Raw genomic sequence first — 71599 nt, 5'->3', positions numbered from 1 at the left:
ATCTACACCGCAATATTATGCACACCCGCATAGCCTGACAGTTTTGTTATACTACCATGCATAGCATTTTCAGTAGGGGTATCGAACCCTGGACCCTGGTCTAAAGTTTCAATTGGTTTTTCCACCCAAATCCAGCCAAAAACTCTCTTTCCACCCCTTTCCAGTTCGTACTCTTCGACTTTTCTCTTTCTAATCCAATCAATCTCCTTCTCTTCTTCAAATGCTTGCAGCTTGGCTAAAAAAAAACTCGCGGCATTGCATTGGTGTTAGGGGCTAGGAAGAAGATGGCGATGGGGAAAGACAACTATGCTAATGAACTGGAGGATCTCATGGGGGGCTTGAACCTCTCAGTGGAGAAAAAATCAAGGATAAAGGGGGCATGGATGTGTGACCTGGGTAGTGGAAGCGAAGAACTTCCGGCAGTAGGGAAGCTTTTTTCAGAGAAGCCAAGGTACACAGATGGGATTGTTTAGGCACTCGACAAAATTTGGTGCCATTTAGGTGCAAAGAGTTGGGGGACAACATGTTCTTGTTCACTTACCTGCAACCGGATAGCAAGAGGAGGGCGATTTAAGATGGGCCCTAGGATTTTGGGGTAGATTTATTGATAGTGTGTTATTTTGATGGGAATCGCCCATTGGAGGAACTGGAGTTCGTGTACATCCCGGTTTGGGTGCGGGTGCTCAAACTACCTGTGGGGTCATGAATGAGGTGACATAAGGGAGATAGGAAACAAAATTGGAGAAACAATTGATGTGGTCACTGATGATGATGGCTTAGCCGTGGGGAGGTTCCTAGATGTGCATAAGCTGATTATGAGAGGGTGACATTGGAGGTTGGTCCCAATGGTGAAACCCAATGGTGCCCACTGGTGTTTGAATTTCTCCCAAATTTTTGTCATCTGTGCGGGATCATTGGTCATGTGGATCTTGAGTGTGCAACAGGACACTAGACGGGGAAGAAGAAAACTTTTTGCAACGAGCTCCGGGCATGGCCTGTGAGGCAGTGTGGAGTGGACAAGAGCACGAGCCGGAACTCATATGGAAGTGGTGGTTGGGGCTAGAGATTGGACAAAAGCAAAAATGTAGCTGGTGAGTAGACGTACAAGGGTGGGAGCAAGAAGAGTGTTGAACGAGGAATGACATGACTCAATGTGGAAGAAGAGGGAGAAATGGCTGAACAACAAAAAGGCATCGGGGATACGTCGGATCTAACCGGCAACCAGAATGGCAAATGCAGTGAGGTGGCACTAGGTGATGGAAACATCTCTAATGCATAGGAAAAAGGGGTCTTGGCGAGAAAGGGATGTTGGTTGAAGAGGAGGAGGAGGTGGTGCTAGATAGGGCTTTGTAATCCATTTTAGTTTCTACAGATAAGGGTGGCAATATATAGGAGATGGAGTTGGAGGGGAATTCTTTATCTGGCCTCAATATTCAAGAAGCCATAGTCCCTGATGCAGTAGTGTGTGTTTCCGTGCACATGGGTGCAGGAGGGACTGAGGCAGACAACAGATCGGAAGCGGGCAAAGGAAACAAGGCTCAGGAGGTGGGGACAAAATCAGCTGCATAGGGTACTTACAAAAAATAGAAAAGGACTATCCAAAAGCCCGTGCAGGCACGCTTGATTGTCATTGAGAAGAAATGAGCATGGGTAGAGGAGTATGGAGAAGAAGAGGGCAACCAAAAGAACCAGAAGAAGGATGGTGCAGTGAAGGCTATTGACAATGGGGACAAGGAGATGATGGTTCCAATCAAAGAACAGGCGGGATTACCAGGACAATCCCGCCTAGCCAAATGAATATTGTAACTTGGAACTGTCGGGGGTTGGGGAACGCCCCAACAATCCAAGGGCTTCTGGACCTCCAAAAGCAAGAATCCCCAGACATCCTTTTCCTCTCTAAAACCAAGATGGATGGGAGGAGGATGGAGAGATTTTGATGGATAATCAACATGCAAAACATAGTGGTGAGGGATTACAATGGAAGTATAGGGTGGATTGGCTCTTTTTTGGAGGAAAGATGTCGATCTCACTCTCAAAAGCTTGTCAAGATACCATATTGATGCTATCATAAGAGAGAATGATGGGGAGGAATGGAGGCTAACGGGTATTTATGGAGAGCCAAAATCTGATGAAAAGCACCTAACATGATGTCTCATGAGAATTCTTAATAATCAATATAAGGAACCATGGCTTTGCCTAGGTGATTTCAACGAGATTCTCTTTGGGTGTGAAAAGGAGGGAGGCTATCCAAGGCCAGGTGCGTGTATGGAATAGTTTAGGGAGGCCCTGGAGGATTGTAACCTTGCAGACTTTGGCTTTGCAGGCGACATTTTCACGTGGCGCAACAATCATCACCTCGCTTCGGGTTACATAAAGGAGAGGCTTGATAGGTTCGTGGCTTGCAATGAGTGGTGAGGCAAATTTCCATTGGTGCACGTGGTCAATGGGGATCCTCGCCACTCGGATCATAGACCGGTCATTGTAGAGTGCGGGGAGAGGGAAACTTGTAGTATGAAACAAATAAGAGATGCATCACCCATATTAGAAGCTAAGTGGCTAGAGGAGGAGGATTGTAAGGGTCAAGTGGAGAGAGCATGGTTGGAGGCTATGGAGGCAGGGGCAGTGAGTGTGTTGGAGATCCAAAAAAGGGTGCTAGGTGAACGTCGTGAATGGGACATGAATGTCTTGGAGGAGCTTGAAAAAATAATCAACAAGGTAAAGAAGGAGCTGGAAAAGAATAGGCATGGAAGAACAACACAAGAGAAAGTTACATGTGAACACATCTTACGTTATAAATTAGAGCACCTACAAGACCAACTCCATGTCTATTGGAAGCAACGAGCTCACACCACCTGGCTTACAAAGGGCGATCGAAACACAAAGTTCTTTCATGCCCAAACCTTGGAGAGAAAGAGAAGGAACCTCATAAAAAGATTGAAGGAAGATAGTGGAGGAGTGGTGGCGGGGAATTGGCTAAAATCTTTTATAGCTAACCACTACAAAAATATGTTTACCTCCCATGCAAGTCAACATGTGGAGGTGGTGCTTTGGTGTGTTGAGGGGAGGGTCTCACCAGCCATGAATAGGGCCCTCCTCAAAAAATTTACAGGCAAGGAGGTGTGGGCAACGCTAGAGAGCATCGGGGACCTTAAAGCATCGGGGCCTGATGGCATGCCGTCCATCTTCTACAAGAAGTTTTGGTCGCTCTTGGGCGAACAAGTGAAGGCTGAGGTGCTGGAAGTGCTGAATGGTGGCTGTTTGCCGCAATATGGAATGACACTATCATTGTGCTTATCCCCAAGGTCAAATGCCTAGAAAAACTAAAGGACCTACGTCCAATTAGCCTATGTAATGTGCTCTGCAAGCGGGTTTTGAAGGTACTGGCCAACTGTCTCAAACATATCCTCCCTGATATTACCCCCCCCCTCCCAGAGTGCTCTTGCTTACGAAATAATGTGTTGCTTGCTTACGAAATGACTCATTATCTCAAAAATAAAAGGATGGGTCGTGATGGTTTGTAGCTATCAAACTAGACATGAGTAAGGCGTACGATAGGGTCGAATGGTCTTTTTTGGAAAATATTATGAGGAAGATGGGCTTTGCAGCTAAATGGGTAGATTTAATCATGAAGTGTGTTTCCACTGTTGCTTATAGGGTGAAAGTTAATGGAGAATACACTGAACTTTTTGTCCCTCGGCGTGGGTTACGCCAAGGGACCCTTGTCACCTTGTCTTTTCATTCTTTGCGCTGAGGGGTTGTCAGGCTTGCTGAAAGATGCCGAACCCAAGGGTGATATCGTGGGAATAAGGGTCCGTACAGGGGCTCCTCGAATTAGTCACCTCTTTTTTGTTGATGACTCTCTCATGTTGATCAAAGATATAGCTGAAGTAGCAAGAAGTTTGCAGCGCATCCTGTCCATATACGAAGAGGTCTCTGGTCAAATGATCAACAAGGAGAAGACATCAATTATGTTCAGCCCCAATACTCCTACAAGCATCAGGTCCACAATCCTGAAAGCCCTGGGTATCACACAAATTACCAATAATAAGAAATATCTAGGGCTACCAATGTACATTGGGAAGGTAAAAAAGCGCATTTTTTAGTACATAAAGCAGAAGATTTGGGCTCGAATTCAAGGTTGGTAGGAGAAGCTGCTCTCAAAAGCGGGAAAGGAAATTTTGATTAAGGCCGTGGCACAAGCCATCCCCACCTACGCTATGTCATGTTTTGATTTGACAAAGAGCTTTTGTGAATAATTATCTTCAATGATCGGCCGCTACTGGTGGAGCCAACAAGATAAGACGAATAAGATTTATTGGATAGGGTGGCAAAAATTAACTCTATCAAAATGCAAAGGGGGGCTGGGCTTTAGAGACCTTCATGTTTTTAATCTTGCATTGTTAGCCCGTCAAGCCTAACGTTTGCTACTCAATCCTAATACCTTGTGTGCCCAGGTACTGTAGGCCAAGTATCACCTAGCGAAGAATATACTGCATGCAAGACGAACGGGTGGAATTTCCTACACATGGCGCAGCATATTGAAGGGCGTCGATCTGCTAAAGGAGGGCATCATATGGAGAATCAGAGATGGAACTTCAGTGAACATGTGGACTGACTCATGAGTTCCGAGAGGAGAAACCAGAAAGGTTATCACTCCTAGGGGTGGTTTTATCCTTCAAAATGTGGCAGACTTAATCAGCCCGGTTACCGGGGCATGGGATGTGCAGCTAGTACTTGATACTTTCTGTGAGGATAATGCACAACTCATTCTTGCATTGCCTATTTCTGACCAGATGGAAGACATCCCAGCATGGCATCCTGACCCAAAAGGCTTAGTCTCAGTAAAATCAGCATATGCACTAGTGGTCAGAATCCGTGATCGCCAAATGCAAGCTGACGCCTGTTCATCGGGCTCGAATCCAACAAGCTTCGAGTGGAAGAAGATCTGAAAATTGGAAGTGTTAGACTACTATTAGCAGGATTCTTATCCTTGTGTTAGCGCTCCTTGATTAGCGCGGTAGCCATGCATGTGCATGCTACTATTTTAGGCGAGTTCACATACGGTGGCAATCTCCTTCCTGTTTTGCCGGATATTGTTTCTATAAGCCGGTATTATATGGAAGAGAGGCTTGCCTATATATGTACGTTCCGATTCTTGATTAATCAACGAGTAATCTCGCTATCATGGTATCAGAGTGGATAATGTTGTTAGTGGTGCGGATGATGCGCTCGGCCTTGTCGTTTTGCGATGAGGTGTAGGGGCAGGACATGCGGAGAACTGCGCCGCGAGTAAGGAAGAACGTGCGGGCGGAAGAGTTGTCAAACTCACGGCCATTGTCGCACTGGACGGATTTAATAGAGGCGGCGAACTGGGTAGAAACATAAGCGAAAAAATTAGCGAGAGTAGAAAAAGTGTCAGACTTTAGGCGGAGGGGAAAAGTCCAAAGAAAATGCGAGCAATCATCAAGAATAACTAAATAATATTTGTAACCAGAGACACTAGCAACAGGGGAGGTCCAAAGGTCACAATGTATTAAATCAAAATTTTTGGCGGCTCGCGAAGTGGACTGACTAAACGGGATGCGCAAATGACGCCCAAGCTGACAAGCATGACATAAATGTTCAGACTCGCTTTTATTACAGGGAATGGCAGAAGATGACACTAAACGGGACAAGGCGTCATGATCGAGATGACCAAGTCGCCGATGCCAAAGGGTGAAGGTGGAGCTGGCGGTGAGCGCGAGGGGCTGAAACACTGATGACAGGAGAGGGTAGAGTGACCCGGAACTATTGCACCTGACGATCACGCTCCGGGTTTTGAGATCCTTCACAGAAAAGTCGTATGGGTCAAATTCAATAGAACATCTATTGTCTATGGTGAATTGACGAACGAAAATAAGATTCTTAATAAGTTGAGGAGAAACAAGAACATTATTTAAGTGGAGGGAACCCTGAGCGGTAGGAAAAGATGAAGAGCCGGTGCTAGAAACGGGTAAAAGAGAGCCATCACCAACAACAATATGGGATGGTGTAGAGAATGACGACGGATGGGAAATGCAGATTATCGGAGTTTGATGTCATATGAGTTTCGGCACCAGTATCCATGTACCATTCTGTTGTCGGTGGCGGCTGCAGAGTCATCGTGTTAAACATCGAAGCCAGCACGTTTTGGTCCCAGGAAAAACCACCGGGATGGTGAGCCCAACCGGTGCTACCAACTCCAGAAGGAGGCAACGGCAGTGGGGCTAGTGGCGGAGGCGGCCCTGGGCGAACTCCTGCAGACGGCCCAGGCAGCTCCAGGTGGGGCGGCCCATATAGCGGCTGCGGCCCAGCGTAGAAGGCCTCCAGGCGAGGTGGCTGGAAGGCGCTAGGTGGCCTGGTGGAGAGGAGCTGGCGCCCGTCGGGTGGGCCAGCCCAGAACGCCTGGAACGTTCCATAGGCTGGCTGCCAGCCAGGTGGAGCAGGACTAGGTCGCGCGGGCGAAGAGGCCCATGGCGCGGTTGGTGCAGGTGCCCAGGGCGCGACCGGCGTGGAGGAGCCGCCGCCACCGTGTCGCTTGCCGCCGCACCTGCTGTTCTTCTTGCCGTTGTTGCTGGCGGCGGGGTACGGCGATTGCGCAGGAGGGCGGGGGGCCGAGGCGGCGAGGGCCTGCGCTGGGGCGCCAAGCTTCGCCTGCATGGTGATCTCGGCGAGTCGAAGGTCGGAGTGCACCTCGATGAAGGTCGGGAACGGTCGTTGCCGTTGGATCAGCGCCGCCATATAGGCGAAGCGGTCGTTAAGGCCACAGAGGGCGTTGAGGATGAGTGTGCGGTCACGAACTGGTTCACCAAGATCGGCGAGTTGGTCGGCCATGGCCTTAAGACGGTGGCAGTAGTCATCAATCGACAGATCGCCTTGGACAAACGTGCGGAACTCGGCGTCGAGGAGGAGCGCACGGGTCTCCTTGTTCCCAATGAACTGCTGTTCCAGCCCCAGCCAGACGATGCGAGCTGTGGGCAGGCCGTCCTCGCGGTTCATCGCCACCTTGAGGAGCTCGGGGGTGATGGTGCCGTAGAGCCATGAGAGGACAGTGCAATCCATGCACTTCCACGAGACGTCGATGGAGCGGTCATCGTCGGAGAGCACGTGGTCGACCAACGCATATCGCTCGAGCGTGTTGAGGAAGAGACCGCTCGCAGCGGTTGAAGTGGGGCGACGTGAGATCAAGGGTGATCGGCACGAGAGCCCGGATGTTGAGGATGGCCGCTGCTTGTGCGTGCAAGGCGGCGACAGCCTACTGTATCTCGTTCCAGTGCTGAGGCTGAGTATCGTGCAGTTGCAAATGTCGTTGCTGAGACAACTTGGTTACGTCAGCTCCTTCAGGAATTACATATTCCTCTCCAACATGCCACTATCGTTTATTGTGACAATGTCAGTGCAGTGTATCTCTCGACAAATCCGGTACAACACCAGCGTACCAAACACATCGAGATTGATCTTCACTTTGTCCGTGAACGAGTCGCGGCCGGCGCAGTTCGGGTGTTGCACGTACCTACCTCCTCCCAGTATGCTGACATTTTCACCAAGGGACTGCCATCTTCGGTCTTCACTGAGTTCAGGTCCAGTCTGAACGTTCTTCCCTGTGGCTAGCCATGCTCAGACTGCGGGAGGGTGTTAGACTACTATTAGCAGGATTCTTATCCTTGTGTTAGCGCTCCTTGATTAGTGCGGTAGCTGTGCATGTGCATGCTACTATTTTAGGCGAGTTCACATACGATGGCAATCTCCTTCCTGTTTTGCCGGATATTGTTTCTATAAGCCGGTATTATACGGAAGAGAGGCTTGCCTATATATGTACATTCCGATTCTTGATTAATCAACGAGTAATCTCGCTATCAGGAAGTCCCAAACAAGGTGAAGATGTTTGTATGGCGCATCGCCCACAACAGTTTACATGTCCGGTCAAACATTGCAAGAAGAGGTGTCACTCTGGATACCTTGTATCCAATGTGTCATTGATACGATGAAGATCCAGGCCATCTTTTTTTCAAGTGTAAGGAGGCAAGGAATTGCTGGTTGTTGCTGGGTTTGGAACAACAGCGAATTGATCTCCTGTCACTTGGATCGGCCCTATCAGTGCTAGAAAGAATCTGGAGCTTTGATAAGGAAACACAGAGGAAAATTATTATCCTGTTATGGAGCTGGTGGTCTGCGAGGAATAAAGAAAATGCTGGAGAAAGGAAGAGAAGCCCATATGAAGTTGTCAAGGACGTGCATTACTACTTGCAGATGCCTCCAAACAATCTAACAGAAAGCAGTAACCCATCCATGCAGGCTAGGCAGAACAAGTGGAGGCTGTAAATGTGATTGGCGCAGGATGGCCACAATGGGCCGTGATCTTTGATATATATATAGGAGCATACAATGGGATGTTTACAACTGTGGAGTGCACGGTAAGTCAGGAGGCGCAGGTCCAAGAATAGAGATATACTTCTATGTTTAACACCCCCCCCCCTCAATCTGGACGATGTGAAACTAAGTTCAGATTGCGCCGTAGATGACTGAACGAAGTTACAGGCAATGGTTTAGTCATAATGTCGGCAACTTGATCCTTGGAGCTGATGAAGCGAACCTCGAGTTGTCGAGATGCAACCCGTTCCCTGACGAAGTGGTAATCAACCTCCACATGCTTCGTTCGTCGATGAAATATTGGGTTAGCTGACAAGTAGGTGGCGCCAATGTTATCACACCAGAGGCTAGGTGGTCGTCCTGTAGAAATCCCGAGCTCTCGAAGTAGGACCTCAATCCAAATTATTTCAGCAGTGGTATTGGCAACAGCCTTATATTCAGCCTCAGTGCTTGAGCGAGAGACGGTTGGTTGTTTGCGAGAGCTCCAAGAGACAAGATTCCCACCAAGAAAGATAGCATATCCTCCAGTACTGCGTCGATCATCCGGGTCACCGGCCCAATCCGCATCAGAGAACGCACTCAACAATGAAGAGCCAGTTTTGGTGATACACAGACCCAAATCGGAAGTAGCATGAAGGTAACGCAAGATACGTTTGACAGCAGCCCAATGAACAGTCGTTGGTGCAGAGAGAAATTGACAGACACGATTGACACAAAATGAGATGTCCGATCGAGTCAAGGACAGATATTGAAGAGCCCCAACAACGCTGCGATATCTAGTAGTGTCTTCAGTTGATAGGGGATCACCACCCTTTAAACACAACTTTTCACTAGGAAGCATAGGAGTTGGAACACCACAGGCGGTCAGCATATTTGTGCACTGCAACAAGTCGTAGATGTACTTGCGTTGAGTCAAGACAAGGCCCGTAGAGGTATGATGCACTTCAATACCTAGAAAATAGCTAAGAGTGCCAAGATCTTTTACCGCAAAATCCGAATGGAGTTGAGACAATAGGCGATCCGTGGCTGATGAAGAAGAACTGACAATGATAATGTCATCTACATAGATGAGAATATACATCTGGATGCCTGCTTTGTTGAATATAAATAGAGAGACATCGGCTTTAGAAGCATGAAACCCCAGCTACAAAAGTGTACCACTGAGCCGAGAAAACCAAGCACGCGGAGCCTGTTTGAGTCCATAAAGGGACTTGTCCAACTTGCAAAGATAATTGGGATGATCAGGATCCTCAAAACCAGGCAGTTGTTTCATATAGACATTCTCATGAAGATGGCCGTGCAAGAAAGCATTTTGGATATCAATCTGCCGAAGAGACCACCCACGAGAAACTGCAAGTGACAAGAGAACGCGAATTGATGTTGGTTTAACCACTGGGCTGAAGGTATCATCATAGTCAACACCATACTGTTGTTTGAAACCCTTGGCCACCAAGCGTGCTTTATACCGATCAATAGAGCCATCTGCTTTGTGTTTGACCTTAAAAATCCACTTGCAATCAATGACATTGACACCAGCATGCGGAGGAACAAGATGTCATGTCTTATTCTTGATAAGGGCCTGGAATTCATCAGTCATCGCTGAACGCCAAAGAGGGTTCTCAAGAGCTGTAATATGTGATGTAGGCTCAGCATCAGAAGGCCGGATAGTAGAATACGTTACTGTTCCATCACTGCGTATCTTCGGGCAACGAATGTTGTGACGTAGCCTCGTGCCGTACTGATGAGCAGGAGGATCAGGCACAGTAGCACCTGATTGGTTGATCACCACAGGTAGTCCGGGCGGAACAGGGGCAGGTGCTGCAGTCGAGGTGGCGGCTGGGTCGTCAGGAGCAGGTGCTGTCCGTGCCGCAGGGGACACAGGATCGGGCGTTGTTGGCATGGCACGTGGGGAGGGCGGAGGGGATCCCGTTGCAGCTGTGTCCGTACCCGGTGCCAATTTCGAGGAACCGGTCGCGCCAGGAGATAAGGGCACCGATCCCGGAGATGGTTCCGGTGTCGCGACGCCAGGATCTTCTGTATCCAAACGATCTGCAGCCACAGAGTTAACAGGCAGCAAACTATGCATAGGGTTAATGTCCATATTAAAACTGCTACTATTCGGTAAAGTAGAAGAGCTAGAGGATGTCGGAGCAACGCCAGAAGAAGGATTAGTGGAAAATGGAAAGATTGACTCGTCAAATATGACGTCACGAGAGATGTACACGCGCCCGGAATCCATGTCGAGGCACTTGTAGCCTTTGTGCAGCGCACTATACCCCAAAAAGACGCATGTTTTGGATCTAAAGGAAAGTTTTTGCTTGTTGTAGGGTTGGAGATGAGGCCAGCAGGCGCATCCGAAAATGCGCAGCATGGTGTAATTTGGGGGAACTTTGAATAGACGTTCTAAAGGACATAAATGGTCAATGACTCGAGTTGGCATGCGATTAATGAGGTAAGTGGCTGTTAGGAAGGCTTCATCCCAGGGTTTTATAGGCATAGAAGCGTGAGCTAAGAGCGCAAGACTGGTCTCTACTATGTGACGATGCTTTCGTTCGGCCGAACCATTTTGTTGATGGGTATGAGGACAAGAGACGTGATGACTGATCCCTAGGGACTGGAAAAATTGATTATGTAGTTTCTGATATTCCCCACCCCAGTCTGATTGAACACACTTAATTTTGGTATTGAGGAGTCGTTCTACATGCGCCTGAAATTGCACAAATATGCGTTGGGCCTCAGTCCTATCATGCATCAAATAGATCCAAGTGAACTTACTAAAGTCATCAATGAAACTTATGTAATACTTGTAACCACCAACAGATTGTGGGGCAGGACCCCATACATCAGAGAAGATAAGATCTAGAGGTGAAGTAGAACGATGAATGGCATTATTATAAGGAAGTTGATGACTTTTAGCTAATTGACAAGCAGTACAAACTAAAGACCCTGACTCCTTGACACACGGTAGACTATGAAGATGTAAAATAGACTTGACGACTTGGGTAGATGGGTGGCCGAACCGAGCATGCCACTGATCAGGACGCGCTTTAACACTCATGAGGGCTTGTTGTAGGGACTCAACATCGGATGGTTTAATGGGATAAAGGCCTGACTCACAACTTCCTTCCAAGAGCAGCTGCCGCGTCGCTCGGTCCTTGATAAGAAAATAAGATGGATGAAATTCAAAAAAGACATTATTGTCACGGGAAAGTTTGTGAACGGATAAGAGATGTTTAGATATGTCAGGCACATGAAGTACATTGTTTAAAGTAAGAGGACGAGTAGCAGTATTAATAGAACAAGAACCGAGATGCATGATTTGCCAACCTGCTCCATTGCCGACTTGGACCTTATCTGCACCATGGTATTGTTCACGAAGGGCAAGGCGATCTAGATCACTAGTAATGTGATCCGTAGCCCCTGTGTCACTATACCAGTTGGGATCAACTCGGTAAGATGAAGTAGCAGCAACCGCAGCATATGGTTGTTCATCCTGGTAGGATTCATCCATGCGATACCAGCATTTAACCGCCGTGTGGTTCCGCCGACCACAAATCTGACAGGGAGAGCGTGCAGAGTGAGCACCGGCAGGTGGCTGGTTGGGGGAGCCGTGCGACCGCCCTGGGAGAGGGGTGCCACGACCACGGTTTCTGCCAGGAAAAGGACCACCGCGTCCACGATTCTGAGGAGAACCGCCACGGCCGGCGTAGTTGGCCGAGGTGCCAATGTTGAGACGATTTTCAGCCTGATTGAGAAGTTGACGAGCTTCAAACGCCATGAGATAGGAGTACACATCATCCAGGGTGAGAGGCTCGCTCTTGGTGGTCATGGAAGTAACAAACGGGTCATAATCCGCACCAAGACCAGCCAAGAGGTAGGCAATGACTTCATCATCGCGGAGAGGAGCACCAGCAGCAGCGAGCTCGGAGGTGAGGCTTTTGATCTTGCGGAAGTAGTCGGCGGCAGAGAGATCTCTCTTTTTGGTGGTGGCGAGATTGATCCTGATCTGGACCGAACGAGCCCGTGTAGCAGAGGAGAACATGCGTTGGAGCTTGTCCCATGCCTCCTTGGAGGTCGTAGCAGAGACCACATCTTGGAGGATATCTTCAGTCAAGGAGGAGAGGAGGCCACTAAGGACCTGTTGATCTTGATCATACCACCAGTCGTATACCGGATTGGGCACGAGCTCGGCGCCTGCATCAGTCAACGATGCGACTTGTTTTGGCGGCGCGGTCGTGGATTCATCTATGAAGCCCATAAGCTTCGCACTCCGTAGGTACGGGAGGAGCTGGGCGCGCCAAAGAAGATAGTTGGTTTTGGAGAGGCGAATGGTGACGGCATGGTGCAGGGGAATTGGTGCAAACGTTGTAGATGAGGAGGAGCTGGATATGGCGGCGGCGGTGGTGGAGGAGGAGGAAGAAGATGAGGTAGACGACATCTTCAGAAAAAGTTTTGTGGCTCTGTTACCATGTAAATGTGATTGGCGCAGGATGGCCACAATGGGCCGTGATCTTTGATATATATATATATAGGAGCATACAATGGGATGTTTACAACCGTGGAGTGCACGTAAGTCAGGAGGCGCAGGTCCAAGAATAGAGATATACTTCTATGTTTAACAGAGGCATCCCCGGACAAATTATTACAAAGTAAACTGCGATTGGCCTGCATAACAAGTGGAGGCCTCCCCCGACAGATTATTACAAAGTAAACTGCGATGGTGCGTATTTACCAGAGATTAAAAAGGGAGGTTGGGGATTTGTGATAAGAGACTGGGAGGGCCAGTTTATTGCTGTAGGCGCGGGCCAAATAAACTTCCTGTTAGATGCCCATCAAGCGGAAATAATAGCTTGCAAGAAAGGATTGGAACATGCAGATCAGTGCGGCATGGAGCGGGTCGTGCTGGAGACCGATGCGTCGAATGTGGCCAATGCTCTTAAGCTCAACGGTTTACTTTTGGGATCAAAATCCTGTCGTGAAGGGATTTTCGTTCCTTTCAGCGTTCTAACGGTTTTCCTTCACGGTTCCTGTCACGAAGGGATTCTCAATGTCATTTCCTTCATGACGGGATTCTCTCTCCTTTTCTTTCATGATTCTCCTTGAAGGAAACTGTTGGACATGAGAGAAAATAAAGAGAATGAGGACAGGGAAGGGAATCAGGAAAGGAACAAAATGAAGAGAATATGGTTGGAGATGATCCTAGAACCCTTATTTTAACAGATCGGTACTAGGTTCCACGGTTGCGTGCTGTAGGCGATGGCGCCAACCACTTGCAGGCGACGACCCAACTGCTTGTAGCAGCGCAGTACAACTACGTGCGAGCGGTGGCCCGGCCGCTTGCTGGTGGCAACAGTATAGCCACGTGCGAGCATCAATTATATACAAATTGTGATCTAGCAAACAGATTAATTCCATAAAACGATCTATTTGTTCGGGATACATATGCTGCGAGGATTGATGCCGGTAGAACGCGTGGTGAAGGATGGATTCAATGTAGAGTAGTTCAATCGCAGGCAGATTCGTTCCTCTAGCTTCCGACTGAGCTTCGTGCTGATAACGCATTGAGGAATCTCTGTTACCGGGTGTAGTCTAAAGATTTCACGATAAATAATCGCACAAAAGAGACACAATATAGGGGAAAAGATTTTTTTTTATTTCATCTATGTATTACAATGAGGACGTCATCATTTGTAATAGAATCCATCTTAAAAAATTAAAAATATTCTGATAAACTAAAACTCTACTAATTCTGTTAGTGAAACACCAATTTTTTTTTTTAACAAAAACTACCCGAGTGACCTGCAGATAAAGATGTCAAAATGGGCCGTGCCTACTGGGCTGGCCCGAAGCACTACACTGTAGGCATGGCCCAGGCACGGCCCGGCCTGAGCCGAGATGGGCTGGGCCGGCACGGCACGAGGCCACGGGCCGTGCCTGGGCCCAGCGCGCGGCAAGGCGGGTCAGCATGGCATGGCCCAGCCGAGTCGGGTCGGCATGGGCACGGCCCGGCACGGCACGGCACGGCTCGGGCACGAGGCGGCCCAGGAGGCACGGCCCGGGCACGAGCGGCCCAGCACGACACGGCCGGCCCATCACGGCATGGCCGAGCCGGCACAGCACGGCACGGCCCAGTGCGCGGGGCACGGCTCGGCCGGCACGTGGGGGCACAACGGGCCGGCGGGGGCACATGGGGGCACGCGGGTTAACGGGTTAAACGGCCCGTTTAACCCGTTAACCCGATTTTTTGAATTTTATAGCCGTTTTGTGACCATTTGAGCTCCAAAAAATTCAAAAAAAATTGCAAAAATCACCATTTTCACCTATAAATAGAGGAGCACCCTGCCCTTCCATTCCACACCAGCAACACCATTTGCTCTCTTGTTTCCTCCTCTCATTCTTATCTCAAAGTTCCTGAGAATTAGCGATAATTTTGCAAAATTAGTTTGAATTGTTGCAAAAAAATCCGAGCAATTCCAAAACCGTCATCATGCTAACTTGCTGTCTTGAAGTTGAAGAAATCTTGGTGATTTTTTTGCATCGTTGTTGAGTCTTATTTTATTATTAGTTTTATTACTTGATTATTTCTAACTCTGAATATTTGCAATTTTTGTAGTGTCATTTGACATTGATCATGGATGCCGGTGATCATGATATATCCATAGATCATGATTTTTTTCTCCAAGGACTCACAGGGGACTACGACCCCTTTGATACCAGTGCTGCAGGTGATGATGGACCCGACGGTGAACCTCTGGTTGGTTCACATCCAAGTGATGCAGCAGCAGTTCCATCGTCAAGCTCTACAAGTGCGCACACATTAGCAAGCACCGGATCTAAAAGATCAAGAGCCGGTACTTCCGAAGTTTGGCAAGACTTTGAAAGGTTTTACAAAGAGGAAGATGGGGTAAGTGTCAGGTATGCTAGGTGTTATATTTGCAAACATGAATTATTTACAAAGCCCTCGGGTGGAACGGGGCACTTGAAGAGGCACGCCACAAGTTGCAAGCGAAAGAGTAGAGCAGCCATGAAGCAGACGGTGTTGCAGTACAACCCCGACGGCTCTGTTCGTCATTGGGAGTACGACTTTGCCAATGCTCGAAAAGAGCTATGTCGCTTCATTGCAAGAGCGGATCTACCACTCAATATCAGTGAGTCTACTGCATTTGAAGATAACATTAAGCAAACTCATAATCCTAGGTTCACGTATGTTTCTAGACAGACAACTAGTAGGGATACGGTAAAATACTACAATGCGTGTTGTAACAAGCTTAAAGAAATGCTGCAAACATGTACATTTTCAGTTGCTTTGACCTCGAACATATGGACATGTAGGGCTAGAGAGGATTATCTTAGTGTAGTTGCTCATTTTGTTAATAATGATTGGGAATTAGAAAAGAGAATAATAGGTTTTCGTTTGATTGACAACGCACATATCGGTGAAAATATTGCTGAAAAAATATCTCAAGTAGTTGCAGACTTTGGTCTCACGAATAAAATATTTTCTATCACTTTAGATAATGCCGGTGCAAATTCTAGAGCAATGGATATTCTTACTCCGTTGTTTAGTACCTATGCTGAATCTTTCTTGTTACATCAACGTTGTGCTTGTCATATTATCAATCTTATAGTAAAATCCGGTTTGAAGAGGTTGTCGCAATACTTAGACGATTTTCGTATTGCAATATCTTTTGTGAACTCCTCTAACCAACGAATTGTAGCATATAAACAGTATTGTGTTGCAATGGGTGTGCGTTACTCTGGACATGCCAGTGAGATGGAACTCTACTTTCTTGATGCTTAAAAATATTATACCATATAAGAGCATATTTGGTGTGTTTATTCATACACATTACCATTAGCATGGGGTCAAACTTTACTCACGGAAGCGCATTGGTATGTTGCTGAAAGGATACTGGAGTTTCTTGAATTTTTTTATGTTTCAACTGTGAGTTTATCAGGAGTTTATTATCTAACATCTTGTTTAGTAGTGCATAATATTATTGAAATTGCTACTCATTTAAACAACTATGAAAATGACAATCTTCTAAGAGATTGTGTAGTTCCTATAAAATCTAAATTCTTAAAGTATTAGAAAGAAATTCCTTTGTTGTATATCTTTGCCTTTATTTTAGATCATAGAGCTAAAATTGCAGCTTTCTGCAGAGTTCTCGTAATTCTAGGTGATGCTCTTGGCCACGATTATTCTAATTATTATACTAATGTTCATTCTAAGTTATTCGAAGTTTATAGTAAATATGAAACAAAGTATGGTGGAGTTCGCCTGCAACGACCTTCACTAACACCCACAACAAGTAAGAAGACGACAACGTGGGGGAAAATATTTGGTGCAGGTTCTTCATCAAGAAGTTCAGACTCTTTGTCACGATCGTCTACGAGCACCGAAATTCCAACATCCGGAGGGGAGCTAACTACCTTCATCGACAGTGATGTTATCAGCCATGAACAAGAAAACTTCAACATACGGCAATGGTGGCATGAGCACAAGACAAATTATCCAGTGCTTTTACTGTTAACGCGAGATTTGTTAACGGTTCCTATATCTACAGTTTCTTCTGAGGCTGCCTTCAGTTTTACTGGAAGGATAATCGAAGAGAGAAGAACAAATCTGTCAAGTGAGATGGTTGAAATACTCACCATAGTAAAGGATTAGGAACAAGCTGAAGCACGAATGCAACACACTGCAGAAAACACTGAGCTTGAAGAATCATTCCAAAATTTGTATCTAGATGCTGATGAAAACGTGTAATTTCAAATTTTCTGAGCTAGGTTGTACTCTTTTTTCCTTTGCTAGAAAGGTTTTTAACGAGGCAACATATCAATAAAGCTCATTTTTAGAATTAATCATGTGCCCCTATTATTTCTAAGTTTTTTTTATTTTATTCATGTTTTTTGTTTATTTTTTTAAAATAACCCCCACGGCCCCACCCCACCCACCTCTCCTCTCATCTTGACCTATAAATACAATCTCAAACTCCATGTGTTCTCATCGGCCACCCATCTCTCTTTTTCTAGTTGCTAGCCAAGTAGCCAGTAGCCACTTCATATCAAGAAACCAATTCCATATTTCAATTGATGGTTCAAGACGCCGAGAACTCGCGTGTATGGTCATGGGTGTGGCAACATTTTGAAAAGGTCTTTAGAGAAATTAACGGGGAATAGGTAATATTTGCTAAGTGTAATATATGCAGCAAAGAATTAGGTGTCAGATCTCCAAATGGAACGAGACACTTGAGGAAGCATATTAAATATTACAAACAAAATTCTGGGGTTTCTAATGAAACCATGTAATTTTCGAAGCATAATCATAGGTTGTACTTTTTTTCCCTTCTAGTAGAAAGGTTTTTAACGAGGCAACCAATCAATAAAGCTCTTATGTATTTATTTTCTATACTTTTATTGTTTTTTTGATTTTTTAGCTATTATTTTTGATTTTTTTTTTCTATTTTCATAGTGCTAACGGGCCGAGTGTGCCTCCACCATACCGGCCGGGCCCGTCGTGCCTTCCTGTGCCGACCTGGCCCGTCGTGCCTCCACCGTGCCGATCGGGTCTGTCGTGCCAAACAGGCCCAATCGGCCCATCGTGCCGACTAGGCCCGTCGTGCCGAACAGGCTTGTCGTGCTGAACGGGTCCGTCGTGCCGGCCGAACCCATCGTGCCGACCGTGCCGTGGGCCGACCTGGCACGACACGATGACAGCTGAACTGTGCCGTAAGCCGCTGACTTGACACGTGAGCCGACACGATACGACCCGTTACAGTAAACGAGCCAATCAGCCGAGCTAAGTCATACCGGGCCGACTCAATTATCTCGTTTGGTCATCTTTACCTGCAGACATCCCATATTGCACTATTCCTCAAAACCGCTTTCTCTCTCTCCCCTCTCCCACCCGCCGGCGACCCGGCTCTTCCGAGTTTACTGCAACTCTGTCCCACCGGATCTGAACGAGACGCTGCAATTCCTGTGACCACCACGACGCTGCCGCCAGACTCCACAACGCGCTGAGGAGGAGGTAGGCTCCGGTCCCCATCGCCGCCGCCGGTATGGCTTTAGGGGATTATTCCGATGTTTATGCTCGTAAAAGGGGCGATCCATCCGGCCATGAACTGAGTTCTTTGTTGGTGGGTAATCCTAGCCTATTTCATCTTGTTTTGAGAGTTCGGCAGTTCGCAGTGTTTTCAATCAAATTCACTCTTTTTCTCGTGTGTAGGATTTGTATGACTCTGGGAGAGTGTTATTGCCTTCGGAGGAGGGTTATTGCCGTCCGAGTCCGTCTCGATCCCAGAAATTGAGTGCCTTTTCCCCGAAAAAAACATTATTTAAGGGGATTTCCCTGCTCCCGTGGTTCAAGCTTGGTTCGACTTTACACCACGCGAAGACGACCGCCTAGTCGCTCTTCATCCAGCAAGTAAGTAGATTCATCACAATTTGTCTATGGAGGGATCGGTGTTGGTGTTTGTCCTCTTTTCCCCGGAATAAACGAATAAAGGAATCGTTTTTTCCCTCCGTTCCCTGGTCAGAACGGATAAAAGAATCGTTTTTTGCCCTGAGCATATGAAGCTGATATCTGAGACGCGCCCCTAAATGTATTTCTTAGTACTTAAATGCAATGCCAGACTGTTTTTATTTCAAGTTATACTGTTATGTTCCCAGGTGCTTACCTTTATCATGTAACAGTCTTATATCTTAGCCTGCTTCAACTATTTTGTAAATTGTAGCCTTGTTTTGTCGTGTGGTTATGTTCAATTTGCAAGCTTAGTTCTGATTTCGCTACCAACCAGCTCACAGGCTGCTTGTATGTTTGAACTGCACTGCGCAGAACAATAAAAAAATTCAATCATGGATAATTCATCTGCTTCTCCCATGGACATTTACAGGTAACCATATACCTGTTTCAATGCCTTAATGTTGTTCCACGAGTTAGTGCAACTTTATGTGAATTTTATATTTCTTCTTAGGGAGACCATGGGGATGAGTTTGGTTGATAGGTTTACAGTCCTGACAAGCATTGGGGATGAATGCATCCAGGAGGATGAGCTTTGGTTCCTTCTGAAGAGGAAGGCCACCCCTGTTTGTTATGTTTGGTTTGAGCCATCTACCCCGATGAACATAACTGAGGTGTAGCAAAATCATTGTTGTAGCGTTCTCTATTTTTGTTATTGAAGTTGCAGTTTTTGAAAAGGAAAATTGTGGCTAGTTGGTATAGTTAATTCATGTAGGAGACAGATGTTAATTATTGACTATCTGATAATGCATCTTCGATTTGTGCATTATTAAGGCCATTAGTTTGCTGCTGTTTCAGAGTAAACTGTCCAGTTTATTCCAGCCTTGTAGTACAATATCGGCTTCCTCATCTCTTGTCATCTTGCAGGGAATCTTGAAGGCAATCTATGTCAATAAAATGGTCAAAGCTGGTTTCACAGTTAAAGTTATGATAGCAGATTTATTTGCCCTAATCTATAAGTATGGATACAATCTTGATCAAGTACGGACCGTTGGTTCCTACAATATTGAGATGTGGAAAGCAGCTGGCATGGACCTTGAGAGAGTGGAGCTTGTGTGGTTTTCAGATGAACTGAATCATCATCCAGCTAATTACTGGCCACTTGCATTCGATGTCTCCAGGAAAAGCACTGTGGATCAAATTGCAAGGTATCTTCTTGTTTATGATCTTCTGAATTTGCGAAGCCTTTGGACTTAAACATTGAGTTTTAGATCATTTCTCATTCTTATAACAAACAAATCAGTTCATTCTTGTTTTCTGAGCAGGTGTTGTAGTATTATGGAATCATTTCTACCAGATTTATTGCCTGGCGCCGAGTTACTTTACCCTTGCTTACAGATTGCTGCCATATTAAGTCAGAAGGTTGGTTTTTTGGCTATATAGTCATGATATGATGATACATAAAGAATAATTACCTTTAATTTTAGCCAATTACACATAGCTCTTTCAACGAAAGATGCTTTTGTTGTGTTTTCAAGAGTGTAAATGTATCCTTTATAAAAATACACCAAAGTTTGATAAATCAGTAGATTTGGAGGAAATCAAATGCTCCATCATAACTGAAGAAAATGACAATATGCCATTTTTTTATGTAGTGCATGGTACTTTATTGTGTGTTATGTGAAGAGGAGGCTCTGTGAGCAGAAAAATGTATGCACACGTAACATTGAGTAGCCTTCATATGTTTCTCTGTTAATTCTGTGTCTATTTTAGCAGTAGAGATGTTAAAGGTAGATCATTATGCTTGTCCCAGGTTTGGGAACTGGAACCAGCCATAAAACCAAACTAGTGGCTGTTCCGGTTCTCTGTTGGGTTTTCAGTCAGTTCATGTGCGGTAAAAACTGATGAGTTTGGTTACTATCATTTAGGACCTAAATCAGCACTCTGAGCCCCCCCCCCCCCCAACCCCCAACAAGAACAACAATGACAACAACAAAAAAGAAAGAAATGAAAAAGAAGGATGTTACCCACTTGATTGACTGCAACACAGTCAAAACAACCAGTTTTTAGACCCGGTGCTTTTAAGTGAACACAACAGAAATACCTTCCTCTGGGGAACCATGGATGGTTTTTTACATAGGTAAAATCTTGGAAAAGAAATGTTCCTTCCGTTCTTAAAGGAACCAGAATACGTTGTTGCTAGGAAACGATGCAGGTAGGAAGTTTCCCTGGTAGGCTCAACGTATTACAACATATTCGCTATTAGTCAGTTTTTTATACGAGTCATCCCTTCTGTATCATTGGCAATAACTATCATGGAACTATAGGACAACAATATTTCTCTCTCGAGTAATAGCCTTCTAGTTCTAGTTTAGACCACACATGTTATTTTAAACTAGAATAAATTTTGTGCTGATTTGCAGAACTTATTTCGTGATTGCTATAATCTTACAGAGGAATTATTTCTAATGAACAAAAATGTCTGTTTCACCTGATACAAATAATTTGTTTTATGAGAAGTCTTTGCAGGTGGAATTATTTCTGTATCTTGCAGAACATGTTTGTTTTATGAACAAAAATGTATATATTCTTGACCCTGCATTGAAAGATTCATAACCTTTTCTTTTTATCTTTGCAGGCAGACATGTGGCTCTTCAGTACTGATCAGCGAGATGCTAGCATGATAGCTAGAAGCTACGCTGAGAACATAAAAGGGCAGAATAAACCAATTATTCTTTTGCACAGTATCTTGATACAGACCTTTTTGTTTTCAACATTTTTAAATATTTATTCCAGTTTGCTTATGATGTGTGCACCACATTCCATGTCAAAGATATGCACAATATATCCTTAACTTGAAGTACAGACATGCTCCCTAGTTTACTAGAAAAACCTGAGCTTCAGCGAAGGGGAGATCCAGCACGCACTGTATTTATGGAAGATGGTGCGGTATGTAGTGTGCTCATCCCACAATGGCAGATAGTTGGCCATTCATTCTCTGGCAATATTTATGTATCGGGTCTACCTTTTGCATTGCAAAGCTAAATCTGCTGGAACTGTTCTGTGCCATAGTTTTGGAGGGTACAAACACTCTTTTGTTCCTTGCAACTTGCTGATTATTATCAGCTACAGTGTAATCATGCACTAAACTTGTCTATCTCTGACACAAAAAATAGAAGAATTTGGATGCTTCCTAAGGCTGTCCAAGTTATGTTATAAGCCATATAGTTTGCAGCCTAACTGAAGGGAGCAATAAAGTATTGGAGATGAAATATATCTGTTAAAATAATTACACAGCTGTAAAGAGGTGCTAACATTGGATTTTCATCTATACACTAACCCGGGCGTGTAGTTAAATTTTTAGCATTTCTGTAGTTGTGATTTTCATCTAATCACTGTAGTTGTGACTTCATTACGTGAGTTTTTTTGGATGTGCATGGAGTAGTTAAATTTTTAGCATTTCTGTTTGAATGCGCCTTTTTGGTTCACTTGTCAATCCATGTTGCCATAAAACTATAGGATGTGCCAAATGATAATATTGAAAACCATATTTCTTATTTCGGTGCTTTAAAATAATTTGAAATTGTAATGGATATCATTAATATTGTAAGAATTGACCAGAGATTTATTAGCTTTAACCGTTAATGGTGTTTAATGGTATGACATTTCTTAGGGTGGGGAACAACTTTGAGTTTCAGACATTTGATCTCCCATTTGGATGGCTATCCTTCTGATCTGCCAAACTCATGCTTTTACAGTACATATTTTCAGTCTAACCTTACATACAGATGTTGAATGTTCTACATTCTATACTGGACAATCAAATTTATAGTTTTAAGGGAAATATTTAGTTCTTCTGTTTGTTTAATTAATGAGGTCGTCTATAATATTTTTTTATTGCAGGATATTTTAAGTTTTAAAATGGAGAAAGCTTTCTGCCCTCCGAAACTAGCATTAGGCAACCCATGTTTGGAGTATATCAAATATGTAATCTTCCCTTTGTTTGGAAAGTTTGAGGTGGTTCAAGAGGAAATGGACGGTGGTACCAAGTAAATCTCTTTCACTCATCCAGGATCTACCAAAAGTCGCTTTTCTGTTTCCTGCATAAGGTTAATTATGTGATTCACCAGTAGAAAGTACAAAGTTATATGACCCAGCCTACGCCACGACAATCTGCATTCAATAGCCAGCCTGCACAACTCTATTAACTTCATAACTAATGTTATAATGATCTTTTGTGCCAACACTGTGCTGTAAATCTAGTGATGTAATGAATGTTATATTCCATTGCTTGATTCTTTTTACAGGACATTTTCAAGTATGGAAGAGCTCGTTGTTGACTATGAAAGTGGTGTGGTTGATTCTGCTAATGTTAAGCTAGCCTTTGAAAAGTCATTAAACAAGATATTACAGGTAACTATTCCTTAAGAGTCAGTGTCCAATTTCTCTTTTTGATGTAAAAAAGTTGCGTTGTGAGTCCCACATGTCAATGTGATAACCAGTGGAAAGTTCCAAATTTGATTTTAACCAAACAAAGTTACACATTGAACAATCAGGTGACATGCTGCTTGTGTTTTGGTTTCATTCAGGCATTCGATGTATGCTCTCAAGATATTTAAAAGCTACCTTTGTTTATGTTGAAAAAGGTGACTCAAATCCTATTCTAAATAGGACCCGGGAGACGTGTAATATTAGGATTCCATTCCTACGAGGATGAGAACCCCTATCCTGGTAGTAGGGCTCCTACTTGCATTGGAGGAACTTTAGAGAGGCCTATATAAGAACAAGGGTGTGAGGCCATTGGAACCAACAAGCCAACACAAGTCAAAGTTCATCCAAGAGCAATTAAGAGCATTTGAGAGGATTAAGAGGCTAGATAATTCTTTAGCACTAGATCCTTATATAAGACAAAAATCCAAAGGGTCCTAAAAGGTTCGGTTGGGTTGTGAGAGAGTGGCAATCCCTTGTACTCTCTCGAGATTGTGCTTAAAGAATTTCCGGCCAGCTTTGCCAAATCTTTTCATCTTGTTGTGGTTGCTTCATTGCTTTTTATTGGGTTTCTTCTAGGAGATTCATTTATGACGCTTCTTGATACTGTGCATGCTCATGTTGTATCCCACAATATCATATCCGGATCCCTATAGCACTTTTAATAAAGCTATTCTTGGTAGATTTTTGGAATAGCAACTTATATTCTCTAGAGGCCCTGGGCCAGTATATATACACATATACATGTGACTATATGCAAAGAACCCCTTATAGTCTAGGGATATTATACATAGCAATATATATCTAACAGCTTCATCGGTAAATATAACATATAATGGGTTCACATAGTACTTTGATATGTTTATTGGGAAAGTGCATGTCATTTTGATTTCCTGGGAGTAAATGTGCAAACATTGTAGATCTAGACAACTTAGGAGCAGGATATTTGTATAGCCCAAATGTCCACTTACCAACAATAATGATGTGTAATCACATATTTTTCTTTACAGTTACAATGTTTTTTAGGACAAAGATAATATGAAAATTCAAATCTTTCAAAAGTGAAAAAACTAAATGGGTGTTACATTCTTGCTAAATTTAAAATCATTTCGTTTTTGTTATCTCTATTTGAGCTTACTCAAATGATATTCTGCTGTGATAATTTGTGCTAACCATTGTCCCTTGTTTGAAGCCTGTCCATGACTACTTCTGGGACAACAAGGGAGCCATGGCTCTATTTTGCTCTCTCAAGGTATATTTTGTTTCCTAAGCTTCACTCGACAATCATGTACATTTGTGTTAGACTATTAGTAGAACACCAGGAGCGAAGTATATCTTGTTGAGAACTGGCTGGTGATTAGTCGAGTTGGAACTATCGACATGAACAAGCAATTTTGATGGTAAAAAATAGTTGTATTTGTAACACCATGCTGTGTTGACTACTTGGCATTCACTATGTAAGGCTGATGCCACCATTAGTCCCTTAAGCCAGAATTGTCTTGCTGTGTGACGCTATATTTGTATATAACTAGGTTTAGTAAGTCCTCTGATTTGTTCCCCTGCTATCCTTTGGACTTAGGTTGTATTTGGAAAATGATGGGCAGTAAAGCCACCTCTAGTTATAAGACCAACCCTGGTTGCTTGCGATATTGAAATGACGGGCACACAGAGTCATATGGTACAGGAATGGTCCATCCGACTAGCTAAAGTAATCCCGTTGAGTCTTATGGTCAAGTTTTGTGGTACTTACCTCCGGGGTTGAGCTGGGTAGGGGTTGTGCTTTTGTTGAGTTAGATCCATATCTGTATGTTCTATATTCCTAAATCTGTTGTGCAGCCCTTTCTTTTGTTTCAGGAATACCAGCGGGCCAGACGAGAATGAAGAGAACCATGCCTGGACAGATCCAAGACAAATCTGGATCGTTTCTTTCTATTGTTGTTGTATCTTCCACAGAGTGTTTAATTTGCACTATATTTGAACCGTTGCACCACAGTTGACCTCAACAAAAAGTGACCAACGTTGTGTGGCAGTGACTATTTATCTGTTGCATAATTTTCTTTTCCCCAAAAATCAGCCACTTTTCAATGGCATAGATTCCTTTAGTGTTTGTGCCCCATTAATCTTATCTGGCACCAAAGCTTTCTTGGCAGTCATTGAACCTCGGCAACTCAAGCCGCTACCCTGGCTGTTGTCACCGTCTCTGGCAGTGGCAGCTCACCGCCGCCCTCCTCCACCTCCTGCCATTGAGACTGCACTAATTTCCGCCTTCCTTGCCTTACGGTAGTCAGATTCACCCTCTCTGCTGCATTCTGCTGCTACTTATGTTGTGTTATACAATCAGATCAGATGGATATTGTTGATCTTATATCTTATTTTATATTTTTTTTAGTCGGATCAGACACAGATAATGTTGAACAGTGTCGGATACGGATATTGGTTCTTCTGTATTTGCTTTGAATCCCTTCAGGCAGTCAAATTGATAGAAATTTTTTACTTCATTTGTATCCCTACAAATCACATTAAATAAAATAGGGGTGTAATCAAAGTGAGCATAACGAGAATGATCGGTGGGATGAAAATAAGAGTATTCAATATTATCTGTCTATATATGTGTGATAATTTATCTATATATTATCATATTTTTTAAAGTAAAATAACAATAGATTTTGTTGTAACACTTAATATTTGGATACTTAGGATATCGGATTGAATGCAAACGGATAATATTAAACAGTATTAAACACGGATATCGATCATCGCATATTTGAACAGTGTCAAACACGGATGTCAGATGGTTAGAAAATATTCATCCCGTTTGCACCCTTACTCCCCAACACATAAGGGCCTGCATGGAAAACATGAATGCAAAACAAAGAACAAACAATGTGGAAAACCGCAGGAATGAGATGGATTCCAAAACACAGCAACAAAATACGAATCTTCATTTTTTTTATGATAAAATCTAAAAATTGTATGTGCATGCTTTAGTCTTTTAGCATGCATATCTATTTTGCTCATGAAAAAAAATATAAAATTGCTTGTGAGTTTTAATCAATTTGCTTTCCTCAAATTTACTTGCAGCAAAATAGTTCACAAATTGCTACTTTTTTATTAAAAAATATGTACTAGCTAGATCTAATATTGTCTTTGAATGATTCTAATTTGTTCACAAAATTCGATGAACACCCGATCTGAATTGCCTTAACCTGTTTCTTAAACTGCTCACATATCCATTCTAATTTTCTACAATTTTTCATAAGATTGCTTATATAATCTCTACTATATAGCACAAGTTGGTCGTGCGTCACCTCTCCATTCCCCCCACCGTCTAATAAAAAACCGGATAAACCAAAAAAAAAACTCTTGCAAAATTAAAAATCGATAAAAATCGAGTCGATTCATGCTCCTTCCGCACCCACCCTGTCCACTCCTCCGTTGCCTGAAGCCGCAACGACAAATGCACTCTCTCTGCCCCACAACGCAAATGGTGTCATCTCTGACCACCAGTGTCGAAACCCTGCACCCCCCGCGTCTTGGCGGATTCGCCACCCGTGTCGGCCCTCTCTTCGCCAACCCGACCAGATCGCCGCGGCCTCCGCATCCACATTGTAGAACCCCAACCCTAATCCTCTCCTCTCCCCACAAATCCCCCCATCCCCACCATCTTTGACCTCTCCGCGCACATATCCTTCCCGTAGCAGCTCGACCTGGCTGTGGAGGCTACTACTGGCGGCGAATCCATGGACATCTTGCTGCAACCGCCGCAGCTACAGGTGCCTTCACTGAAGCAGGCAGCGACCGACGCCAGGGGCTTCGACTAGATCTATCGCTCAGGATTGGGATCCAGCGCGGCCCTCGAAGCACCCCCACCGAGGGACCCTCTCGGTGGACAGGGCTCAGATACGGCCGCGCCAGTTGTCGAGGATTGTCTCCGGCCTCGAGCTCTGCCACCTCAACTCCACCCGCTCCGGCTCGCTCCGCAAGGTCACTACCGAGGCCATGGTCGCCAGGGCCACTTTATCCTCTTCCCCATTCAGTTGAACCTGCTGTAACCTGATCAACAAATCATCCCGCTGTGAGATGTCCCTCTGAACAAGACTTCTTTTAAACTGAATGTCCCAGTTACCATTAACCCAGCAGTCAGCAACCAATATATTTTGATAAGCACACAGATAGAAAGGGTCAGGTATTGGTTTTTCAGAGGGGTATCTCCAAGCCAAACATCCTTCCAGAAGAAAGCTTTCCTCCTATTGTTAACTTTGTACATAGCCCCCCATTGAAAGAGATGTTTGACTTTATGCGGTCCTTGTCAAAACTGAGATGTGCCTTTGTCCTTAGATGTGAAGAAATTTCCATTAGGCATATATTTGGCTTTGAGAAGCTGACATCAAGTGTCTTGTGAAATAGTACAGATTTTCAATATCCATTTGGTAAGCAAACATTCATTCATGATTTTGGTGTTCAAACTACCCAGACCTCCATAATCTTTTGACTGGCAGATGGCCTCCCATTTGGCCATATGGTATTTGTTTACATTTTGGATGACAACATTTATGGCATGAAAATTGTTTAATAGGATTAACTACTACAAGAAGTTTGTAAAAGCGCATTACATAGCACATGCGATATAAGTCCAGTTTTAGTTGATCATGTAGATTAGTTAAAAGCATAGGTTCAATATGAGCAAGGAGATAGGATTTGCCTTCTTCAGAGTTTTAGTCGAATTCTTGGTTGTAGTCAGGTTCCTCCTCGCTCCTGACACTTCCCTCGTAGAACTCGCAGAAATCATGTGCTTCTGCATTTACAGCTACGATCAACAACTGGCTATATTAGAGAAGAATCAAATTACACCAAATGGAAAGCCAATGAGTCCTAATAGATATCACAATGTGATAGATGAGTAGATTTTGATTTTAGATGAATTTTGGCGAAAGAATCGCCGAAATCGGAGCCAGAACGGAGAAGTTATGGCTCCCAGAAGATTTAATCTAAAATTAAATAGGGAAATTCCGAAATGGCACTTTCATAGGTAGGACCCACTGAACAGTAGCCTGAACTCGGTGAGACCCATATGAATAGTACCAACTGGACTGAGATGGACCTAGATTGGGCCAGGTCTGGGCCTAGATGGGACGGGCTGAACTTGGGCTACACAGTGCAGGCCTGCTCAGATTTGGGCTGGTGGCTAGCGGCTATGGAGCTGGGCCGGCCCACTGGGGTGTGGCCTTTGGGCTGCTAGGTCGGCCTGGCGGGCCAGCAACGTTCAGGCCGAACAGTGGCCCGACTTGGCCAGGCCGCCCGGGCAAGCGATGGCCCAACCACGCGCGCGGAGCACGCCGGTGAATAGAGCAACGATGGGGGAATGATCGGCTGGTGATGAACGATTCGATGGAGCCGCGTCGGTGAACTCGCTGGGAACGCGCTGTCACTGGGGGTTCCACGACGGAAAGGTAACACCAGGAATTTACGCGTGATAGGGAGCTTAGCTTGGGACACATCGATGGCGGCCGGCGGCGGGAATGACGCCAGATAGTGACCGGAGGAGACGACAATAGCCCAAGAAAAATAGGCAGCACCTCCTCCCACCAATGCGCGATTGCACTGCAAGAAAAGGGACCCTAAGGCTCCCTGGACTACATAGCACGATGACTAGATGACAAGCAGAGGCACAAGCACACTGGAGGCAAGCGATTTCACGGTGGCGAATTCAAGAACCAGGAAGCACGTGGCTACGCACTACAAGAGAGCACTAGGGCGGTGAAATGCTAGCTAGGGGGTTCCGTGAGGGGGCGGGAAGCTCGCCGAGCTCGTAAATGGCGAGAAGATAGACGGTGACCGGTGATGCGACAGAGCGGTGACAGTGGAGGCGGCTTAGCTACTGGCGCGAGCGGGCTCCCACCTGGTTTCTCATCAATGGAGAGTGGCAAGGGGTCAGCGGCGTCCTCTGGGTGTTTCTCGACAGCTCGTGGGGGCAGAACATTGACGGTGAGGTCGCAGCAGCAAAGGCGACACTGTGGTGGCGGCAAAATAGGGAAACAGAGAGAGGGGGGGTTGGACCGCTCTATTTGTAGAGGGAGGCGAAGCAGTGAGGCGGTGCGGCGCATGACGTTGTGCGATCTTTGTCTGCAGCACGGCGGTGAGGTGGCGAAGCGGCGCCCACCATTTTTCCCACGGCATGGGCGTGGAAGTCATGCGGCGCAGAGGCATGGGCGACATGAGCATGGGCGAAGAGAGAAGAGAGAGAGCGAGGGAGCGGAGGGGTGTCACGGCTGTCTTGGTGGTGAGCGGCGCGGTGTCGTGCTGGAGGAAGGAGGAGAAGGAGGTCGGGTGGGTGACCAATGTGGGACTCGTGGGCGGCCACGATCGTGCGGGCGCGCACGCCCAGGCGACTGTCCAGTGTGAGGGTGAGCAGGTCGAGTGGGTTGAGCGGTGCGGTCGCAGCCCAGCGCAGGGAAGGAGGGGGGGAGAAAGAAAGGAAGGCCGGGCCGGGCCGGTTGCCGTGGGCCGCGCAAGAGAGAAGGAGAGGGGGAAATTTGGCCCGGGGAGAAATGGAAGAAAAGAAGGAAAATAAAAGGAAAAAATGAGGTGGAAGTGTGGAATAAATTCAAATGGAGTATTTGAATTTAGTTTTGACCTTGGATTAGGATCAACTCATTTGAACATATTTGAACTATGATTTGGACTTGGATCTTGAGATGCTGAAGATGATTTGAATCAAAGGATTTAAATTTGAATTGGATTTGAGCTGAATACAATCTAAGAGTAGATTTAAAATTGAAAGACATTCAATTTCAGATCTCCACACAAAGAACCATAAAGATCTCAAACCAATGCATATGAACCAAATTAATGCAGGGATTATTTTGAAATTGATTCTAGTGCACTTTGGAACACCTATTCAATTCAGTACACTTAATATATATGAATGTATACATACTTGTATATATACACTCATATACATACACATACTTCCTTGACTTTAGTTAGCTTGATTAATCATAAAAAAAATAATTAGGAGTGAATTTTGCAATTAATTAACATGTTTTAAAACTCAAGATGTTACAAAGGGAAACCTTTTCCATTCATGATTTCCTCAGGAAAGTCCACTTAACCTTATCATATACCTTTTTAAAGTCTATTTTAACCAGTACACCTTTCTTCTTTGTCCTTTTCAGCTCATGAATCACTTCATGCAGTATCACAACCCCTTCAAGAATATCTCCCCATTGTAAAGGTTGTTTGGCTCGGTCCAATCACCTCCTTAGCTAATGGGGTCAGTCTATTGTTGAGAGCTTTAGTGAAGCCCTTATAATCTACATTCAGGAGACATATGGGTTTGTACTGTTTAATGTTGTTAGCCTCCTTGACCTTAGGGATTAAAGTGATGACCCCATAGTTTAGTCTCCTTAAATCCAGCCTACCTGCATGGAGGTCATTAAACATCTCAAAGATGTCATCTTTCACCCACTGCCAAAAGACTTTGAAAAAAGTAGAGCTAAAGCCATTGGGTCCAGGGGCTGAATCCCCTTTCATTTCTTTGAAAGCCATCTCAATTTCCTAGGTAGAGAAAGGTTGGATCAAAACATTGTTGCTAGCTTCTGAGAGCCTACCTTAGTTGTCCCAAAAGGGTCCTAACAGCCTCAGTCCCTCCCTAGAACTTGGTCCAAATAACTGTTTGTAAAAAACATATATGTGGTCCATGATCTGTTCCTGAGTACTGATTTGACCATGATCAATGGCTAGGGAGAGGATCTAGTGTTAGAATCCCCTTCTCTAACCAAAGTGTCTCCACATCTCTGTTTCCAGAAGATTTCCTCCATGTCAAGGATTTTATCAAGGCTCCTTTCCATTTGATGTCGTGTATCCCACTCTTCAAGGTTCAGAACCTCAGACTTTGCCCTTGCATCTAACAGAGAAATCTGAGCTAGGATGTCATCCTTAGTTTTCCTTTGTTCTCCCAACTGTTATCTCTGCCACCGTCCCGTGAATTGTCTGAGATCACATAGGCTTACATGCCAATTATCCATAGAATATCCATTTGTAGGTCTTGTAGCATTTTTTGCCTCCCATATATCACAAACAAGTTTCTTAAAATTATCATGTAGCAATCAATGTTTCTCAAAAGTAAATTATTTTTGCCTCTGACATCCAGCTTCACCAGAGTCTAGACAGACGGGGTTATGGTCCAAGCTCACCCTTGCCAGGTTTCATGCATGACATAGAGAGAAGAGCTCCTCCCATTCACTGGAGATAAGGAGCATGTCTAGATTGACCATGATAGGATCTGACCACTTGTTTGTCCAAGTGTATTTAAGTCTCGCTCTTTTCACTTCTCTTAAATTGAATTCACCAACAAAGCCATTGAAGAGGTCAGTCAGATTCTTGTCAATGTTATCGTTGTTCTTATCATGAGCATCTCGAGTAAGGTTAAAGTCACCTCCCACCATCAGAGGTAGTGACACCTTGTCACAAATACTCTCCAATTCTTAAATGAAATCTTTGGAAAGGTTATGATGAGTGGGCCATACACTGTGACCATCTCCCACCTTAGATTAGATATTCCCATCCTAATTGTGACTTCGATACAGAAATGATAGACCTCAAAGTCCTCTAGCTCCAAAAGATCTTCTTTAACACCCACCAAAATCCCCCCAGAGTGACCTTGGGTAGGCAGCACGTCCCAAGCAAAACTCTAATTTCCAGCAATCTCACTGAGGTCCTTTGTTGTGAAGTATGTCTTCACAGTTTTTTAGATACCTATGATGTCTGTTTTTTCTTGAAAAGTATAGTCATTGACTTGTTTCCTACGTACCCCTTTCCCAAGACTTCTCGCATTCCAAAGTAAAATCTTCATTTTGGTTTCTTAGAGTGGCTGCCTCTACTTCTTCTAGGCATTGGACCACTCCTTGTGGTCTGACATGCTTCCGATGACAATGTTTCAACTCCTCTAACAGAGTTATCAATGACCTCCATAGTCACCTCTTGTTCCAAATTGTGCATCATTATAGAAGCTTTTTCACTCTAACAAGGTCATCCTTTAGCAGACTTAGCTCATCCACAACAACAGATTCAGCTACCAAAGAGGTGATTTCCTTGACAGACTCCATATCTTTGGCAAAAGCAGGTATTCCATAGATCTTAATCCAAGTGCTCTTGAGAAAATCAGTAATATCTGGGTCCTTCTCATGCTTACTGATTTTCACTTTTAGCTTGTGTATGGCTTGTTCCACATGGTTGAATTTTGAAAAAGTGGTCAAGGATTCATTGTTAGGGAAGACCACCATATACTCATTATTAGCTAACTTCCTCACTTTCCAATCCCATTTAGGGTCTATGAGATGTTTCAGCTCAGCCTTAATCTTTTCTGTCGTGGCCTCCCCTTTGAGGACAATTAGCAGGCCAGTAGTGTGAAAGATCTGAGATTTCTCAACAGGAATGTGCATAGAATAGAAACCCAAATTTGGAATAGCAAAACCATACATCTGGATCTTCTTAGCTTTTCTAGAACCAGTGGCACAATCCACAGCCATATGATCCAATTGTTTACATTTGTATCACACCGGTTTGTTAGTGCAATCCGCCTGATGATGCCCTTCCATTTGGCATCTAAAGCATATTAGCTTCTCAACAGTGATGATTTGTTTGCCTTGTTTACCTTTGTGGTTTTGGTGGGATGGTCCCCATTGTTGATGGCCGGCGTGCCACTCTGCAGATGTCCCCTCTTGCCTATTAACTAGTCTGCCACGTTGGCCTCCATGGCTGGCGTCAGATCTAGAGTCTCCACCACTAGGACCTTGGCCACCATGACCGGCCAGTGCTCTAGTGTTCCCAAATCCCCCATTGCGGCCTCCCTGGCCGAGGTGAGGTGGACCTTCTCTTGGCGGCATTTGAGAACTCCTGCGATCTTGTTGAGCACCCATGCTCCGCTCAAGCTTATGCCTCAGGTCCTTCTCACATTGTAGATGTCCCCCAAGAAGATCTTCCTCCACCCATTCTTCGTCTTGTCGTCGCTTCCCCCATGATCTTCCTGGTTCTTGATATGGGCGCCTCGCCATAGATCCCTCCTTCACCACTTGTGCAAAAGAGGGCACCGCCGATAGATGAGTATTTCTTTTACTAACCCTCTTCGCACCAGAGCCGAGCCTCTTGATCTCTGCTCGCGTCGCCGAGAACCCTAACTCTAGCTCAATGGAGGTTTTTGGGATCCAGATCCAGGGGTGCGGTACCGGGAGGAAAGAGTGGGAGTAAATCTCTTTGTGAGAATATCCAAATAGTACGGGTTCTAGGGCCCGTACCCTTTGTGTGGGCACGGGTCCAACTAGCCCAAAGTCTTCTGATCTGGGCTCCAAACTGTCTCTCTTTCCACCTCCGCTGCCGCCTGCACCACCATGGACACCAGCGGCTAGTCCTTCCCTAGTTCCTTTCCCAGATCAACTTGATTTGGGATTTTCCGCATAGATTCTTCCAGTTCACGGATCGTAGCCTCTAAATCATCGAAGTCCCCTGATATTGGTGAGTTTAGGAATATTTGTTGCTTTATCTCCTTGGCAAGTTTCTGGCACTCCTCTTCCAATTTCCACTTCAATTTCATCGGAGCTGAGTTCGAACGCTCTCTTAACCTCTTTAGGATCCCGTCCTTGACTGGATTGGTTGAGTAAATGTGTTGATGAACCGGTGAACCCCTCATGGGCCGCCCTTCCACTCCTTGCGACCAAGCGGAATCTAATGCCACAGGCTCTCCCACAAGAGCTCCAACCATGGCGATGGGATTCTTGGGCATCGACAAGTCTGCCTACTGGATTTCAGCACTTGGTCCCCTCTCATCACCCATGCAAATCGAGCTCTCACCGTCCCCACCGTGGGGTCGATAGGTCGATCCAATCCCCTTCTCCTGGGGCACGGACACTGTTAGGGTAATCTAGCACGTCAGAACTCGTGGTTGCCGGGAGCATGAAGCGTACGCCTCCGACGAAAGCACAAGTGGAAGCGTCCTAACGTGTTCCCCCTTTTTCTCCACTTGAGGCAAGCTGCCCTTGGCCCCCGCGGAGGTCGCCGGGGTTGCCACCCGAGTCGCCACCCGCATCGCCTCTAAATTTGAAATTCCCTCTCTTATAACTCAAAAGTCCCTCCGAACTTGTTGTCCTCTCTCACAGGTTGCTGAACCAGCAAACAAATCATTTGCAAATGCAGAGGCTTTCACTCCAAAGTTCAGGATGGGTTACCCGATTTCAACTTGCCAAATGGCCCTTCGCCAAGGATCACAGGATAGGATTTTAGCATCTTATGCAGATCTAACGAAACTGTAACAACCAGTCTATCAACAAAAGTCACCCTTTTTTGTTCGGAAATCTATCGCTTGCCTTTCTTTTTGTTGGACCAAGTTTGAATGGCGGGATGCTAGTTAGAATCAGTTGCATAGCTCAGTGTTTTGAGTAACAGCAAAGGCGTGACAAGTCAGAGGATTGAGATAGGGAGATATACAGGAAGAACTCAGAGACACTGTCAATAGTGAGAAGGCAGCAATTGCAGTCAAAAGTCGGAAATTAGAACGAACTAGAAAAATAGCGTGCAGTTAGCGTGCTTGATGGACCCATCGCGGAAGAATTTGCTATGCATCGATGAGTAAAATTAAAATCCGTTTGTGAAGTATAAAAAGCAACACAATATATGTGAAGTTAAAAGCATTTCAATTGTCCAATAGAACAAAAAGCCAGATGCTGTTTTTAACACGTCAGGAGATGACAATAAAAACAATATATGCTTCTGTTTCTGCATATCCCCGTACATGTGATAGGATTTAAGCATGCTGGTCTAGTATTATTCGAAGAAAAGGTTCGAAATCTCGCCCGTACTATGTTGAAAATCTTAAATTTCGTACTTACCATGTTTATCAACCTCTATCCATACATGACATGATTGGCATGTTTAGCTATCTTGAATTCAGAACACTCTAGGTGATGACTTGATGGTAAATCTAAGATTGCTGTTGATAATATTTTTCCCTTTGCCTTTTTTAATTAAGCGTTTCAGAAATATTATAAATTCAGGTCAGATTATGTTACGACCCTAAATTTTGAATGTGATTGTATTTCCTATATCTATCTAGCTATATATATATGTGTGTACGGTAGTGCGCTATTCTACACCTCACCCCGACCCAGCCCACCCCGCCACAAGAGGCCTCTAGGCTAGCCCGCTCGCGTGCCACATGGCGCCACACCGCGCCAGCCGCACTCGCTCGTGCGTGCCACGTGGTGCGCCAGTCGCACACACCCCTGCGATAGCCAACCAGTGTGCACCATGTGGCACGCTTGCCTACCCAACGCGCCTGCTCCCGCGCCACGTGCCCGCCTAGTAGGTGTTAGTAGTTTTCAGTACTACTAACACTACTGAACAAAATACTAAGTACTATTGGACTGCTAAACTATTAAACACTACTGAGCACTAATAAGTTATTCAGTAGTTTAGTGCTCCGTAGTGCTCACCCCCGACCCAGTAGTTTAGTGTTCAGAAGTTTCAAGTCCACAATACTGATACTATTGAACAAATTACTAATAGTATTAGCAACTACTAACACTACTAACACAAACTACTGAACCATTGTACTATGAGTTGAAACTACTGAATATTGAACTACTGATGACTACTAAATATTTTTTCTATAAGTTGAAACTACTAAACAGCTACTAACATAACTATTGAATAAAACTACTAACAACTACTGAAGCATACAAATCATAGTAAAATTTCACTAATGGGAACTACTGGACTACCGAACTATTTAGTACTACTGGGCTACTAAACTACTAAGTACTACTAAATTGAACTACTAAACTATTAAACACTACTGCACACTACAGGTTGCTACTGAACTACTTAACGCTAGTGGACTACTAAACTATTGGATGACTGGGGCACGCATGGTCGTGTGGCGCGCGCGGGGACATGTGGTGCGTGGGGCGATGCAAACGGGCGTGGGGCCATGCGGTGCAGCATGTGGAGTCAGTGCCCAGGCCACGGGGGTAAGTGACGGCATGTGGGTGCACGCGTGCGTGCTCGATCACGCGGGCGCTCGGGGCTTGCAAGTTGGGCTAGGTTGTATTAGGCTTGGTGGTATAGAATACTATTATACACCATAGGTGTACAATAGCACTTATATATACGTATTTATATATATATATATGCTATTGTGTGTATATATATGTATGTGCGTATATATATGTGTGTATGGCGAGTCTATTCTGCATCTAGGCATAACAATGAACTACGTTGCATCACCCTCAGTTGCTACAGTCACCTTCGCACCACCCCAGTTACGACTAAGAAACTAGTCAGTTACGACAGCACATATATGTGAGTTACGATCACATGATAAAAAGTGTATAATTACGAGAAATATTGTAGTTTACTGTTGCGCCACCCTCAGTTACGACTAAAAAATAGTCAGTTACGACAGCACAGATAGTTGAGTTACGATCACATGACAAAAAAAGTAAGTTACGATAGTAACTATACTATTTTTTTATCGTAACTAAGGTATGCGCAGAGATGACCCAGTTACGATCACAATTACGATTAAAAAAATAATCAGTTACGACAACACAAATAGTTGAGTTACGATCACATGACAAAAAAATTAGTTACAATAGTAACTATACTGCTTTTTGAATCGTAACCGGGGGTGTACGCAGAGGTGACCCAATTACGATCACATGACAAAAAATGCATAATTACGACTAGATAAGATGCGCAGTTACGACTATATATGTTCATAGTAACTGACATATCTTATGAGTCACAACTATACTATTTTTTAATCATAACTGTAGTGTGGCGTAACAGTGAGCTATAATATACCTAGTCACATAATAGATATCAGGAAACTATATTTTGTAAAGATTAACCATGTGTGACATTGATATTGGATAATAAGAAATCAGAAGAAAAAAAAGAAATATTTTCTGTAACTTGGGTTCCAGATGCATGCTTACTAGATCGTGCTTAATGCTACTGAAATAATATCAAAATGTTAGACATTGACATATAGTCTTCTGTATGCCTTTTTAGCAATATCCTTAGGATTGCTAGGGAAAAAACTACACTATTTTAGACGCAGCAAGAGATTATGCTTCCGATTTCTTTCCGTTTAATTTGCAGACAAAAGAAAATACGGTGAGGGTTCAAACACAACGTGTAAAATTTGATGCTCATTGGGGTTGAGCAAACTTTATGTCCACAGTTTTCTCTTCCTTTCTTTATTATGCCCACATTATTACACCAAATTGAATATTACTTTTTATTTTTTAACCGATTATAAATTAATACTTGCAAAAATAACCACCTACCAACTAATTTCCAAGATCTAGCTCTTTTGGTCGCGCCATTGTAGGCACACCGCCTGTCACTCCACTCCGAGCCTCGTGCAATGTATGGTGACAATGTTGGCATGAGCCCTTGTACAATATGTGGTGTGGCTGCGTTACTTGACCAAAGAGTTATTTTTAAAATTTAGTTTATATGAGATTATTTGTAAAATATTAGTTTATAGCAGGTTAAAAAATAAGATAGAATGGAGATATTGTGGAGTTGGTAGACGACATGGGATATATATGCAACACCATGTAGACGGTCAACGTATTAGGGGGGATTTTGAAAACATAAAATAATTTATAGGTGTGAGAACTAACAAAATGACTTGCATGTGTGTTTATGAAAACCCCCTAACTTGATTCTGGGTTTTTACAATTTTTCCATAAAAAATCCTAAATTAGAGTGAGTATTGCTATCTGGCACATGTTCCTTCAAATTGGCCATACATTTTGAGTCCGCCGGCTCTTCTAGCATGGTTACTGTTCTTCTTTGCAGGATACAGAGAAACCTACCTCTTAACCACGCACGAATCCATATGCACAAGACATGTTCCAAAGGCGCAGATAATCCATCTAGCTCCAAAGTGCCCTTAGCAAATCCGCATTCTCCAACCATCAGCTTGGAACTTAGACTCTCATCTTGAATTCAAATTTCTAACTCTCATCAGTAGATTCGAATGTTCATTATGTTAGCTAATTGGTTAAGTCCTTTTAACCATTGAAACATTGAGCTCGAAATCTAAATATTAGCTCATACCTTTAAAAACTTTCAAATTGACCTTTCTACTCGAAATTTCTGATTTTCGTACTCTGCCCGCAGCTTAACAGAGCACATCTCGATTAAGCAGAACAGCAATAGCGACGCAGCAGGTAGGCGATGCAAGAGGTGGCGTGCACCTTCTGGTTTGGGGAATTGCCTGAAAATGGTCACAATCTGTCATGAAGCCATGCCAGCTGCAGAGGCAAAGCGTACGGGGCTCCCGTGCTTCTGTGATGGACAGAGCCGCACGGACAGACGGACTTATTCAGAGTAGAAAATTAAACTGGCATGCGCTGCTTGCCTCCCTGACCCTGACTTGTCATGGATTTGCAAGCCATACAATACAAGACATAGCAAGTGCCAAGTGGCCATACAAGGCACTCTAGAAGTGTTGGTAGGCATTGGGCGGGAAGCGGTGCTACTGCTACTTAGATGCCGGTGGTCAAACCAACCTTGCCGCCGGCGTGGCGGACGCAGCAGCGCGCGCGTCACAGGAGCGTCGCAGTCATCTGACCTGACAGGGAAGCAAAAAAGAACTGCGCATCGGCGTACGCTGTCTAACCGGAGTTGCTTTGCCTTTAGGGTGTGGTTGAACGATTAAAGCCCGCCAATTTGTGCGCAGTGTGAATATGGACACTTGATGAAACTGTGCGGTAGAGTTTCTTTACAGGAGAAGGAAAAAAACATGTGGCAGCTAGAGCTAGGACTGTGCATCAATGCAGTTCGCCGTTGATTCGGCAGTTAACACAGCAGCGTTCAGTTTTGTAAGCTTGTAAACCCATGGAAGCAGGAGGGATGATCAGCTGATCAAAGAGTGAAAGAGATTGAGCTCAAATCCAAGATAATAGTTGTATAGCACTCTACTAAAATTCAAAATTCACACCTCATCACTAGCTGCACAATCCACACCACACGCAGCATGTGACTACAAAGGACAAATGAATGAAACGAGGGACGTCGCAAAAACAAGTCCCGATCGAGAGACAAGATACCTAGCTAGTCCAGTATGAAACTGCAGTAGTGAAAGCAGCGCACACGAACGCAGTAACACACGCCACCTACGTAGACGTCGTAGAGAGCACGCTCTACGTTAAGTACAACACAACAAGTCCGAGCTACTACATGATGGAGCAGCCGTTCGGGTCACCGGCCGGGTAGTACTCGTGGTGCACGACGGTGGAGGGGTACGACGGCGGCGGCGTCTGGTGGTAGTACTCGTACGGACGGTGGTGGTAGTACTCCGGCGCCGGCGCGTAGCTGGGCGCGGCATAGCCACCGTCGCGCGCGCCGGCCTGCGACGACGCGTAGTAGCCGCCGCCGGCCGTGTACCCGCGGTCCTGCAGGGTGCGCAGCTCGACGATGTCGGCGTGGCCCACCTTCCGGCGCAGGCGGCTGGTGAGGTAGTTGCAGTCGACGCCGTCGCCGACAACCACCAGCAGGTTCCTGTCTTTCCCCGCTAGCGTCACCGACTCCACCCCTGCTCGCACACGCATCGTTCGTCATGTCAGGTTCTGACGCATTGATCACAGCGCTACCACTTTGATCGTGGAGAACAAATCAAGGCGAGGATGGAGTCGTATCTCTCGTACCATCGATTTCCGCTGCGACCTTCATGGCCTTGGAGTGGCCCTTCTCGGACGAGCTCCCCCGGATCCTGATCACCATCTCCGTCTGCAGCAGCAAGAACCCAAAAGCTCAGATAAAAATCCTGCCACGAAATGCGTGCATGTTCACTTTACCCTCATGCTGTTGTCGAGTAAGCGAATGACAAGCACGAGCTAGCAAGTCGATTTATGGGGAGCAGAGCAGAGTAGCGCCTCAATTTATATGTGCCTCGGTCTGTCTCTTGCGTATATACCGCAGCCGGTTAATTTCACGGCAATTGCCCACGCAGTGCGTGTCTCCTTCACAAGATTCTTTGCGTCGAAGTAGAGTAGCGGCCACGATCAGAAAACACGGCGTGATAGTTCGTTCAGACTGTGACATAAATACTTGAATACGAGGAACCGAGGAAGACTTCAACTATTTAGGGTCTGTTTTGTAAATCTTTAGCTCTAAGAATTTTTGAAGTAAGATATTTTTAATTTTAAAAATCATGAAGTTAGAGCTGATGATATCCTTAGGGTTTTAGAATGAGTTATCTTGTTTACATTTTACACTAAAAATAATAAATATTGAAATCACTTTATATTAATCTATAAATACCAAATCTGAGATGAAGTTAGATGCCGAAGTGCTGCCAAACACTTGGTCTCGGGCAAATAGTAGGAGATACTTGGTCGCTAGAATATTATACGGTTGCATGGAATTTGGGGGCTTGCAGCTACCGTTTTGACTTTTGAGCATTCAGAGCGATCTCTGCCATCAGATAGAGAGTGTCGGTTCAGCAGACGGCTTGGATTGCGCCAGGGTTGATTTGAGAGTATTACCAGTCAAGAGTGCTGGTAAGACCGACCAGATGATCAATTAAAGAAATCCAGCGGAGTCCGGGAATGGTTGCCAAGTTGTCATCTAGTCAAACCAACTCCATCGATCATCGTCTGAAAAAAAAAACTTCAATCTGATTCATCGAGGTGATGTGTTGCAATTCGATAGGCCCTTTCGTTTCTTGTTTTTGTAAGAACAGAAGGAGCGTTCTTGACGCGGAGTAAATTCGAAATCACAGCTTTTTTACTGTTGATTTACTAGTTACTTAGCTTTGCAGCTCCTTTTGGAACCGACGTACTTACTTAAACTTGCTATCAAAACCTTAATCTGCTGCAAAACAGGCAGGACTCAGTAGTGCTTGCGAGTTTGGACTTTGTCCTCTTTACTGTTGGAGACCTTTCTCACACGTTTTTTTAAAATAAATTGTCGTGAAGGTTTTTTGTGAAATTGCCGGTGTTGAAGTTGTCTCAAACAAAAATGTCGCTGGAGTCCAAATATTGGGGGGGGAGGGGGCGAACTCGGAACTTGCTCTCGGAAAAGTGTGATAGGAATGTAAAGCCGGTAGTAACAGTAATGGGCCAGAACGTATGGAGTTGGGCCATTACGCTCCTTACCATGACAAAAAGGAGCCCATATGAAAAAAGTTCATGGGCAAGATTTCCACATCACGGCAGCCTTGTACAGTACTGTAGCAATGTACGAAAATTTCCGTGCATGTACAGATACTAATCCGTACGTACGCACGTTAGCTCTCTTTACGTCAGGGCCGGCCCTAGGGGGCAGGCAGGGTGAATACCTAAGCCCCCAAAACCTATCCATATTCATATACATATTGTGTACTATCTCTATTTTTTTTATTTGACACCTATTTTTTACTGTAGTAATTTTGATCTTATATTTTTTAAAAAATTATAAATAATTAAAACTTTCGTATCATTAGATTTATCATGAAATATACTTTATTACTTTTAAGTATTTGTAAATTTTTCGTAAAAAAAACGTGAGATCAAAATTACTATAGTAAAAATTGGTGACAAGTAAAAAACAGAGGTAGTATTTTTTATTTTGTATTGAGTTTTGACCTATATCAGTTTGTTAGGCCCATAACGTGCAGGCTATATCACATATTAGCAGCCTATATGGCCACGTGGCCCATATCGTGCGGTTAGCACTTAGCAATAGCACGTCGCCTACACACGTGTGCTGATTGCCAATGCAGCCGATCTGATCTCGTATTCTAGTGTCTTCTCGTCTCCTCGTCGCATCGTCTGGCGTCTAGCAAGTACCGTCACAGGCAGCAGCGCCGCTGACGGCGGTGACCATGACGACCTGAACGCTCTGCCGGGGAAATCGATCAAGTCATCGCGTATTCATGTGCTGAGTGCAATAGATCAAGCCAGCTTGAACTTCAGGCCATCTGGGATTGCCGCTGAGTGCCTGGGAATCTAGCCATCTAGGATTGCCGCTCAGCCCGAAGTCTCAAGGTAAAAAAAATCTCATCTCAATTCTCACGCAGGCAACATCAGAACCTATTCTTGATGAGTGATGACTTGATCGATGCAACATCAAACATGCAAGCAAAGTAGCAAACATGCAACCTGTTTCTTTCATATTTCCCGCTTGTACAATTTAACAATTAGCGTGTGATGATTTGATCAGTTGTACTTTTAAAGTAATCATATTAACTCTGCTGACGACTTGTCCTAATCGGTAAGATTTACATGTTTGTAGTAAGCTATAAGCCGTCAATTGACGGCACGGGTTGGGATCTTGGGATACAAATTTTTGTAAGTTCCATATCATTATGTGCTAATTGGTAAGATTTCTTTTAAGTCTATTCTATGTTTTTATAGTTTTACACTAGTTTTCAACTGTTATTGTATTTTTTTTTTCAATTTTTAGCACATGTTAGAAGAAATTGTTTAAGATAATCTCTACAAAATGTTTAAGATGAATACTATTTTTTATATACTTTAAGTGTTTATAGAAATAATTTTATTAATATATTATTTTTATGTTTCAATTTAATGTGGATCCTATTTTTAATTTCGCTCCAGCCACCAAAATCTCAGACTACCTCTGCTCTACATGATGGAACAGCCGAGCAGGTGTTGTCCGGCTGCTTCTGGTACCCATACCCGGCGGCGGGGTGATCGTAGACATGCACCGGCGGTGCCGGGTAGTGGTAGCAAGGTTCACTTTACCGGCTGTGTAACATCCTAATTTTTGGCCAAATCAATTTCAAAATTTAATTCAAACAAATCCTTTCAAATCAATTCAAAACTATTTCAAGTCCTTCCAAAATTTTAAAACCCTTTTTATCTCTCTTAGGCTCAATCCCTCTCCCAACCCATCAGCCGACCCATTCCCTCTGTTTTCTTTCTTCCCCGGCCCAGCCATCTTCCCCTCTGGGCCGCGCCATTTTCTCTCCCTCTCCGGCCTATCTTCCCCTCTCCCTTCCTTCCCGCGCAGCTCCGGCCCAGCCCACTCGCGCACCTCCTCTCTTTTTCTTCTTCGCGGCGACCGTGCTCACGCAGCGCGCGTGTGAGGAGCTCGCACAGCAGCATACGCACGAGACGCCATCGTGTCATCTGCTCGCCCCGGCCCATCCTCCCTCCGCGCCAACACCTCCGCGCACGCGTGTACTGGGTAGCTAGAGCCGAGCCGCTCGACTATGATAGCATTTACGTTGCCTCTACCAAACTCGGCAAGTGCGCTCCCACCGTCGTCCTTTCCCCGCCAAGCACTCGTTTCTCCCCACCTATATATAGCCCGCCCGAGCTCCGCCTCTCTTCAGCGCCGCTCATCAAGCTCTTAAGGCAAGCCTTCCCTCCCTCTACCTCCCTCTACTCTCACTACCTCTGCTGCTCTCACTCTCTCTTTCTCCACCGATTTTTCCCCATCATTGATCTCCCCCAATCGAGCCCCAATCACCGCCATTTTCGGCCACATACCGCCACTCTCCACCACCCTCACCTTCCTCTCCAGGGCCTCCATCAAGCCTCCCACCGAGCTTCCTGCGCCAAGCCAGTGGCATCTCGCCACCGACCCCTTTTCGTCCCTCACCACGGTTCGGAGAGCCTTAAAATGGACTCCTCGTGCTTCCCTCTCCCTCCTGGCGGTCTCGCCGGCGAGATTGGTAGCCGGGAGCCCTGTTTCGGTGAAGCTCCGGCGAGCGCGCCACCGCAGGACCCCTTGGCTCCGCCATCCCGAGCCGCCCCGGTGGGCTGCCGCCACGCCGACCGATGCCGTCGCCCTCCTGTCTCTCCCTTCCTCTCTGTATTATTCCAACGGGTGGGCCCGACTGGCTAACGCTATCAACACGACCGTCAGCTCCCCCGCCAGGCCACCGTGAGTCGACTTGGCCCAATGGCCAGTCCGTCAAGCTAAGCCCAGAACAGAAGCAAGCCCACCGTGCACAGTAGTTTTCTCTTTTTCTAAAAAATCAAAAATTCCGAAGAATATTCTGGGTATATTCTATCCTTTTTCTTTTTCTGATTTATTCCACCGATTAACTTCGGAAGCCCATAAACCCTCTGTTTCAACTCCGATTTTGACGATTCTTCCTCCAATATTCTCCTAAATTCAAGCTCTATCTTTTCATAATATTTTCATAATTATTCCAAATTTAATTATATTTATTTTTATGTTTGCTTGTTTGTTTGTCGCGTTTAGAAGCCAGAGAGCTCGTTGAGGAGGAGGAGCAGGTGCCAGGAACCCAGAAATTCGAGGATTTCAACGAAGGCAAGTCTCAATCTGTTTTCCTTTGACCATATTGAACCCGGTTTTATCAACACCACCTGTAGTAGCTGTTTTACTTCGATATAATGCATGCATTATTGCTAGTTGGCATATTTTAAATTGTTGATCTAGCTATAGCCTAATGTAGCTTAGTCAGCCGTTCGTGTTTATCCTGTGTGCTTAATCTTGGCAAACCTAGGATCTCGCCATGGCTACCTTACTTTTGCCTACGCGATCACCTTGTAATAGTATGCTTAAGAACGATAACCTTTACCATTATTTCATGCTTAATCACATCTAGCTTTTCAAAAGTGTAAAATTTGGTGTTAGTGTTGTGTGGATTATGGATGGGTAGATCCTTGATTGGATGATAATGATAAATACCTACTTTGGGGTTAGAGCCAGGGCAAATCAGGGTTCCTTCAGGAATGCTTAGGGAGGTCGGAGTGCTGTCGATGTGACAGGCTTCGAGAGGAGTGCTGCCCGTGTGGCAGACTCCATGTGGAGTTGTTTGCTTTGGCTCGCTTAAGGACCGAGTTGATGTGACATCCTACCTAGTCTATACAATACAACCACTCGACCCTGTATGGACAGGGCTTAGTCTAAATCCCCCAGCTAGTCTACTACCGTCTGGAGGTAGTCCTGCAGCGGGAAACCATGGAGCAGGTGCAGGTGGTGCAGGCTTGGCGACCCAGTTGGAGGCCTAGCAAAAGGTCATGAACCCCTGGTTAGCTCCTGTAGACAGTTAGTGAGATAATGTTGTAGTGGGTAATGGCTTTGTTGAGTCGCGCTTCCACGACGGTGGATTGTTGTCGAGCTTAGTTTGTGGGTAAAGTGTACAACTCTGCAGAGGTAAAACTATTCGAATAGCCATGTCCGCGATCATAGATGAACTATGGTTCAATCGCAGCAACTAGCACGGATTGCGTGTGTTCTCCTTGTGAGTGAGTGGGCTAGGTATGCCCTGTTTTGGAATATAGATCCGACCGTGTGCCATGGGTTGCAGTGGACGGGGTGTCCACCAACAATAAAATTTGGACAACCATATTTATTACCGATATCGTTTACATAAACTGCTTTACATAAATTGTACCATGCATGTGTACAACTTATCTTTCTGCAAAAATTCAACCTTACAGCTATTCCTTGCCATTATCTTATGCATGTATTCGTACCCCTGCCGTAGTGCAAGGGTTAAGACTTGTTGAGTACTCTTGTACTCACCCTTGCTTGTGCTTTCAAAGGACGACCCAGACTTCACCGAGGCAGACGGTGAGGCTGACGAGTAGGCTTGGTTGCATCCGCACCCGAGTTGCCTGTGGAGTGACATGTTCGTCATGCTATCTCTGCTATGTACTCTGTTGTCATAGACCATTTTTATAATACACTTGGGCTTAGTGCTGTACGTGTTATTAGGATGGTGGATTATGCTCACCATCCCTCGTGTTGTATGGCATTGATAATACTTGATATAAGATTCTTATTTACCAGCGATTGATCCAGGGACTGATATAATAATAATTTTAAGCACCGAGGATAACCCGGGGCGCTTCAGGCTAAAGACGAACGGTAAACCCGGTTTACCGGTGGGTACCAGTAAAAAAACCAACCGATCAAAAAATTTCAAATTAATTTGAGTTTTAAAATATATATAATATTGAAGTCATAGAATATTGTACAAATAAACATCTAACATACTGTTATAGTGCATCACTTGGTTCTACGAGGTCTAGGTTCGAATCCCTCCCTCCTTTTTTTGATTTTCTTTTTTTTCTTAAAATCTTAAGGTTGCGAATCTAAATTTTGAATTGAAGTCATCTCTCGTAAACGTCTTTACATTCTCAAAAAGATTGGACCATAGTAAAAAATCACTTATCAGTAATATTTGAATTTTATTTATTTATTTTTTGTTTGAATTTTGTTTAAATTTGTTTGAATTTGTCCGGTAAAACTCCGGTAAATCCGATATCTCCGAGAAATCAGATTTATTGGTGATCTCCGATAAATTTTATTTACGGGTAAGGTTTTCGGGGTACTCGCCCCCGGCGGAGGCGGTCGCGGCGACCGGCTTCTTGTCGTGGTCCTTCTTGGTGTCGGCGACCTGCACCAGCTGCGTGGGGCTCACCTTTCTTGCGCAGCGCGCTGGTGAGCTCGATGGAGTCCACGCCTTCGCCTACAACGACGACCTAATCCCTGCCGTCGCCGGCAAGAGCCACCGAGTCGACCCCGTCCGTCGCGGCCACCAGCGCCATCGCCTTGGAGCGGCACTTGTCGCACGTCATCTGCACCTTGATCACGATCTTTTGCCGCGACAGGATGAGTATGACAGACAATCGCCATGGTTTAGAGTAACTCTCCCGGAATTAGAACGGTGAGCACACTGACGAAATTAAGGACATGAGCAAGCTGCAAAGATTCAGGGAAACAGGAAGTTATTCGCGTACCTTCATTGCCGATTCTTTATTTCTAAACTCCAAAATCCAAATGCCTCCGGCAAAACGATCTAGGTTTTAAAAATGATCTAGGTTCACCGCGCTGTATCCAAATGCACATCACTGTCCCTATTGATTCAAGAGAGCACTGTGCTGTATCTAAAGACAAGATGGACGCCTGATCCCGTGCTTTCAGTTCCTCCATCGCCTCACTCGACGATTCGTAACCACCGCACGCGGAATAATTATCAGTGATCTGGTATGTCAGATCGCGTCGAGGGCACATGCATGGGACGGCTGATTAATCCGGAGGTCGCGCACAGTTTTCTGTTCGGTCCTCTGAACAATTAACAAAACAAAACGGGGACCTTGACTTTCAAGTCACCGATGGCCGATCAGAATGCTGACATGTAACGGCTCCGCGCTGTCCGAAAACGATGTGCATCTTAATCTTAATTATATATGCAGGGCTCCAAATAATCTGTTTAACGGTTTACCAATCAGGGAGCCTCGGCAACAATCAACGCAGGAGCTTTTCACATCTGCAAGGTGCATGCCGGCTCCAGTAAACTCCAAATTGATTACCAGTTACACAAAGCTAAAAAAAGAGTTTAGAAGGCAGGAATTTTTTCCCTTCCGAAAGAGACGAACTATTATTTTGCAAAAATCATGTAGAATTCTTGTGAAATTTCTGCGTTCCAAACAGTACTGAGCTTTGTAGCCGTATACACACGTAGCGCTTCAATAAAACTAGAAATCTGTACTTATACAATAGTACTAGTCCAAGCGTACATGCATGCTTGTTCTCTCTCTACATTATGGAGCAAGTGTTGTCTGGCCGCGACTGGTACACATACCCGTAATCGTACCAGCCGGCGGGATGTTGCTGCGGCGGCGGGTAGTTGCAGTACCAGTACTGGGGCACGGTGAAGGCGGCGGCGGGCTTCTTGTCGTCTTCCTTCTTCTTGTCTTCGCCGACCTGCAGCAGCTGCGCGGGGCCCACCTTTTTACGCAGCGCACTGGTGAGCTTGACGGAGTCCACGCCGTCGCCGACGACGACGACCTGGTCCCTGGCGTCGCCAGCGAGCGCCACCGAGTCGACCCCGCCCGTGGCCGCCACCAGCGCCATGGCCTTGGAGCGGCACTTGTCGCACGCCATCTGCACCTTGATCACGATCTTCTGCTGCAGCAACGACAACAGGAGACAACAACGTTACGGTTTATTCGAATTAGAAAAAATATGGTTCGAGCTGCAAGCTGCTGCAAGGAATCAGGAGACCATGCACATATGTGTGTACCTTCATGGCTGGTTTCTTGGGGTGCTGATATGGTGCTCCTCAAATGCCTTGCGAGTATGGAGGCAGAGACGAAGCGGGGAGAAGAGGTGTCAAGCAATTGCCTGCTGAGCAGAGTATTGGCTCTGAGCTGCTATATATAGCGGAGTAGTACAGCTGGAAGCGAAGACTTGGCCTTGCTGGTCAGGTCGCTTCGTCTCCGCTGCGTCCAACGCGGAGGAAGCCGTGTCTCGGAAAAGTGCAGTGGTGGGTACGTAATATGCTAGAGATTATGAAAACCAGCTTAAAAAATCTGTAGTTTATCTAATCAATTCAGATTATAGTAATTCCATAATTTGGCTCCACCCAATTAAAAGCAGATAATAGATGGTAAAAAGATATTTTTGCCCCCGCACCTTATCCTTTCCGCCAAGCTTTTCTCCCTCACGCATCCCGGCCTCTTCTGTCTCGGTCGCGTGCTCTCCCAGTAGGGCGCCGCGGCCCAATCCTGCCGCCGCCGGCCCATCCTGACTCGCCGGCGCCGCCCAAGTCTTGTCATCCGCCGATGGACCTGTTTGGGGAGCAAGGCGACGACTCGGAATTCGTGGATCCCATCACGCCGCCAAGGCCATCTTCTTGGAGCCCGACACCTCCCTTGGCGGCCGTGCCGTTCCTTCTCAACGCGGTTCTGACGGAACGGAGGGCATCAACCTCAATTCCCAGGCCTCCAACCTCCCCAACATGATGTCGTACAGCGACCTCCTCTTTTCTCCATCGTTGCCCAACATCGACGAGGCTGAGGTCGCAGGTAGTCATCGGTGCACTGGGCCTAGTCGATCCGCCAATGCTGGATGTGGGGCCGTGGTGACACGCACCGGATGGAGCGTCGATCCTGCATGCACAGCGGCAAGGTCCTTCCGCGCTCCTAGGACGGCTACCAGAGGAGGGCATGCAACTCCTCGGGGCGCCGCCGCCACAGCTGAGGGTCGTGGAACACCTCGGGTGCCCGCCGTCGCAGGTGTGAGTGGTGGCACACCTCCGGTGGGCGCCCCCGCAGGTGGGAGTGGTGGCACTCCTCGTTTTGGCACCAGCACAAGTGGGAGTGGTGCCTCTCCATGGCCGGCTGATGCAGATGGTGGTCCAGAGGATGAGGATGAAGGATTTGGGGACAGATCGTCGGTGAGCAATTTTTTTCTTGCCCTTTTGATTTTGTGAACTGATGATGTCGTGTTGTAGGCATGTGTTCTTGACTTGATGTCAACCGAGGACCTTTGTCTCAAATGAAAAGGTTGTAATTGATGAGGTCAAGTTTTTTTCTTGCCATCTGTGTGTCTATTTATCAGCTACTATGCTCAGAATATACAATCTTCTTGCGGTTGATACTGTCACTGCTGACATTGCTTTTACATTCCCAAGATGCTTGTTGGTTTTCAGCTACATAAGTTGCCATGTACTTGTTAAGGAAAAAAAGTGCTACATAAGTTTCTAGTGGCATCTTATATTGTTCTGCTTACATAAGAGCAATTTTGCTTACTTCTTTTATATGACAAATCTGCAATAGAGGGAGGACCTATATGGCAAGGCTAATTGGACTTCGGCCAATACTGGAATTTTCTGTGACATATGTGTTGAGGAAATAAAGGTTGGGAACAGGAACAATGGATTTATGACCTCTAGAGCCTATAAGAACATGACTGAGAAGTACTATATAAGTACTGGGTTAAAACACTCTAGACTTCAGCTGAAAAACAGATGGTAAGGACTTAAGGGGCTATATAGCTTTTGGTTGTGGTTGAACAAACAAACTGGACTTGGCCAGGCAAATGGAACGGTGGTGGGTGATGACACCTTTTGGAAAGTACACACCAAGGTACTTGTTAACTATACTGTTCATACTGTCTTTGTTGATCAACTTGTTAATGTCCAATCAAATTTTTTTCAGGGACATTCCAAATGGAAGAAGCTAAGGAATGGGTCCCCAGAGTGGCTAGACCAACTAGAAGTGATGTTTGAGCACACTACTGTGGATGGATCATCCTCTTGTATTCCTGGCGAGCACATTGCTGACGAAGATGATGAAGGTCGCGAAGGTGATGCAGGTGATGGATACGATGGAAGTCCTATGAGTACCACTAGTCTGAAGAGAGGTACTAGTTCTAGTACTTGTGCTACTAGTCCACGGAAGAAATCAAAGAGCCCTATGGTCAAAATTATGAAGGGACTATTGGACACTATGCAGTCCAACAGTGCTATAGCCCAAAAGGTGATGCAGGCGGAATTGAGGTCAGAATCAATCAATCAAGCGATGCGATTGGCTGTGGAAAGTGGGGCAGCGGAAGGAAGTGTGGAGCATTTCATGGCCAGCTAACTTGTCGGTGGATGAACACCGCGAGCAGGGATCCTCAGGATCCCCTTTGAGATTCGGCCGGGGGGCTGGTCCTGGAACTACCTCGTACGCGAGGTTAATGTGAGTGGGACTTAGGCAGGATGGATCGTCAGCTAGTAGAAATGAATACACCAAGAATTTAGACAGGTTCAGACCGCACGGAGGCGTAATACCCTACTCCTGTGTGTGCAGTATGTTTTCAATGCTCCTCTTCTTTCCTTTTTCCTCGGATGCCTATCCCTCTCTTTACAAAGTGCTCCCCCCCCTTTATCTACTAGGGGGAAGGCTCTTCAGGGAGTGCCTAGAATGAGGGCACAAGTTCCCGTAAATAATAAATAGAAAGTGATCATCATTGGTCTACAGTTGATATTACAGAGGGTTGAAAATACATCCCTCGAACGGTTCCATCGGTCTTCGCGTTCCAGCTTTAGCAGGCGCAGGGACGCTCACCGGCCAGCTTCTGAGTACTCTCTCATGCCCGTTTGGTCAGAGTAGGTCTGACACGGTCTGATGTAACATGACGATAAGCCTCAAGCCCATGAAAGATATCTTCAAGTCGTCTTTCTTCATGGGCCCCGCGAGGGGACATGCGATAGGACCCGCCGTATTAATTGTGCCCACACCTTCTTGCCAGGTGGCGGCAGGGATTGGCGTATTCAGTACGGCAGACGTGGGGGAGAGTGGTTGGATGTGATCGTCCACGCTCCCTATTAAATGCGGTATGGGGCCTCCCACCGATCGACACCTCATCGTGGAGTCCCTGCGGGGTCCACCAGCATGGGGCTTGCCGGGTGCTCGGGGCTCTCTGGGTGCTCGGGGACCAACTGTTCTTGGCCCCGAGCACCCACTCCTGGACCTTGCTTCCCTTGGGTCCTCGGGGCTCTCCGGGTGCTCGGGAACCACCTGTTCTTGACCCCAAGCACCCACTCCTGGACCATGCTTCCCTTAGGTCCTCGGGGCTCTCTGGGTGCTCGGGGACCACCTATTCTTGACCCCGAGCACCCACTCTCAGACCATGCTTCCCTCGGGTCCTCAGGGAGGTGGTCCCTGAGGGAAGGCGCCATGTGGTACCGCGCTGTCCTGACCTCGGGACTCGGGAACCCCCGGATCCCATATCACCGACACAACTGTTTGTCAAACCTGAGAATCGTGATGTTTTCTTTACCTTTACCACCAACGAAGGAAGGCTTGGTTGGTTGAAGAGGTGGTGCCAGCTGAAGAATATGTACTAGTCACTGAAGATTTGAAGTTGTCTACTCGCTTATGTCCTATGAACTGATGTTGATTTATGACCTTATTTCCTCTATGTAGTGCTAAACAGAATTTGCTATATCTGTGAACTAATTTTTGGATATATGCTATCTGTGAACTGATGCTTGTTTGGTACTGATGCTTGTATGTGAATTAACGCTAGGCTATCTGTGAACTGATGCTTGTCTGGTACTGATGCTTGTTGGCTGTGAACTGATGCTTGGATATATGCTTGTTGGCTGTGAACTGATGCTTGGATATATGCTTGTCTGTGAACTGATGCTTGGATATATGCTTGTCCGTGAACTGATGCTTGGATATATGCTTGTCCGTGAACTGATGCTTGGATATAAGCTTGTAGATGAACTCTTCTTCAAGTGATGTGGAGGATGAAACACTTGAGATTGCATGGTATCAACTTGAGGTGATGCAACAATATGGCGCTCTGTCATGCATAACTGGTATGTACTATGATGATACTTTCATAAACAAGTCTGAGACGAGGGAACCTGAACTCTCTGGGTATGATTGGGTTATGAGAACCCTTAATAATCCAACATCTTGCTTCAACATGTTTAGGATGAGTAGTACACTTTTTGGTAGGCTACATCAGTTGCTAGTGTCATCTTACGGCCTGAAGTCCACAAAAAAGATGAGCTCCATAGAGGCTTTAGCCATGTTTTTATGGATTATTGGTGCCCCACAAAGTGTTAGACAAGCTGACAATCGTTTCGAGAGGTCAACCGAGACGGTTAGTCGGAAAGTTGAACAAGTCTTGCATAGTGTCTATATGCTCTCAGCAGATATTACCAAACCAAGAGATCCAGAATTCAGGATGGTGCATCATAGACTACAAGGTGCTTGTTTTTCACCATAATTCAATAACTGCATTGGAACAATAGATGGTACACATGTACCTGTTGCCGTGCCAGCGTCAAAGATGCTTCAACATGTGGGACGTCACGGGTATTCCACACAAAATGTCTTGGCTATATGTGACTTCGACATGAGTTTCATGCTGTCGCAGGTTGGCCAGGACTGGTACATGACATGAGAGTGTTCAATGATGCTATACGCAAATATGGCGACAAGTTTCCACATCCTCCACCCAGTAAACTCACTTGTTGACATCTTATCTCACTTGTGACGAAGTCAAATTTGAAATGTTCTTTTTTTATATATAATTTGTAATGTTATAAATTTTTTAGAAAATTTTATCTTGTCGACTCGGGCTACCCTAACCAAGCGGGTTATCTTGCACCGTACAAGGTGACGAAGTATCATTTACCAGAGTTTCGACAAGGCCCAAGACCAAGTGGCAAAAAGGAGGTATTCAATTTTTTGCATTCATCTCTACGCAACGTCATCGAGCGTTCATTTAGTGTTTTGAAGATGAAGTGGAGGATCTTGTTGGACTTACCAAGGTATCCAATGATAAAGCAAACCAAAATCATACTTTCATGTATGGCCCTTCATAACTTCATTCGAGAAAGTGTAATGACGGATGCAGACTTTGACATGTGTGATCGTGATGAAAACTACATGCCAATCCTGACGACCTCTTCATTTCAATGAAGTGGTGCTAATAGTCAAATAGGTGACGAAGATCAACACATGGATGTCTTCCGTGATAATCTTGCTAATGCTTTGTTTGCTATGCGAGAGTGATTGTGAGAGGCTATTTGTATGGGTATATATTTAAATTTGTATGAATCTTACAACTTTTACTTTTAAAATCCCTATATGGATATTTGTATGCGAGAACCTTGGGCTGCAAGAGCCTTGGCGCTTGTTCTCTGTACATAACTTTGCTACATACATCTCAATCGGTCTCTCTATGCACCGTCAACCCTTCCTTCCGATCTTGACTTATGCACTACATCTCTATACATGCCAACTCGATCATGAGGTCGTGGCGGCGTTGCTGTTGCCGGTGGCGGAGGCGTTGGATGAGGAGCTGCGCAAGCACAACAATACTAGCAGCAGTGGCTGCGGCAACGCCAAGCCTCCTTCCCTATGGGTGCTTGGGGACTCATACGCGAACACGAGGTTGCTGGAACCTGGGTGACCTCAGGCGGGAGCTAACGCACGCGAGGTGGCCAAAGTGTTGTTGCTAAACTGCAAGGGCAGCAGGAAATTAGGAAAAATCAGCAAGGGCATTATGGACAACTAAAATCCAACCACCTATAATCCAGTGATCCAAACAGCTCCTAGATTATTATTAGCCAACTTTTTACTATCCAGCTTTTTATAATCTCTAGCCAAAATCTAGATTCTTATAATCTCTAGCTGATCCAAACATGGCCTGAGTCAGCTCGCACGAGCTCGCTTTTGGTAAGCCCGAGCTAGGCTCAGGCTCAGGCTCAGGCCTGTAGCTAGCTCAAGTCGGCTCAGTTTGGCTCGCGAGCCAAGTGGCACCACGGTTTGACGCAAGCACATCCATACACACAACGACATGCAAACACACACCCATCATCCAAAGCCAAGAAAACACTAGACCCATCGCACAAGCTGGCATGGCATCATTTGTCCTCGCCTTTGCCTTTTTCACTTCTCCCCAGGCTTTCTCATCTTCTCCGCCCTCATTTAATTTAAGTTTATTTGTTTATGAAAAATAGCTTCCGGATTATAGGTTTAAAAAAGCTAAATTGTAAAAAAAAAAAACTAAAAGTCCAAAAGCTAAAGTTGTTTGGCATCCTGTATTCTAGAGTTGGTTGGATGTTTATTTTGTTGTGTAATATCTGTAGTACTCCTATTTTTTCTAAGTATGTACATATGTATATTTAATATTTTCTTTCATTGTTTTTCATATATGATCCTAATTATATGGTAATTGAATTGTGCGGTATGTATGTATTTGCCACTACATGATTTTGGACTTGTACCAAGATGAGAAATATAAATTTTCGTAATAAAAAACATCTAAAGTAGCAAATATAACCATCTCATCTCTCCAATCCACTACAAGTCCAAGATTAGCATGAGTTCTGACTCTGAACTACCTACGGTTACACCAGACTAGCAGATGCTGAACTTTAGCAGGCAAGGGCAGCTAACGCCATAAAGAAGTTGAAATGCATCTCTCAGTTGCGTTCTTCCCATTACAGGGAGATCCTCATGGTTCTCATCGCGATTGCGATGCCTCAGAGTGTGTGCAAACATCGCGAAACAATCAATCCCTCGGTCGCGCTAGCCAAAGGGAGCTCAGCGCCTCCTCTGCACCTTCCATGGTAGCACAAACCACAAACACTAGAACTTGTCAATACTGAACAATCACACACCACGCAATCACATTTGCAACGTAGATGGTAATTGCATTCCTTGTTACTACCTTGTGATCCCCTGGTCGTTCCTTGGACACCGCCGACGAATCCACATATCCGGCGACTCTCTACGTCATGGCTCCACCCTACGACGGCACAATATATCACAACATATAAGCCTCACAAAGGAAAAAAATCACAACATGAAAGGTGCATTTCATGGCAGGAATGTAGTACTAGTTAAGAAGAACAAGAACAGAGGAGTAAGGAAGCAAGAGCTTGGCGCACCATTTGAGCGTGGCGTTTGTCGCCGCTGTCGTCGACGTCGGTGGAGGCTGTCTCTGGAGCGAGCTCGTGACGACGATGCCGGAGTCGCCCCAGTTCTCAAACTGCGCCGCGGCGATCGCCGCCGCCCATGGAAAGTAGAATCGGCCGGCATCTGTCGTCACCATCCCCGGCGCTGCCATGCCCAGAGAAGCCGCTACTCCTCCATGCTGCGTCAAGACAACCTCCATCAAAATCACACACAAGAAGCCAGAAGAATAGTACCTAGCAACAACCCAAGAAACTCACCGCGGCGGCGAGCGGCGGCACGAAGGTGGTGATGGTGAGGTTGCTGGAGGACTTGGAGCAGGGGTTGGGGTCTTCACATCGCGCAATGCGCACGTAGCAACCATCAGAACTCACGCATATGGACATCCAAGAAACGAACAAAAGGCGAAGCAAATAAAAGAAGGCGTTACTGAACGGGGGGTCGAGAGGGAGAGGGAGGGCGCCGTCCCCGACGTGGTATCCACCCGCGCCCTCCTCCGCCCTGCAACTGCACCGCGCCGCACGAGACAACCGCGGAGGCCGAAAGCGGGAAAGCGAATAGAAGGCCGAAAAAAACGTTTCGGGAAAACATAATTGCATTAGTGGGTAATTATTTGATGTTTGTGTGAGTATTTTTATTTTTTTGAATCATAATATGTAAAAAGTTGGTTAGAATTAGATGGTAGATTGTGATAAAAAAGATCAGATTTAAAAAAACAAATTGTACAATTTAACTGTGTATTTTAGTTTCAGTTTTTAAAAATAGCTTTTTAAAATCAAAGCTAAAACAGACAGGTCTTTAATTGTCTCCTCTAATCACTCCAGTTCAGCTAATTAAACCCTTACTCTAATTAACAATGCAACTCAGGTGAGCTAGCACTTGTTGGCGCTGAAGACGAGGGCACGTGCCCTGCTGCTGCACTTTACTGACAATGGACACCACCGGGTTCGTCGACTGCTCAGCGCGAACGCCAGGCAGTAGGTGCCTACGTTGTCCACGGGGATCAGGTAGTTCTTTGCCGGCAACCGCAGCGTTCTGCCACCCTCGAACTGCAGCGCCACCGTGGGGGCCTCCACGCTCGTCCGGTCCGATAGGTCGTAGCACGCCCCCGAGGTGCGAGCCAGCGAGAGCGTGCCCCGGAGGAACGCATCGCGGACCGCAGCGTAGGCTGAGGCGGTGGCGAAGTCCCCAACAGTGTAGGAGTTGTCGCAGTAGAGGCACGCGCCGGTGGGCTTGACTCACTTGCCTAAAGCCATCTCCAACCGTTGCCCGTCGCAGTCCCAAATCCCTTCCCGATGGGTAAACGCGTGCGACGGGAACAAGGCGGCAGGTCCAAGGGGTTCCCTTCCCGGGCCGGCAGCGGACGGGATAGGAGAGAGGTTCCCACGCCCGGGGGAGCCTCTCTCCTTTCCCTTCGCGGATTCGCAGCGCGGGGCAGGGGGTGTCGTTTGTGGGCGCGCGCTCGGGCGGAAGAGGCGGCAGCGAGGGGAGGCGCTATCGGCGAGCGCGACGGAGGAGGAAGGTTGGCGGCGTCGGCCAGGGGATTCGGACGGCTGCATCGACGGGCGCGTGTGCAGGGACGCGGCGCCGGCGAGGGGAGCAGCGTACGAAGCGCAGCGGCGACGCAGAGTGACGACGGGAGGTACGAATCATTTTCCCCCAAAGCACTTGGATCTATGGATGTCGCGGTACAATAGGCAATCCGGTGTACGGGTGCTCAAGGAGGCGGTCTCCTCCGGTGGGGGGCGGGTGGAGAGTAGGGTTCCTGTGCGAGGATTGGATGTGGAGGCGCTGCAGCGCGAGGACGGGCCGAAGGCCAGCTCTGCGCGAGGGCGGAGGAAGGTGTGGTTCCAGATCCAAGGAGTCCGGATGAAATGGAACAAAATGCACAAAGTATTTCGTTCTTTCGTTCACCTTCTGTATTGGATTGTTGACGAAGCAAGTGTCGCTGGAGTGCTCACTGACAGAAGCAACTTTGGCTTGGTCTGGGCAAACACCTTGCGGTTCATACACTCTTCTTTCCTGCACACGAGCTTGCCTTCGGTATACGAAACACCAAGAACACTGCTTTTCCCCGCACGTTTGTTGTGTGACCATTGGATGGGATTGTTCTGTTTATGTTCCTTACTTTTGTACAAAACTGAAAACTAATCAAAAGGATGGGATTGTTCGGTTGTTCTGTTGCATTTTCTGGAGCCTATAGAGTTGCATTGCATGTTCAGTCTTGTACATTTGTGGTATAGTTCATACTTTCATAGAACAATCAAACTATTATGGAAAAATTGGATGGTAAAATCTGTTGGTTACATATATTTCAGAGTTTGTGGTATGCCTTACTTTTCAATGCTTCGATCAGTTGAATCAGTATATGAATCTTGTCATTCATGATAGGCACTGTAAAATCTGTACGGTGCTTGACTGAGTCTTTATGTTTGTTGGCACATTGCGACGTCGCCGATGCTATTCCTCCGTGCTTGTAGATGGATGCCGCAATGGTAGCTCGTGTCGTCTCGACGATGCAGGACCATGTCGCAGAGGCCGCTGCCGCTTTGAAGAAGGTGGCCAATGATAACTTGAGTCCCGACAGCACCCCTGCTGCAGTGGATCTCAACATGGCACTTCTGCAGGTCGAGACCATTGCGGCGGACTTGGAGCAACTCGTGTTCCAAGTAGAGGATGCTCTTAGAGGTGGTGTTGTGCACAACCCAGTTGCTTCGGACGCCAATTACAGCGTGGCAGTACAAGAGGAACCATCAGCTTCCATGGACAGTGACAACGACGTCATCCTTCCGGCTGATACCAGTTCGGAAGAGCTTCTTGTTGATAGTTCAGATGATGGAATGACCATCGAATCTGATCGTTCATGGAGGCTTTAGTTGGGAATGGTGTTTGTTACCTAATTGTTGGGAATCTGTGAAGTCGAGGTAGCCGGTCCCCAAAGGTTGACCTCTAGTTAATTGTCTTGTACTGTTGTATTCCTCCGTGTTGTAATCATTGTTGCGTAAGACCTATCCGTCGTCATGGTAATGCTAGTGAAGCAATCTAGTATGAATGGTTAATGATCTGTGGCAGGTCCTAGAGTTTTGTTCAGTTGTCCGTGAACCTGTAATGCAGGCAATGCACCAGGAATGGTTGTGGGCTGATGAAGTAATGACATTAGCTCGAATGCTTGATTTTGTTGCTTGAATGCCTTGCAAATTTGTGCTATATAGTGCGTGTTTCCTCACTAGTTACAAACAGAGGTAGCAGTACATTATGTTGTTGTGCAGGAGTCAACCTTTTTGCAGTCCAGGAGTGGTTGTTCAGTAGTAAACCTTGTTGCACCGAACAATGTGAACCTTTGAACAGTTCTCAAATTAAACCTTTTTGCAGTGAAGAATCTAAACCTTTTTGCAGTTCTGCATTTAAACATTTTTGCATTTATGAATTGTAAGTTCATGGTTTTGTGTTGTCCTGTGCAGGTGCTCCATGGATCCATTCTACGAGAGTTTTCTTCAGGACGGAGTGCAGCGGATGACATGGTCGGGGCCACAAATGCAGGGGGCATCGTCCTCAGTTGCAGCTAGGGCAGAGATGGGGCAGTTTGTGTTTGCCGATAGTCCCGATGTCCATCCTGTTCCGGAGGAGGAGGTGGGGCAGTTCAGCATGGGTAGTGAGGGCAAGATAAGGAAGAAGGTGACCACTGCGAAGAAGAAGAAGAAGGCGGACCCGAAGACGGACCGAATAAAGTGGACAGATGCGGAGGACGAGCTACTCGTCTCTGCATGGTTAAACGTGAGCCAGGACCCTATAGTTGGAACTGATCAGTCAAAAGATACGTACTGGGGAAGGATCGCCAAGTACTTCAACACGTTCATGCAGCCTTCAATGATGCCTAGATCAGATAAGGCTTTGATCAACCACATGAAGGTCATCACGGACGCAGTTAGCAAGTTTGCGGTTCAAGTTCGGAAGGTGGAGCAGCTCAATCCAAGTGGGACCAACGAGCGGGACAAGGTACATAAGTCTGATTTGTACTTTGCTTACTGCCTAGAATGATATCACACATATTTCAGATAAAGTTAGCCGTAGTTAATTCTGACTAGAATTATATCACATTGCTGCTGCTGTCTTCAAGTGGGACCAACGAACCAGTTTTGGTAAACCTTCTATTCTTTTGTAGTTTTTCTGATTCTTCAAGGTTTGTCATGTTCTCACAGAGAAACACAAAGAACAAGGATAATTGCACCTCCTGTCAATTGTGCCCGTGAAAAGGGGAAAAATGAAAATACATAGATAAAAGAACTATGCTTCATAATATGGTTTAATGGACCAAATATTAAGCATAAGGCATTGAGTGTAATTCAAAATACAATACCTAGGTGGAATACCATGACTTACAGTTTCAGTGCTCTCAGCATTTTGTTCCTTTTCTTGCTTTCTTGTATTCTGCCCTTTTTCTTGCTTCCTTATGCCGACCAATGATTTAATCGAGTGATTAAATCAATAAACAACCTAACTGATATAATAGGTCAGTCAGAAGAAACCGCTATATATGTCTGTCATTACTCTATCTAGTGGTTGCCAATCTCACTTATAACTAAGCATACAATACTAGTCAGGACTATGCCACCAAACTTGCCAAGTACACATTGCTGCTGCTGTCTTCGTTGTAGGCTTATTTCAGATCAAGATAGCCGTAGTTAATTCGGAGTAGTATGTGTTATTGCTGCTGATGTCTTGTTGTAGGCTTATACTTGGTCACCTGAGTGAGTGTTCATGGCTGATTGCATGGCGTGTTAGATGGCTTATACTTCTGTAGTATGTGTATGGTTTGATCACAAATAGGTAGGCTGTCTTTTTCATTTACGAATTGTGTCATGGTTCATGTGATTCGCAGATGGCACGGGCTTGCACAGCGTACAAGGGGATTGAGGGGAAGCCGTTTGCTTATACGCACTGCTGGGTTATGCTCGCCGACCATCCCAAGTGGCACGCGCACGAGTCCACGAAGTCACAGAAGGTGCAGGAGGTAGCTGACGCACAGTCCCACCCAACACCCTGCAATGAAGTGCCAACCGACGCAGCTTCAAACGCCTCTACAGATCTTCCTAGGCCCATTGGAAGGGAGGCAGCTAAAGCGGCCCGTGCGCGGAAATCAGCTTCCAGTTCTTCTTTGCCTACCGTGTCTGGTGGGCTGTATGCAACTCAACTTGTGGAGATGAGTGAAACGAAGAAGATTATGGTGGAGCTAAAGAAGGAGCAAATTTCTATAATGCGTCTGCAGGCATCCGTTCAAGTAAATGATCAGGACGAGCGTATAATGAAGGTTGACTTGGAGAGTGTTTCTGGTCCCCTAAGAGAGTACTACAGGAAGAGGCAAGCAAAGATCTTGGCGCGATGGACTACCGTAGAACATAACCCGTAGAGGTTCGGCCGAATGTTTGACGTTGCTACTTCGGCCTAATAATATCCACATTCTATGTACTTCTGTGTTAAATTCGAACTATTCCTTTCAAAACTGCTACATTACCGCTTGGGTTTGCTCGTGTTTGGACTAGAACTCGGTATTTTTTTTGCTTTTGTCACCTGCTTGTACATCGCAGCGGACATGTTTGCATGTACATTCTGAGCAGTATTTGTTTCCTCCTGTTTGGAGTAGCCCTGAGTATGTGCTCATCGATCTCTCGATTCAATCAGTATTTGCAATAGGGCCACAGTCATGATAGAAATAGTTCATAATTTATCGGTACCTTACATTGCAATTGAAATACCATAAACTCACATTACAACGAAGACGCTTCGACTAGACCGAACATTAGTAAAGAGACATTCGAACGAAGACAGTACAGTTGGGCGGAACCTGATGACCTTACTATTGAGCTCCATGGTGACTCCATATGTGCTCCACCAAATCATCACGCAATTGGTGGTGTATAGCCCGGTTCCTAATTGCTTCAGTTGCTTCTATGTATTGGAGCACGGCTTGGTCTGGATCACGACCCTCGATTGTCGCTTTCTCGCCCATATATTCAAACACCTCATCCACATCGGTGCCGCCTCTCTCGTCCTCAATTACCATATTGTGCATTATGATACAAGCGGTCATAATGTTGTGTAGTGTGCGTTGTTCCCAAATTCTTCCTGGACCCCGAATTATGGCGAACCGCGACTGCAGGACGCCAAATGCGCGTTCTACATCTTTCTGAACTGCTGCTTGCATGGCGGAGAACAGCACGCTCTTGTTCCCCCTTGGTGATGGGATAGGCTTCACTATGGTCGCCCATTCGGGGTAAATTCCATCACCTAGGTAGTAGCCCATGTCGTACGTGGTACCGTTAATGGTGTACGACACAGGAGGGGCAGTCCCGTCCGTGAGCCTGCTGAAAATGTTAGAGCGGTGCAAAACATTTATGTCATTTAGACTACCGGGCATTCCAAAGAAAGCATGCCATATCCATAGATCGTACGACGCAACCGCCTCCAAAACTATAGAGGGTTTGCGCGTATGACCGGTATACGCGCCATGCCATGCTTTCGGGCAGTTCTTCCAAACCCAATGCATGCAATCGATGCTACCTAGCATCCCGGGGAACCCTCTCTGCTCGCCGATGGCTAACAGTCGGGCAGTATCCTCCGCGGTGGGAGAGCGTAGGTACTCATCGGAGAAAAGCAAGACAACAGCTTTCACAAACTTTGTCAGGGCAAGCATCGCTGTGCTACCCCCGATCCGAACATACTCATCCACTGTGTCAGCACTGACTCCATATGCCAGTTGTCGTATGGCAGCTGTCATCTTTTGAAGGGGGCTTAGCCCCAGTTTCCCAGTGGCATCCCTCTTCTGGCGAAACCATGGGTCGTGGTTCTCCACAGCAGTGGCTATTCTCAAGAACAAAGTCCGACTCATCCGAAACCTGATAGGGTGCACAATCGTTAATAACCAAAGACAACCTGCAATTGTGTTTGTATGGAAGATGCGCGTACCTACGACGGAACAGTATATCACCATACACTGGGTTGTTGCTGAAGTAGTCCCGAAATAGCCTTGCAGCACCTTCCTGGTGCCCACGATCTATGACCGCATGTCCTAGGACTGAGCCCCGATGACGAGTGCGACCTTGGGTCCGAAGCTCTTCCTCCTCGATGGCGACCATCATCATCAATTCTTCCTCATCGTCGCTCGAGTCCGATGAGAACATGAACTGATCTCCAGACGTAAATGAGGTCATTGTGTAAGTGTGGAATGTGGACGCAATTGTGCCTCTCGACATCACGATGACCCCTCTTTTGTAGCCAGGACAGTCTTCTCGAGCAAGCAACTCCCGTCTAGCTTCACATGCAAGCTACCAGCCATGTGACAAGTTCCTTCCACGAGAAGGCTCGTGCCCACGAAGGCATCAGGCATGTGGTTCCTGCCTTGCAAAGGAAGGCTCGTAAACACGAAGGTACTAGCGATATGCTATCAAAAGATGTATCGTGTACTTACAAAAGACATGTACAAAATACTACATGCGGCCATGAAACGGGTAGCGCGCGTGCACATCTTTTCTATGGATTTGGGAAGACAATAAAATCGAGAATAAAGTGCTACAAAGATTGCTCGCGAAAAAATGTTGGGTTCCAGGCACAACCATCTTTAAACTCTCTGTAAAAAAACATTACATTGTATTCATATAACGTATTGCAGCTGTATTGTATCCCATGTGGCGGTTATGAGGAAATGGTAAAATAATACAATTCTGTTGAGGAAGGGAACAGGGAAGGGAATGCTGTTGGAGTGCAGGAACCTGAAGGGAACCAATCTGGGAAGGGAATCTCTTCGAGAAGGAATTTTTGGATGGGAAGGGAAGGAAACGGTTGGAGATGGTCTAACGAGCTAGGAAGATAACTCAGGCTTGGCTCATTTAAGCACTGAGCTAAGCCGAGTGGAATCTAGTTGAGCTCAAGCTAGCTCACAAGTCATTTACTTTATTTTCAACCCCAGAGTTATGGAGAGTAGTTGTCGGATCGGTTACCAAGCAAAAGGACACTCCTTAATTCATAGGAATAATTGTTCGCCAAGTATGAATTTCACCGGCAAATATGTGGTTCCACGGCACATTTGTCGGATGTACACCAGCATATCACATTCACACCCATAACAATTCACGTAGATGTATTTTAGCACACGTTTAAAATAACATTAGAGGTATAACCTCATATAGTGTGATCATGCATTTTGGGTATGTTTGGTTATCCGAATGTTCTCAGTCTGGCTCGTACGAGTCATGCAGGCTGAGTTGAGTCAGGTTGGAGAGATGCAGGAGGGTCTGTTTGGTTGGTTGCATGTGCTGAGTCTGACTGAGAAAAGATTGTGTTTGTTTGCCCGCATGAGTATACGTTACATTACAAATAAACTCATTTTTACCAAATAACTTAGGGTTGAAAATATTTTTATAAATTAAGTACATCACAGGATAAGAATATTAGTGATTTTTTTATTTTTGAAGAATTTTAATTAAATATTGACTTAGATTTTTTTATCAAATTAATTAAAATTGGTTGCTAGTGAGCTCTAATTTGCTCATGAAAATGTTTAGAATTTTTGGATTACTCTTGTACCACTAAATAAAATCTAAAGTTAAATAAAAAAATTATCACGCACAATGTTTTTGCACCGAGCGAGCCAGCCCCGACGCGTACGCCCGATTCCAGCGTACGCGCGGAGCCAGGCTCGCTCGATGCGTTTGCACGGGTGGGTGCAGGCGAGAGGGCCGGTCCGGGCAACCAAACACGCGCATGAGCACGAGCGACTGCACCGACGGATGCTTATACGAGTGGAGCGGAGCAACCAAACACGCCATTTGATTACTGATTGTGATTGGTTGTCGTATGGACCGTATATGCAGGCTGAGCGAAAGTAGGATGAGCGGAGTTATATGGTTGAAAAAAAGAGTGTTTTGTTGGTTGTATCTGTCTGGACGAGCTAAGTTGAATTTCTGTTTAGTTGATCGAATCTGAGGTAATATGAGCGGATGCAAGAGTTGAGTCCGTGGTTAGTTACTTGTATGAAGATGAATTTGTGATACTGACAAATAGACTCTCTTGCATCCACCAGGTCAGACTGCAGACATACATTTGTATCCGTTGAGCCAAGCTGTAATAGTCTATACGGAAAATCAATCACGTTTCTCTTCAAGATTATACGTATCCGTCGGACCAGATTACTTTTATACGGACAACAATCAGACCTAAATGTATTCACATATACATATATTATTCCTCTCAAAATTTAATTAAAAACTACGAATATATGTATCAAATGTAGAACTTGAATCCATTGAATAGCATCACCATAAGAATTCTAATTTATCATGTTTCTTCCTGGAATTGGGAGGCATCTGTACCTTGCTTCCTCGGCAAGGTCACGTCGAGATGAGATGACAAGAGAGAGGATATAGTATTTTGCAAGTTTTCTGAGGTTGGACGTACGGTTAGTGGCCAAGCTCTCTCAAACAGTCGGAGTTGTGCGTCAGAAGCAACTCAGCATGCATGCTAACCTCGGCTCTCTGTCTCTAGACCTCTCTGTAGACTGTAGACTGTACTATACCCAAGAGACAGATCTGGTCAGTCAGAGGGCTGATCCTGTGCTTCTCTGAAGCACACATATGTACTGCTTTGTGTCCAGGTCAGGCCAATCAAACAATTAAAACATAGTAACTATCTTTTTATTCATATTTCCAAGGGAAATAATTAAACAATATGCGTTAATCACTTCGCCAAGAAGTCACGAACGCACTTACGTCAAAATCGTGACGTATCGTCCCGCATCATGGTCTGATTTGGTCAGCAGTTCGTGACGAACACGTCGCTTGCCACATCGCTATCACGACCACCCCACTATGTCGTTTGGGCTCCTTGTCATCTCCGGCAACTCTTTCTTGTTCAGTTGATTAATTATTCCACGCGTAGGTACATCTCCGCCGCTCCTCTTCACTTGCTTAATTCCATCGCCTCGCCCCAAGATTATTCATATATAGCCACCAAACGAGACGCCACAAAAATATCAGTGACTTGGTATGTCCACGTCATGCCAAGATGAGGTATAAGTATATACTTAATGTATAGTTTTGAGTCACCGCTTAGTTTGTTTTTTAATTTAATTGTCAATGAATCCTTAGTCTATTTTTTAAGTTTTGGATCGATCAAATGACTAAAAATACAAAACTTATGTCTACGTCAAAGGCACATGTGGGATGATTCGTCTATAGATCGTGATCAGTTTTCTTTTAGTTAATAGAGGCGGTGCTAAACCATTAAACTAATATATGACACAATTTATAGCAATCAGAAAGTAATACATTGATATTTTCTATACTTGATTTAAAATACTTATTTCAGTGGGATTTATAGATTACAATACTTAGAAATAACTTAAAAACAATATTATATATATACACAAAAATTACAACTAGCCAAGGTCTCAAACTGTTAGTCACGACAGATCAGCTCTTTCACGCTTTTTATCCTTGAAGTCATATATTATGTCTTTATAGTTATCTATAATTTAACCTCAATATGTACTAACAAGCTATTAACAAGAAAATCATTTTCTATCTTATTATATACCTAGCAAAATTAGGTTGCATATCCAGTTCTTTTTTGCAAAAAGGCTGAGGGGCCACGGCCCAGTTTGGCCTGGCCCTATCCTCCGTTAGTGTCTTCGTGATAGTTTGTCCTCCTGCTGATTAATCAAGAAGTTTCAACACCAATCAACGAAGCCCCAAGTCTGTTTAAGATCACTAGAACAAAGAGTAGGATTGTGCATGAACAAAGGGTAGTTTGTCCCCCTGCTGATTAATCTCGATGCATCCATGAACAAAGGAGTTTCAATGGTCTTGTGGTTATCATCATATTTTTTTTGGCGAGGAGCTCTAATTTGGTTGTCTGCTTGACATGCACTACAATTTCTATCTTTCTCGAAGAAAATATTTATTAGTTTTAGGATATACTCGTTTTTTAGAAGTTTAGATAAATTTCTCATGCCAATATGGGCTAGTTGGCGATGCTATAGCCAACTCATGCTAGACTTAGCAATCAAGCAAATTTTAGACCTCACTTCATCCGTTGAAAAATCAACAAGATAAAGTTTACCCTTCAACCGACCGGTAAACGCTATTGAGGAGTCCTCCCTTTTTGAGACGGTCACACCCTCATTAGTAAAAAGATAATTGTAGTCCATCTCACAAAGTTATGATACAGACAACAAATTGTAACTAAGAGATTTAACTAACAAGATATTTGAGATAGAATGATCATTTACAATAGCAGTTTTATCTAAACCAATTGTCTTTCCTTTTACATCATCACCAAACGCAATGTTCTCATGTGATCCTCTATTTTCTTCAAATGATGAGAACTTGCTTCTCTCTCCGATCATATGATTTGTGCAACCGCTATCGATCACCCAACTTGATCCACCGGAGGAATAGGCATACAAAACAAGTTTATGCTTCTGTTTTAGATACCTAAATTTGTTTAGATCCTTTAACGTTAGTCACAAACACTTTTGGTACTCATACATTCCTTTTCACAACTCTATCTTTTGTGCGGGCACCAATATATAGAGCAACCACTTTACCATGGTGGTTTTTCTTAAGCATATAAGAAGCATAAAATATGGATTAAGGTGCATGGCCCTTGGATTACTTCGCTTGAGCGGTGTGATCATCTTGCTTGCCTCCCTTGATGAACTTGAGGCATTCCTTGTCATTGACCACGACATGCTCACTAGGCTTGTTTGCATACATATTAAATTCAAGATCTCTCTTTTTCTTGTTATCTTTGGTCTCAATGGTCTTGTACAATGCATCTTTGGATTTGAAGGTTTTGATGCACCATACTTAATCAAGGCATTTAGCCTCTTATTTTCCTTTTGTAATGCTTACAAAGATTCAATATTAGTAGCACAAGCATTTATATCAATATTGTAACATCGAGAGCAACCATTACTAGTGGAAGCATTAGAAAGTAAAGTTGCATCATTAGAAGTAGGAATGCTATTCTTGAGTGTGTCAATTTGCACTTCAAGAGTTTTATGAATTTTATCTAAACATGAGAATTCCTCTTGAAGTATAGAATTGCTACTCTAAATACTAGCAATTGAGACATTGGCCAAATCAAGATCTTTGAACAATTTCTTAACTTTCTCCTTTTCTTTAGCAAGGAGCTCCTCGAGTTTAACGTTTCTCTCCTTTTCAAGGATGAGCAAGTCATCTTGCTTCTCGAGAATCTCCTCTTAACTCTCTATTGTATCCATAAGCTCTCTCATCTTAAACATAACATTTTTACTCAAACTTTTAAGCATACTTTCACAATCATTATCACTATCTAGGAGTTTGGGTTGTGATTTTACCGCGCCCTTTCGCCATAAGACACTTGGGAGTGTCATCATCGTTTATGTCACCAAAAAAGTGACTTTGTCGGTGTAGAGACGTGAATGGCGATGGTGGCGACTCCTTCATCTTCAAAGTCGGAGTCGGAGTTGAAATCCCACTCTTCGCCAATATGAGCTTGGCTCGAATACTTCTTCTTGTTGGTTTTGTACTTGTCCTTCTTGAGAAACTTGTTCTTGTTTTCTTCCTTGTCCTTGTTCTTCTTGTTAAGACATTCGGCAATGAAGTGACCAACTTCACCACACTCATAGCAAGACCTCTTGGATATTCTTCTTTTGGGCATATCCCTCTTGTACTTACTATAGCCCCCCTTCTTCATGAATTTATTGAATTTCCTTATAAAGAAGGCTATCTCTTCATCATCCGAGCTTTCCTTTTCACTTGAGCTTGATTCTACAACTTGCTCGCTCTTACTTGCTTTGAATGCGATTTCTTTGTTCTTGGAGGTGGAGCTTTGCTTGATAAGATTTTTAACCTCATTTGCCTCCTCCATAAGCTCATGAGAAAGAATTCTCCCAAGTATATCACTTAGTGTAATCCTCTTGTAGTCCCTTCTCTCTCGGATGAGTGTGACCAAGGTGGGATTCTTGGTGCAAATGCTCTAAGCAATCTTCTCACCACCTTCTGGTCATCAAGCTCTTCACTTCCAAGCCCTATAATTTTGTTCACTAGCTTTATCATTCGGTCATACATGACTTGGGGGTTTCATCATCCTCCATCACAAATCTTCCTAACTTGCCATCTAGCAATTCTATCTTAGATTCACTCACACTCATGGTACCTTCATGTGAGACTTGAAGTGTGTCCCATATTTCTTTAGCTTCCTCAAGCCCGTCCATTTTGTTGAATTCCTCAGGGCTCAAGGCATTAAGAAGAATACTTGCAGCTTGAGCATTTCGATGGATGGCTTTTTTTTTTTCGGTGTGAGTTCAATGTCTTCTGCCGGAATATCAAGACCTACACACACAATCTTCCAAATGCTCGGATGGAGCGAGATTAGATGCATCTTTATCTTGTGCCTCTAAGTGGCGTAATGTGTACCATTAAAGAACGGTGCACGTCCGAAAGGCACGGAGATAAAGTTGTTAGAAGGAGATTTTAATTTACTATAATCAAAACCAACTTCGAGTCCCCTTCTATCTTTAGAGTCAATTGTTTTTGAAACATCTTCCAACTCAATGGGCCTCCTTGAGCCATCACTCAAAGTTTCATCCTTCGTATTATTTAGGCTCTTCTCCCCGGATACCGACATCTTCAAATCCTCCAAGCGGTGAAACCTTGTAGTAAGTTAGGCTCTAATACCAATTGAAAGTACTTGATGTCGCCTAGATGGGGGTGAATATGCGTTTTCTGTAAATTAAAAATTTCGCAGTGGATTAAACAGTACCCGGATACTCCAAGATACGGAGTCTCTGAGTTCACCTGGATTATTTGGCCTATATAGAAATTTCGAAATGAAAGAGAACTTAATCAAGTCTAGATATATCTATGTGTTACCACAAGTTCTAATAGAAACCTAAAGGTCTTTTCTCCAATAACCTGCAGCCATAAACTCACGAGCGCATGTAGATCGGAGCAAATCGCTCAAATTCAACTAGAACAACGAAAAACAAGAAAGTAAAGGAGACAAAGATTTATTCCCGAAGTTCGGCCACTCCACAAAAAAGTGCATACGTCTCCTTTGAGGAACCCACAAAGAGCCGGATTTCATTCAACCCTTTTCTCACCCAAGCAACCACAAAGATCGAGGTAGGGTTGCTTACTCAAATTGTTGGGTAATACAAACTTCTCGGGGCACTGCACAAGCTTGGGTGTTCTCCAGCGACGCCAATCGTCTATGAGCTCAAAGCTCAAAGAGTAAATAATACATATCAAAAGCTTGGCAATGAACTCAAGTGTTCAAGGATGGGATTTAAGCTTTCTAGCACTTAATCTCACTCTCCCAACCCTAATCCCTAAATCTTGCAAGAATCAAAGCACTAGAGGAGTTAGGAGGGCTATTGAATGGCAATGAATGCTTTTGTCCACAAGTTTTTCAGCAGCAAATGACGAGAGATGTGAGGGATATTTATACCCACCCTCTCAAAAACTAGCCATTACTGTGCTTTTTTGAACTGACCTGGAGACTCTGGATAACACTTAGCCCTAGCCGAAAGCACAGTCCGGAGCCTCTCGGAGGTTCCAGATGCTTCAGGACCTAGAGTATCCGGACCAACTCGGAGACTTCAGGATAAAAAATAAATCCAAACTGAGAGCCCCCTCCTGGGGCTCTACCCAGATACTCCGGGAATAACACCAGAATCCAGAGTATTCGGGCTAACTCGGAGACTCCGGGATAAAAAAAACATTTTTCTTTTTCCCTAGTGTCCATGGGTGATTGTGTCTCTCATCAAAACTATCATTACACATCTCTCTTGATAGAACAACATTTCTAGACTCAATTTCAAAAAATAAAAGAATTAAACTTTATTGAGCAATGACATGCCGCTTCTATATATTTTAGAGGTATGCCAATGTCGTTTAACTTCTTCAAAGGGACTTAAAACCTGTTTATAACTCCAGTAAACTCATTAGTCTCTTAGTCAATTATCATCAATTATCCAAAACCCACATAGGGTGTCTAGATACACTTTCAATACCTCATTAGATTTTTCTGGTCCTTTGAACAATACATTGAAGCTTTCAGACATTGCAAGCCGATTGTATGTGGGGATGCTACATTTCTTAGCGGCAAGTACCATGGTAACATTATGACAGTGATGGCGGCGATGCAAATAATCAGATCATTCCTCTCGCGTTTGCAATAGTCGAGAGTGAGAACAATGATAATTAGTTGTGGTTCCTCACCTTGGTGAGGACACGTGTCGTTGGCAATAGGGAACGAGTTTGCATCATCTAAGACCGCGACAAGGGTTTCTGCATGCGTTGGACGTGTTTCATGATAGCACAAACTACTCCATTGCATGGCCTAATGTGGAGAGAAGGTGGTGCATACGACACTTGGGCGCGAACCTGTATACAAGGTACCACAACAAGGGTCTTGTAAAGAGGTTTAAAGGGTTGTGTCTTCAGAACCAGGAGGCAAAATTCAACGAGATATGGACAATGTGAAAGTATATTCTCCTGAGCGTGTACAGAGGCAGTTCAGATACCGATAGTTGGTACCAGTACCTCCCCTACGAGACGCTGGATGGGCGCATGAACAAGTGTGTTATTATACGTACCATTATTATGTTAGGTGATCCATGTTAAGAAATTATAACTGTTTATGTCACGTACAGGAGAAGCGCACAGGGGGAACGCAGGCATGCAGGACTGCTGTGTGATTAATGCTGAGCACATAAACAGGTGAACGGAGTCAGCCGCAGTGGATGTCGTTGTTTCTGCTAGACAGTACGACAATGGCACGTACTGGGAGTACCTTTTGTGGTACCGTTCCCGCACGCATGTCACCTTACTTAACGGACTTGTACAGCCAGCCCCCAGACCCTTCTCCGAGGATTGTGCCCACCTTCTTCATGTGGTGGTAAGTGATGCGGTAATTCTAACGATTTTTATTAGTTACACATCCGTATTACTGACATGACCCTCATTTTATACAGACCGAAGCGAGGTACGAAATGCATATGCAG

The 71599-nt window shown here is 45.0% G+C and overlaps 4 protein-coding genes and 1 non-coding gene across 17 annotated transcripts; 1 reads left to right on the top strand and 4 right to left on the bottom strand.

The window, feature by feature from the left end:
- Positions 1-12152: 12152 nt before the first annotated feature.
- Positions 12153-12292, bottom strand: LOC133923338 (small nucleolar RNA Z247). Its single transcript, XR_009910594.1, has one exon. It is a non-coding gene; the product is annotated as a small nucleolar RNA Z247 (small nucleolar RNA).
- A 5947-nt stretch (positions 12293-18239) lies between these two features.
- Positions 18240-25439, top strand: LOC133921875 (tyrosine--tRNA ligase 1, cytoplasmic-like). Of its 12 annotated transcripts, none has more exons than XM_062366945.1 (13): positions 18240-18527; positions 18617-18814; positions 19188-19283; positions 19365-19524; positions 19778-20058; positions 20176-20272; positions 21489-21594; positions 21717-21799; positions 22754-22899; positions 23158-23263; positions 24531-24590; positions 25193-25257; positions 25293-25439. In XM_062366945.1, exons 3-12 carry the CDS (start codon positions 19246-19248, stop codon positions 25217-25219), a joined length of 1104 nt encoding a protein of 367 aa, XP_062222929.1. In that variant the 5' UTR covers positions 18240-18527; positions 18617-18814; positions 19188-19245; the 3' UTR covers positions 25220-25257; positions 25293-25439. The 12 variants fall into 12 exon arrangements, 11 of the variants coding, with proteins under 11 accessions (XP_062222929.1, XP_062222927.1, XP_062222924.1 ...); XM_062366943.1 differs by having other exon boundaries at positions 25175-25257; XM_062366940.1 differs by having other exon boundaries at positions 19226-19283; positions 25175-25439.
- Positions 25440-39291: 13852 nt separating this feature from the next.
- On the bottom strand, positions 39292-40256 carry LOC133920500 (uncharacterized). The gene is made up of 3 exons (XM_062365115.1): positions 40207-40256; positions 40057-40138; positions 39292-39944 (listed from the first exon to the last, which is right to left on the bottom strand). The coding sequence occupies exons 1-3, from the start codon at positions 40210-40212 to the stop codon at positions 39586-39588; spliced, it is 447 nt and encodes a 148-aa protein (XP_062221099.1). The 5' UTR covers positions 40213-40256; the 3' UTR covers positions 39292-39585.
- A 7551-nt stretch (positions 40257-47807) lies between these two features.
- LOC133921874 (disease resistance protein Pikm1-TS-like) lies at positions 47808-48499 on the bottom strand. 2 transcript variants are annotated; one of them, XM_062366937.1, is made up of 2 exons: positions 48366-48499; positions 47808-48250 (listed from the first exon to the last, which is right to left on the bottom strand). In XM_062366937.1, exons 1-2 carry the CDS (start codon positions 48369-48371, stop codon positions 47879-47881), a joined length of 378 nt encoding a protein of 125 aa, XP_062222921.1. In that variant the 5' UTR covers positions 48372-48499; the 3' UTR covers positions 47808-47878. The 2 variants fall into 2 exon arrangements, with proteins under 2 accessions (XP_062222921.1, XP_062222922.1); XM_062366938.1 differs by having other exon boundaries at positions 47808-48247; positions 48366-48496.
- Positions 48500-61319: 12820 nt separating this feature from the next.
- LOC133920499 (uncharacterized) lies at positions 61320-62438 on the bottom strand. The gene has a single exon (XM_062365114.1). It carries the CDS (start codon positions 62327-62329, stop codon positions 61409-61411), a length of 921 nt encoding a protein of 306 aa, XP_062221098.1. The 5' UTR covers positions 62330-62438; the 3' UTR covers positions 61320-61408.
- Positions 62439-71599: the final 9161 nt, after the last annotated feature.

This window comes from Phragmites australis, chromosome 6, assembly GCF_958298935.1.
Source record: "Phragmites australis chromosome 6, lpPhrAust1.1, whole genome shotgun sequence".
NCBI classification, from domain to species: domain Eukaryota; kingdom Viridiplantae; phylum Streptophyta; class Magnoliopsida; order Poales; family Poaceae; genus Phragmites; species Phragmites australis.
Note: the sequence above shows the minus strand (reverse complement) of the source record. Positions and strands in the feature narration are given on the sequence as shown.

Bases quoted from the DNA above. Each gene is read 5' to 3' on its own strand.
- LOC133921875 (XM_062366940.1), top strand. From the start codon at position 19,246: ATGGATAATTCATCTGCTTCTCCCATGGACATTTACAG. The intron at 22,900-23,157 runs GTAAATCTCTTT...TTCTTTTTACAG, and splicing joins GAAATGGACGGTGGTACCAA to GACATTTTCAAGTATGGAAG. The intron at 23,264-24,530 runs GTAACTATTCCT...CCTTGTTTGAAG, and splicing joins CATTAAACAAGATATTACAG to CCTGTCCATGACTACTTCTG.
- LOC133920500 (XM_062365115.1), bottom strand. The intron at 39,945-40,056 runs GTACGAGAGATA...GTGTGCGAGCAG, and splicing joins GGTCGCAGCGGAAATCGATG to GGGTGGAGTCGGTGACGCTA.
- LOC133920499 (XM_062365114.1), bottom strand. From the start codon at position 62,329: ATGACAGCTGCCATACGACAACTGGCATATGGAGTCAGTGCTGACACA.